Source organism: Nicotiana tabacum, chromosome 8 (assembly GCF_000715075.1).
Source record: "Nicotiana tabacum cultivar K326 chromosome 8, ASM71507v2, whole genome shotgun sequence".
In the NCBI taxonomy this organism is placed as follows: Eukaryota; Viridiplantae; Streptophyta; class Magnoliopsida; order Solanales; family Solanaceae; genus Nicotiana; species Nicotiana tabacum.
The window spans coordinates 6788536-6860624 of record NC_134087.1 but is presented as its reverse complement, the minus strand read 5'-3'; the positions used below and the strand labels follow the sequence as shown (position 1 = coordinate 6860624).

General features: G+C 39.1%; 3 protein-coding genes across 3 annotated transcripts; 1 reads left to right on the top strand and 2 right to left on the bottom strand.

The window, feature by feature from the left end:
• Positions 1 to 34360: 34360 nt before the first annotated feature.
• On the bottom strand, positions 34361 to 35765 carry LOC107806299 (GATA transcription factor 4). The gene is made up of 2 exons (XM_016630423.2): positions 35263 to 35765; positions 34361 to 35118 (listed from the first exon to the last, which is right to left on the bottom strand). Exons 1-2 carry the CDS (start codon positions 35587 to 35589, stop codon positions 34531 to 34533), a joined length of 915 nt encoding a protein of 304 aa, XP_016485909.1. The 5' UTR covers positions 35590 to 35765; the 3' UTR covers positions 34361 to 34530.
• A 23316-nt stretch (positions 35766 to 59081) lies between these two features.
• On the bottom strand, positions 59082 to 59555 carry LOC107791904 (uncharacterized). Its single transcript, XM_016614051.2, has one exon. It carries the CDS (start codon positions 59553 to 59555, stop codon positions 59082 to 59084), a length of 474 nt encoding a protein of 157 aa, XP_016469537.2.
• An 11392-nt stretch (positions 59556 to 70947) lies between these two features.
• LOC107809290 (uncharacterized) lies at positions 70948 to 72008 on the top strand. Its single transcript, XM_016633896.2, has one exon. The coding sequence runs from the start codon at positions 71081 to 71083 to the stop codon at positions 71648 to 71650; it is 570 nt and encodes a 189-aa protein (XP_016489382.2). The 5' UTR covers positions 70948 to 71080; the 3' UTR covers positions 71651 to 72008.
• Positions 72009 to 72089: the final 81 nt, after the last annotated feature.

Below are 72089 nucleotides of genomic sequence, written 5' to 3'. Positions count from 1 at the left end.
TCTAGTTATAGCCCACCTCCTAATTATTTGAAATGATCTAACTTAAATAAAGAGGAAGCCCAAAAGAACTCAAAAATGGTATGTTATAACTAAAGCTTAAAACGAAATAAATAAACAATGGTCCGTTTCCCTTTGAGTCTAAGCCCATGACGTATTGCAACTACAGAACTCACGAATTGAAATAATTTGGGCCAAACTCGATAACATGCCTAGTTTGTACACACGGGGGCGGAAGAGTGGGGATTCGGGATCGAGGCTTAATGCCTTATTCCCATCCCAGACTAGCTCTTTTGCGTTCAGGCTCAATAGAGCCCAAATTGAAACATGGTAGCATCAGTAAGAAATGAGACGCAAGTTCGAATCCATAGACCAAATAGGAGATTAACCTTTAGCATTTCACATTTCCAATCATCAAACAAATGGACAAAACTATGGGTTATGACTGTTGAAGCACTAAATTAATATGCACTTTACTATTTTATCTTTCGAAAGGCAAACTCATTTCCCCAACTTGCTGAATAACCCCCTAAGGCTAATTCAAACAGTTCGAGCAAAGAACACCTGGGGATTAATTGGCCATTATAAAGCCATAATCCCAAAGATGGCTCTGTTGAGCCTTAACATTATAAGAAGACACTAATCGTATGAAATGACCAAGTAAAACGCCACTGAACTGAATTTCACAAACTGCAGCTACCAATTATCACCCCCAAAAAACACAAAAAATGTATAACTGTCTGATTAACACAATCCAACTGAGTGTCCTTCCCAGTCCAATTAAACTATTATAACAGACTCTAAATCCCGCAAATAATCAAGTAGTAACTATTACATCTAACTTCATGTTAGCAACCTATTAGTTACATCCATTCATATCAAACAGTCACTATACTAAACAAATACAAAATCATGGGATATGGAAACAATAGCACTAAACTAAAGAGCCAAGATATATTGCATCTATTTCATTTCATTCTGCAAGTCAAAACTTCGTACATGGCTTTAAGTTCAGAAATGTGTACATGGAGAGCAAAATAAGAGAAAAGATGGGGATCAGCACAACAGAATAGTATCAACAGATAAACAGCCACACCAGCTAGAACACAACCCCAGATTAAGGATGTTGAACCCACAGAACCGACTATAAGTCCAATAGAACAGTAATTTTAACACAGCTTGGCCTAAAACTTTCCAGAAATTAATCTCAAACCCTGTAAATCTATGTGAATTAGAAAATTGCTTTAGAAATTCAAAAAGACCTCAAAGTTCAAGTTAAAACTTGATGAAACAGTAATTCTTTATGATATTTTCAGTTGTCTGAAGCCTTTTGTGGATTTCTAGCTCTTCACCCCTTGAATTCCCCCTTGAAATGCAAGATAGAGATGCCTTTATAGGCAAGGCATTAGGGCAATCCTAAGAGAATCAGACTTGCACTTACCCCCCCTTTCCCATTTCGTTTTAGCTAAAATACCTCTAATCAACTATCAGAATTTCAAACACAGCCCCCCATCCCATTTCCTGGAAGCTTCTTAAGGTTGTTATACAAAGATTCCCAAGACCGGACTACCCAAATTACCCCTTAATGACCTTGTTTTTACTGTTGCAACCCATGGATATGGGTCATGGGTCAATGACCCATATATTCAGGTCCAAATGAACGAATCCAGTGAACCTCAGGCCCAAATCAAAAATCCATTTAACTAAATTGATGAGAAGCAGAAAAGGGAAACAGTTGAATAACTTCAAAAATCAAGGTCTAAACTAAGCGATTGGTTTCTCTTTTTTTTTAAAGCTAAAATACTAAACCAGAACTAATTTACCAAATGAACAAAAATCTAACTTAAGCCAATTATCATAAAATGTCCTAAAAAACAGAAACAGAGAACAACAATTAAGAACTTAAAAAGACAACTAAAAATCCAACGGAACAAAAATGAACCCCAATTCAATCTAAAGGGAAAGACTAGGTTCCAAACTCTTGAACGATTTCAGACGGAGGACAGGCCATTCAAACAAATGTAAAAGAAAAGAGAAGAAAAAGAGATGAAACGAACAATAACGGACAGAAAACAAAAGAACACTCACCGATCAAACTTGAAGTCACCGGGCAGTTCTGGTTTCGTCCCAAAATGGTGTAAATCGCCTGTTCTTTGTTAAGAACCCACGAATAACGCCATTCTGAGACGAACCAATCTTTGGACCTTGGAAGGATGACTTTGCATGGATGAACTTGACTTTGACCTCTAGAACTCGAACCCGAGATTTAAGATTCGAGAGGTTTTGGAGGTATTTGAAAGAAACCAAGTGGGGATTCGGAATAAGGGTGTCTTGAAGATTGTGTGGTGTTGATTTAAGGGTGAGAAGAGATGGTGCCGCCAGGTTAAGGCGATGGGATTTTGGGGCGGCGGCGCTAGGGTTTATCAGGGATGAGAGGGGTTCTGAGAGGTGAGAGAGGGACGATGAGTGGGGGGGTAGGGATACAGACATATTTATATTAAATACATGCCCAGTTCCCGTCTGTTGGATGAAAGAAAATCAATGACTCAGATCCATTACCTTACGAACGACGTCGTTTGGTTGGGGAGGTGGGGCTGGGCTGGGTATTGGCTGGGTTTGGGCTGGCTTAGGACAAGTTTAAGGGGTAATCGAATTGGCTTTGGGAAATTTAAAAGACTTAGCCCGAAAAATCTGATTTCTTCAACTCTTTTCTTTTTCTTTTATTTCAAAATTCTTTTTCTTTTTTCCAAAATTGAAAAATAACACCTAAATTAAATCCTAAACCAAATTATTCTACCAAATTAAATTAATTAACCCTAATAATTGTTACAACTAATTAAATACCAAATAGGAAAACCAACGAAATTTAGATCTAAAATTGAACAATGCAAAATAAACCATTTTTGTGATTTTTCCATTTTTGTAAAGCAACTAAATTGCTAATTAATTTTTAACATAGCAAAGTTAAACCCTAAATGCAAATGCAACATATTTTGTATTTTTTCATAATTTAAACAAAATTAACATGCGCAGACAAATGCAAACAATTAACAAAAATGCTAAAAAAATCTACGAAATTGCAAATAATGGGAAAATTATTTTGTTTTGAATTTGTGGGAGTCATTCATATAGGGCAAAATTCACGTGCTCACACTTCAAAACCATTCTCGGGAGTCATCCACTCTACTCTGGTTTCAATTAGGCTGATCAAATGAACCGAACGACCTATGCCCCATTAGAACATCAACACCTATGGAAGTAACCCCACTTTAATGCAACCAAATAAATTCCTGCTTTATGCACCGTACATCCTTCACAAATAACAACTCAAGTCATTCCGTGATTCTCATACACCCATAAAGCATAACATAACCTTTATTAAAAATTTCCTTTACTCGAGCCATCATCGATCTAAACCCCTGCAAGCCACAACTGATTCACTAGTATGCCTCAAACTGGAACCAACATAACACATAACCGTGCAATCAATTGAGCAGTAGCAGACTCCCCCCTTGGCTCAAAGACATAAATCAAAACACACAATAACTCATAATGCAAATACTCTATCATTGCCATAGCACCATAATGAGATTAAACTCAATCTCTCATAAGATCGTGCAACACAGACCATATAGTACTTCAAATCTTCTGGAAATCTTGCATTTACCCTCGTAACAGTCCAGTCCACTCTCATACACGATCCAAACTCAAATTGCATCACACATATTTACTGGTAAAAGAGGAATTACAACAAACATCATAGGGACCACACAAATTTCAGAACACTCCTCAGGAGATAACCCATCCGCTTCGCCTCAAACTAACATCTCTTTATACCCTTCACCCGTCATAAACATCACGCAATCACTGAGTCTTCCTGAGTCTGAACTCATATCACAACATGAAATCTACTTCACTTCCCAACTAGATAACATAAAAAGATCCTTCAACACACCCACAACTCGGGCTATACATCAAATTACAATGGAAATCAAGTACCAGATAGTTCTTACTACCCCCAAGAAGACCCTTCTCGTCTCATTCAAATCATATGAACATATCTTGCAGTCACATCATACTCATCACGTAGTTATCCAGCCATCACTTTCCCTAATAAGGACACTATCGAACATATAAATCTAAAAATACGCGCTCACACAATCAACAGCTCAGGGCTCAAGCTACAGGCAAGGCCCGGCCTCAAGTCCTCCAGACTGGCCCAACATCAATACACAAAAATCACATCTTGCCCCTCGATCAGGGAATCACAAGCCGTCGATGCACAGCTGATACCGATCACTCACGCACCTATACGAACACGTAGAAGGAATTCAAAGAGTTACATTTCAAGCTGAATCAAGGACGCATGATAAGAATTCAAGAATGTGGGATTTCCTAAAGGTTCTACAGCCTCCTAAGGATAAGTACAGACGTCTCCGTACCAATCCGCGAGACTCTACTAAACCTGCTCATAACTCGTGAGACCTATGTAACCTAGGCTCTGATACCAACTTGTCACAACCCTAAAACTGACCTGACCGTGATGCGCCTATCATGAAACTAAGCCAGCCGACACAAACTAAAAACCAATTAGAAAATCATAAGAAGTCATATGAAGCCATTAATTAACTAAATTCCAATGATATAAGTTTAAATAAGTAGTGCGAAAATAAAATGCAAGCCCGACATCAGGGTGTCACCAGTCATGAACATCTACTACAACTGTTTTGACGACATCAAGGCCAACATGGCCGGGAAAATCACAAAAATACACGAAAGAAGAATAAAGAAGGGAGAAAAGCAGGGCTGCGATCGCCAGACAGCTACCTTGCTATCTCCGATGAACCTGCCACTAAGTAATCAACACCCGCCACCGGGTTCAGAAATGCCTGAATCTGCACATGAGGTGCAGGGAATAATGTGAGTACGCCAACTCAGTAAGTAATAAGAGTAAATAAAGACTGAGCAGTAAGAAAATACATAATCCACGTCATAACACCACAGTGAGTACAGTATGTTTCCAAATCAATATATAAATTAAATCATTTCGTTATCATCCCCTCGGGCATTTATATCATGGGAATTTAGTTAATCCACATACCAGCCCCTCGGGCTACCTCACAATCACTCGTAATCAGCCCTCGGGCATAACATGAATCAAGAATCGCCCCACGGGCAAAACATGGATCAAGAACAGCCCCTCGGACAATAATATGAAACAACAACAACCCTTCGGGCTATATCACATCACTCACACTAGGTACTCGCGCTCACTATGGGTGTACAGACTCCGGAGGGGCTCCTACAGCCTAAGCGCTATAACAAGCCACCTCGTGGCATAATCAAATAGGCAATCGGCCTTATAATAACAAGCCACCTCATGGAATAAATCAATCAGGCCCTCGGCCTCACAATATCATGAATCAGTAACAACCTGTTTTGGCGTGTAGCCCGATCCTATAATATCCTCACATCATAGGCCCTCGGCCTCACTCAATTAGAAATCTCTCAAGCCTCTCGAGCAACAGTAAAATAGGAAGCTCAGCCCAAAAATATCATTTAAAATATCAAAACAATGTAAATATGGCTGGGTTGTGAAATCAGTAAAACACAGCATGACTGAGCATGGATATTAAGTCAAAATAGTAAGGAATAGTAGTAAAAAGCCCCTAAGGGTCCAAAATAGTTGGCAAAAGGTCCAAATATTGTATTCAGTCCAAAACGTAGTTGTACTTTCCAGAACACAATGATATAAAACAGCCTTCAATCAAATATGCGACTTAATAGTCGTACGGGACGGACCAAGTCACGATCCCCAACGGTGCACGACCCCACGCTCGTCATCTAACGCGTGCGTCACCTCAAAGTAGCACAACAATGTGAAATTCGGGGTTTCATACCCTCAGAACAACATTTACAATCATTACTTACCTCAAACCGGACGAAAATCCTACTCCGCGACGCCTTTGCCTCTCGACTCGGCCTTAACTCGCCTCGAATCTAACCAAAATCAGTATCATACCATTAATACGTGCTAAAGGAATAAAGTCCAAGCGAAAATAATCAGATTACCTCAAAAATTCCGAAATCGACCAAACCCGACCCCCGGGCCCACATCTCGAATTTCGATAAAATCACACCACAGAAATCCTTATCCTCCCACGAGTCTATGCATACTAAGAACATCAAAATCGGACCCCAAATGGCCCCTCAAATCTCGGATGGAAACTCTACAATACCAAGCCCTAATTCTCCAATTTTAACCCTTAATTCCATTAATTCGAAGCCTAATCAGTAAAATAATGCCATGGAATCGAGTATTGGGTTCAAAAATCTTACCTCCAAGCGTTATCCCTTGAATCCCTCTTCAAATCTTCTCAAAAAGCTCTCAAGCCGTCTCAAAATTGTGGAACAAAGGTAAAAATCGTGAAGGAAAGCTTATATAGTTTCTGCTCAGGTGTTCCCGCACCTGCGGACCAATTACCGCACCAGCGGACCGCTTCTGCAAATAAAATAGCCGCACCTGCAGTTTTCACTTAAGGGTCAATTCCGCATCTGCGTTTAGAACCTCGCACCTGCGGCCCCGCAAGTGCGCTAGAAGCTCCGCACCTGTGATCCAGCTCCAAACAAAACCGCTCCTGCGACCTCCTCCATACAATTGCGACACCACACCTGCGGTCCCCAATCTGCAGGTGCGGTTATGACAGGAACAGCAGCTGAAGCTGCTCAACTTCAATTTCCAAACTCCCACCAACTTTCCGAATCCATCCCGAGCCCCCCCCCCCCCGGGACCTCAACTAAAAATACGAAGAAGTCATATACCACTATTGAAACTTGTATCAATCCTCGGAACACTCAAAACAACGCCGAAACACCAAATCACCCACGGATTCAAGCCTAAGGATTCCAAAACTTCTGAATTCCGCAGTCGATCAAAAGGTCTATCAAACTTCATCCGAATGACCTGAAATTTTGTACACACGTCCCAAAATACACAACGACCTACTTCAATTTCCGGAATTCTGTTCCGACCCCGATATCAAAATTTCCACTACCAATCGGAAAACACCAAAATTTCAATTTCGCCAATTCAAGCCTAAATCTACCACGGACCTCCAAATCACATTCCGGACGCACTCCCAAGTCCAAAATCACCTAACGGAGCTAACCAAATCATAAAAATATAAATCTGAGATCGAATACTAAAAAGTCAAATCTAGGTCAAACCTTTCAAATTTTAAGCTTCAAGTTGAGAATCATTCTTCCATATCTGTTCCGTTTAACCTAAAAACCAAAACTGACGATTTGCGTAAGTCATAATACATCATACAGGGCTAGCCATGCCCGAGAACTGGCGAGTGAAGTGCAAATACTCAAAACGACCGGTTATTGGATTCAGCCTCGCACTTCAAATTGAATACCTTCCAAGTCTTATTATTGCTTACAAAATGAAATTTCATTTCAATACAATCAAACTTTTCTATAACAGTTATCTTATATATTAACACTTCACTTTAACAGTCAAGTTTTGTATGGCACCAACTCTTCTTGATGTTATAACGTATATCTTCTATAACAAACTTCATAATAATAATAAAAAAATATTTGAAATTAACGAGGTGTTTTAAAAAGATTTGACTAATATTACAAAAATAAAAGCAGACACCTTGTGGGAATTTCACTTTGCGTAACTCTCCAGAGACGTCTTTATCAAATTTCAACATGGAATTAATATGAAAACCTTATTGGTTAGAATACATGATAGTAATTGACTTGAGTATCTTCACTACCGAAAAAAATTAAAAAAAAATCTTCAAGTTGGATTAAGTGAAGGGTGAAATTAGGACATTCAGCTGTTCATATCAAGCTATAATATACCGTGGACATGACACCAGTAGTCACTTTTAATTATGTTGTATAAAATATATTTACAGTTTACAATATATTCAAATATTAATCAATTTTGCTCGAATCTTATGTCCTAAATTTTAGATTAGTAGTTCAGAAATTCAGGATACTTAGTCCTAAATTAAAATTAGCAGCTCAAAAATTCAGGATACTAAGTCCTGAATTTGAGAATTTTTAAATACAGGATACTTAATGCTAAAGTTTGGATGAATTGGCTAATCTTTAAATATATTATAAATTATAGATATATTATAAATAACGGGCTTAAAAGTGACTATTGCTGCACTTTGCCCGAGTATACCCCTATATGAGCTTTGTTTTTCTAAATATCAAATTGGGCCTCTCCACATTATGTGCCAGTCCATTTTTCCTGTAAAAATAGTACGGGTTGGCCAGTTTTCGGACTTGTCATTCAAAAATAGCCAGAATTTGCAAAGTTATTGAAAAATAACTACTATTTTGTCGCAACACGGAAATGTCCAGCATAATATACTGGAGATCAGTGCATCTATGTATGAACTTCCAGCATATTATGTTGAAACTCCAACACGCGGAAAGTTCCAGTATAATATACTAGAGTATTTTTTCGAATTTTGAACAGTGTCTTCGTTCAAATTTATCTTTCCATGAAAATTGGCAATTACTTTTAAAACTGTGACTATTTTTTAATGACCACAAGTAAATCTGGCTATTTTTAAATTTCTCCTATTCTTCCTTCCTTCCTATTTTGTAACAAAAACTTGAGGAAATGGCACACAATAAGCAGTTAGCATACTTTTAAAAGAATAAAATGACCGTACAGAAATCTCTTGTTATTTATATTGCCAATTTCGTACGTCTTAACACAAACATCTCATGTGAAATGGGTAATGAACAATGACTCAGTACAATAACTAACATTTTTAAATATATTTATTCAGATTTTGATTTGATAAAAAATGGACAAAGTTCCTTTTTAGCTTGCGATCAAAATTACTTATATCCGCTAACCGTAAAATTGTTTAAAATTGCAACTTGTAGTTACTTTCTTCTAAATTTTTAATTTTGCATAAATAAGTTGATCTAATTCGATTTGACTCCCAAAAATCGGTCAAGACAACCTTCCATGAGAGAAGTATCAATTAAATTTGAAATTACACTAAACATTTCTATAATATTACTCAGTTTTGGATACATCCCCCAATTAGAATTAAGCACTTACACCCCATATATTATAGAAATCCTACACTTACACACCCTATGAAGTATATCCATAACTAACTATATTAAACTATAATTGATTGTAAAAAAATCTAAATTACAAATAAAATCTTTTTACATATTTATTTTCACGAAACTTAAAAAGATGATTTTTTTTTTTGTCGCAAAATGTTTCACGCCTTTGATTTAAAAAGAGAAAAATATTTTTCGAAACAAGAAACTCATAAATAGGATATACCACCTATTAGTAATTAACTTTTTTGTACTCTAAATATGTAAGGTGTTTGTGTTTTTATTTTAGTATAATATTTTATTATATAAGAAGTACTCATTTTTATTGTCGTAGTTTATTATTTTTTTCACTTTAAAATTATCTTAAATTTATTTAATTCGATAAGTTTTGTACAGATTTTTATTAGTTAAGAGTGTCATTTGTAACTTTTATTTATTTTTTAGTAATTATTCCCTTCGTTCCAGTTTATGTGAACCAATTTCCTTTTCGATCCGTTCCATAAAGGATGATCCCTTTCTAATTTTGAAAATAATTTAGCTTAAACTTACAATTCTATCTTTAATGAGAAACTTTTATAGCCACACACATACTCTGGACCCCTTTTGACTTATTTAGAACCACACATTCCAAAAGTCTTCATTTTTTCTTTAGTTTCGTGCTCAGTCAAATAGGTTCACATAAATTGGAATGGAAAGAGTATATTTTAATATAGTTATATTATACATATATCTCATAGAGAGTATGATTGTAGGATTTCTACAATATTACTAATATATATAAGTGGCCAAGCTGTACGAACACATCAATGGCCAATTGTACACAGAGTTACATAAATTGTACTATCTTTTGTGAGTTTACATTTGATTGGTTATTTGACACGTATATCTGCTTCTCTTCTCAGAAGTTGAATAGCATTGACAAGTCTCACTTTAATTCAACTGCAAGCTTTCTGTAATCTTTTTTACTGTCAGATCTCTCTGATTTTTCTGTTAATAGTGTGTGACGATGGTCTGATTTCTATTATGATATTTGTTCATGAAGCTACGATTTTTGATTACACATTTTTTTTTATTTGTTTCACATTCTTTGTGATCATAATTGTTTGGGTATCGGTTGTTTCTTGTTCTTTGGTGGGTATATGTTAGACTTTTTGCTTATTGTTTGATTCCAACTTGCATGTCCATATTTTGGTTTGATTTACTCATGCATGTTTGAAAATTGATACTTGGGTGCATGATTTGAAATATTAGATAGAAACAATATGATTATCTTAAAATGAAAATAGTGATTTTGATTCGTGAATAAAGCTCAAGTCAATTTTCACGCATTTACAAGAGCAAAATTCCTCATGAAAAAGGGTATACTATTTTTCCTTTTTCCTATGATCTTAATGGATTGTTTCCCTTGTTTCTTCTTCTAGCTTCTCTTTTGCCACCTTCCGTATCTGTTGGCTGCTTCTCTCAACTCTTTTTCTTGCCAGAATTTTGGATTTTGGTCTTTGAACTGATTTTTTGAAGAGTCTTTAGGACTCACAGGACAGGGAAGGTCGTATGAGTGTAGTGAATGTGTATTTTTTGGAGGGTGCTGAATCTTTCGTAATTTTTTTTTTTTCTCTATTTATATTAATATTATGTGTATACTAATAATATATAACTTGAGCTCTCTATTTTCTGAGTTATTTGTGCAATCTTTCTGTACCATTGCATTTTCTTTAATTGTAATCAGAATTTTTGTTCTTTTTGAATAGAGACTTGGTAAAACTTTTTAAGCGATGTTCCAGATTTTTGCATTACTAGAGGGAATATCAATCAAATAACGTACAACGCACCCGATTGAACATGTAAAGTCCAAATTGTACACATAAGAAAATTTTCTTTTCCTTTAAGAACATTGCTCTAAACAGTAATTGAATCATCTAATGGTAAGTAAATCTATTGTAAATAACTACACCATTTGATTTGCTTCATATCATTTGCTTGAATCATCTACTGCTGCATTGATGTAGGGTCAAAAAGTATTTTGGAGTGATGGTGATCAGTCATTAAGGAGGAGGAGGATTATCTCGAACATGAAAGTTTTTGGTAGCCTCAGTGTTTTAGCTTTTCAGGTAACCAATCTGTCATTTTCTTTTAAGTTACTTCAAACAGGTTTTCCCTAGGCACATGAGATCAGTTGATTTTTCTTATATATTTACATCTATTTCACTCTCTATATATTAAGATTCAAGATTTGGTATTACAAATGAACATGTTCTGCAACAGATTTATTTAACTAATTTCTATTTAATGAATTATTATTCTTTATACATGTCTCCTCAAGTTTCTCTATTTACACTTCATAATTTCAAATAAAGCATCTTATTACTTGAGTCATGCACCAACTGTATCTCTACACCACTTAATTAACATAGAGACGAAGTAAAAGAACTAACACCAGGGAACCGAGAAGAAAAAAGGACTAAGCTACCTATTAAAAGACTGAAAATTAATGGACAACCCATATTAATAATAGTGTTATAACACCAATCTATCCCTTCCATTTTCATTCAATATAGGCTTTGTGTCGTTCAAAGAATATTCTAACATCAAATCACTGTCCATTTAAGTGAATATTGAATGCTGAGTTAGGTTTTACTCATATGATAATAGTGCAGTAAATTTAATCCTTCAAAGTGCAACCGCTTTGTCTTTGAAGTACCAGCAATTCTTTCGGATAGAGTTGGTATCTTTCCCTTGAGTTAGCATCGACGTGATACTATTAGCCTATGAATACCCATAATGTTTGTTGAAATAGTTGTTTCTATAAGCTTATTCTTAATCCTTCAGAAAAAACAGATTAAACAAATGAAGAATGAGAGAGTTGCTCACTTGTTTCGATCATCATGTTTCGGCCCGGGCACCGCACGGGCATCAGCCTATCTAGTAAGAGGTATAAGTGTGTGATTCTAAAATACATGCGCTGTATCCAAATCTAGGTCATATTATATGGGTATTTCGTGTAATCAACCCATAGTAAAAAAAATATTTGATCGTAAACAAGTTAGTTGGATTTTGTTTACCTTGAAAATGATAATTACAATTATATTTGATTTTGTGGTTCTAAAAATATGTAATTTATTTTAATACTAGTTAGATGCTAAGTATGAGTTAGGAAAATGAGATAAGAGCTTGAAGGCAGTATGTTATGCAAACCGAATAGCTGTAAATCGGGTCGGGGACTGGCCTACGCTGGGCCTCGAGGTTGAGCTAATGAGCTCGACGGGAGACGATCGATGGAGGGCTACCAGTTCCAAGGGCCTCAATAATGGCTCTTTATGATCATTGATGAATAATAAATGAGGAATAATCAGTGGAACACAATAAATCATAGGAAAGACAATGGAGAATGTTTAAAGTAGAGAGCAGAGAATGTTCTTGTTCTTGTATTGAATATCATGTGTGCAAGAAATAACAAGGGTCCCCTTTATATAGGAGGGGGAATCCCAACATAATACATATGCATTTATCACAAAGATATAAAGCTGGTACAACTATTTAATATCATTGTACGAACTTGTACTATTCTTGTAGACCTGGCCAGCTTTAGCCATGTGCCTTTTGGGAATTTTCCACTTGTTTAAGATAGTCACCGATTTGCACTGCCCCGAGGTCGAGCATAGGAAACCCTCGGGGCCAAACCTCGAGCTGTGCTTCGAGGTTTATGGAGGCGGCCCGTGAAATGCCATAATGATTACAAAATTAGACTGTCCGATTTTAGCCTTATACAGGTAGTCCCCGCGCTTCTTAGAGTGAAATGATAAGAAACGGTCTTGAATTCTTACCTCTTCGATGCTCCCATCATGACGTCAGCCACATTAGAGCATTAAATGATATGACTCAAAGGCTGCGCAAGGGTCGTTGTCAGCATGATTACCAAAAAGCCTATGAACCGTCTTTGGTTCGACCTTTCCGCTCCTCAAACATTGCCCAAATGGCTTCTATAAATACTTCAATTCGTTTGGCCATTCACATTTTTACAATATCTTCAAGTTTTTAGGGCTAAGTTCACAACTTTCTGCGTCTATCTTCTTTTTGTGCTTGTTTCTTCATTTTCTTTCTTAGAAACTTTGTTGTAGTTATGTTAAAACCTCCAAAATGGTACCTTAGAAAGAGGGCACCACTTCTTCATCACGCCCGTCCAAGGGCAAACCAAAACTACCTCAAAGTATTGAGCAATATACTCCTGGCCACTTCAATACGGACTCCGATTTTACCATTGAAAAAACCCCTTCTACATCGGGTGATGCGAGCCCATGTCTCGGTACATCAGTGTGGTGACCAATACGAAAAGAGCAAATATGGACTGTCGATGGGTGGAGGCAATGCAAGTAGTTATCCCCGCAGCTGAGGAAAGCATAGTAACACACAAAGCTGGCTTCCTTAACGTATACACATACCCCTTCACCCTAGGCCATGTAGATTCTTCATCTCCACCAATAGATTCGGTGATTCGTGACTTTTGTCATCAATATCGAGTGACACTCGGTCAGATATATCCTTCTTTCTGTAGGATTGTTTACATGCTCAGATATTTCTCCAACCGGGTCGAGGGAATGACCTTCACCCTCAACCATTTGATTAGATTGTACAGCCCACGTCTCTTCCGAGGGGGTTTAATCAAGCTTCACCATCGATCCGCCAAGACATTCTTTGCAAACACCGATGAGGACAAATACCGGTGATGGATCAGCCGATTTGTTAGAGTAAGGACCTGGACATCATTCCTGCTGATAAGATGTCATTCCCAGAGGAATGGAATATGAAGCGTGAGTATTATTACATCGAGCACATTTTACTGCCCCTCATTCTTCTTCTAAATTGATTTTCTTTTGATTATGTAGCCTCTGTTTGGTTCCCCGGCGTGGTCCAGGACCTCCCAGGATGGATCAGACGTCTAGACTCCGCTTTTCCATACGGTGAGGGTGTTTGGCGTGATTTGTCCAAGACACGGTGGCAGGCTAAGAACCAAGGTAAGCCCTTTTTGATGTCGTTTCCAGATTTCTTATAAGTATTCTTTACGGTGGTAAGTTTGATAAACCATGCCTGTGCAGGCCTCGGGGACGACGTTTTGATGAGGCCACCTCCCCCCGGTGAAGAAGAAGTCTCAAAACCTGACAAGGGTAAGAAGATGAAGAAGGAGGAGTCGATCGAGTCTCCAGAATCAAAGAAATCCAAGGTCTGTAAGCCTAAGACCGATGCCACAGTCTTGACTTTGACTATTGCGACAAGTTTTCATGAAGACGATGATAATGGTGATCGCCCTTTGGTACAAAAGGTAAGATGGAGTGCTGATACTCCACAAGCTGTAGGTCGGAAGGCCGTTGAATTGGGGGTGGTCGATGTGGACCAAACTTGTGCTGAAGAGATCCTTGAGGAGGGTTTGGGCGCAGTCCCCGAGTCTTAAGTTGGACATGGTACAGTTCGTGCCAGCAAACCCTCGGCTAGAGATCTCGGAGGTCCTGAATCCGAATTTTTTCGGGGTTGAGAAGAGACCCCTATAGACATTGATACCGTGGGCGGCTTTGAATCGGACTCTTCATTTTCTTCGGGGGAAATAAAGGATGCCCAGAACAGGGGCGCCGCCGATGTCGGGGCCTTTCAGGGAGAGGATGAGACGTTCAAGGATACTTCATCGGTGTCAACGAGGACATAGACCTCGATGCCACCGTCGCTCTCAAGGAGGCCGAGAGGCTTCAAAAGAAGGTGAAATTCTTGACATACCTTTGCGCTTCAAGTTTTTACCCTTGCCTTTCTAACTTCTCTATTTGTTTTAGGCCAAGAAATTGTATGAGCACGCCTTTTCTAATATTCAAGATGAGCTTTCATGCCGTGAGGAGAAGCTTGAGAAGCTCACCTCGAAGCTAAATGAGTTGAAGGCTTCTTCTGTCCAAAAGGAAGAGGAGTTGAATGAGCTTCGGGCAATTTTGGAGGGAGTGCACCAGGAATGGACTAGCTTTGCTGAGCAGGTAACATAATATTCATGTGATCATTTTTTTATTCTTGTTACTTGATGCTCACTATCTTGTTTTGCCTTTGGATATTGGGCAAAAGGATGCCCTGGTGGGGCAACTTCAAGAAGAGGTTGCAGTCAAGAATATGGAGATCCTCGAGCTAAAGAGGTAAAATAAGGTCGTGACCTCGGAAAAAGATCTTTTGCGGGGAAAGTTGGCCTCGACCCAGGATCTCCTTCGAAGTTCTCAGAAGAAAGCCACTGCATTATTTGCAGCCAAGTCTGAGGCTGATGAACATGCATCCTCGTATAAGAGAGATGCCGCCACCGCTAACGATCGGGCCAGAGAGATATCTGAGAAGGCCTAGCAGAAGCTAGCTCGGGTTGTTGCTCATGCTCGTTTGTGAGATAGGAGCAGGCCTTCGAGGAAGCAAGCACCGAAGGTGTCGATCTCTCTGCTGAGATCGAGAAAGCCAGAACCTTGGAGGAAGAATCAGCACCTTCAACTAATTCCGATGAGGGTTCCGAAAGTGATTCAGACAGTAGTGATGGTGAAAAATAGACTTGTGTCGTCATCTCTACTTCCCCTTTTCCTTCTTTTTGTATATGGGTTCCTCGGGGGAGCTTTGAAAAGACACCATTTGTAAATGTATTTTTGGGAATGCAAAAAGATTTCTTTGCCTCATGTCTTCAAATTTTATTTTCCAGTGCTCATGCAATTTTAATCTTTTAATTTTGATGTCGGCTCTTTGGAGCCCATACTTAGAGTAATCGAGATCCTCGAGATCAGGTACCATCTCGAGGCTAGATTGTTAGCTCTTTTAGAGCCCATTTTGTAGTGACAGAGATCCTTGAGATCGGGCACCATCTCGAGTCTAGATTGACATTGATAGCTCCTTAGAGCCCATTTTTATATTAACAAAGATCCTCAAGATTGGGCACCATCTCGAGGCTAGATTGATATTGATGGCTCATTAGAGCCCGTAGTTATAGTAACAGAGATCCTCGAGATCGGGCACCATCTCGAGGCTGGATTGATATGGGAATTTTGACTCGTCGAACGTTGTATGACAACATCATTCGTATGACATGGCCATGAAGTGACCGAGGTGGTCCCGTCGGTACACTTCCCCAAAAGTGATATTGGCCTAGTCAGAACTAATTGGCCTTTAAAGTAGGCGAATAGTCGCCGCTTGCTCTATATATGAGCTTGCTTTCCTCTCATTTGAGGACTTTGCTATTTTGATCAACTATCCTTCTTATACAGTTTTTCTTCCTTGCATCAGTGCTTCCATCATTTTAGTTCGAAGCTTTCGTTTAAGTTTTCATCTCCTTCTTCTTGTTTTGCCATAGTTATGGCTACTACACCCAAATCCGTTCACTAAGAATAGGAGAATTTTGCCACTACTTCCCGCTCGGTCAGTGGTACACCGCCGTCATCCGGTGAGCTAACCTCAAGATGCTTTGTCTCGAGGAGGGACTTTACATTGGAGAGACCGTCCAATGTTCAGGGCCATTGGGAGCATGCATCGAGGTTCATCTCATCAATAGGAGAGGAATACCTCAAGTCCGTTAGGAGAGACTAGGAATAGGGAGAAAAGGTGGTACTGTAGGTACCCTCCCAAGAAGAGAGCATCATGGCTCTTGTAGAGGGGTTTTTGAATGTATATACGTACCCCTTTACGTTTGGGCCCTCCCGATAGAGTCGTGATCAAGTTTTGTAGAAGATATTAGGTTACCCTAGCACAAGTTCACCCGTCATTTTGGAGGATAGTGTTGATGATAAGGTTCTTTACAGATAAAGCTGGGCTCGAGTTCATCCTCAACCATCTTATTAGGTTGTACCGGCCCTTGCATTACCGAGGTCTGATTACTCTATGACATCAATCTACCCGGCCCTTTATTGCCAGTAATGAAGAAGACGAGGACTGAGGGTGGATGAGTCGATTTGTTCGAGTGCGTACTGTTGACATTATCCCCGCAGAGTTCCTGCCATTTCATGAGAAATGGAATTTCACATGTAAGTGGTACACTTGCGTTTTTATCATTTTTGTTCATGGTGGAGGCAGACTCCGTAAAGATGTTTTCCTTTTCTATTCTACAGCAATCATGTGGATGCCATACGAGGTCCTTGACCTGGAGGATTGGACTCAAAAACCGGCAGCTTGCTCGACTTATGATGAGCGTAAGTGGCGAGATCTATCCAAAGGTAGATGGGAGGCCAAACACCATGGTATGTGCTGTGTGGTTTATTTTCTTTGAAAGGTACTTTCTTTTATGTGTATTAACTCTATCACTGAGGCATTGGAGAATTTTCTTAGATAAGACTGTGTCACCTCGGAGAGGAGGAAGGATCATCGGTTTTGGGGCCAAAAAATGATAACAAACGGAAGGAATTCTCAAAGGACGAGGGTGCTCATAACGAGGAAAACCCTGCTCGGAGGTTCGAAGAAGATGTATCAGCTGCGCCTGCAGCATACGAGGCTTATAGCCTCGGAAAAATGGTTCCTCCTTTGTCGCCTTCTTCTTTTTCTATCAAAGGTACTTCGAGGGACAAAGATTTCCTGCCGCCATCTTCTTCTCCCGTCGAAGGTACTTCAAGGGATACAGATTTTCTACCGTCGTCTCCATCTCCCGTCAAAGGTACTTCGAGGGATGTTCGAGGCCAAGGGGCACCCAATCAAGCAGGGTCTCGAGCGATCATATCCCTACCGAGAGTGGTTCAACTGGGATCGATGAGACCGGGCTAGTAGATGCATGTTTAAACTTTTGAGGAGGCTCAACGGCTCCATTCTGTGGTGAGTTTTGGTTTCCTTTGTTGGTTTTTCAATTTTGCAGTTTCATTTTCTCACTAAGATTATTTTTTATAGGTCTTTGACAAGCTCAAGTCCGAGCTGCTCCGGCCGTGAAACCAGGTTGCGAAAAGCCTAGGGAGAAATTCCTCAGGCTTCTTTATGATGAAAGGGGTTGAGACACCTTCGGTACGAGATGAATCGAAGCCTAAACTATGAAGGCCGTATCGAGAGATAGGTAACCTTTGTTTCGAGGGGAAGCATGTTTCTTCTTCTATCCTCATAGATTAATATTTTGATACATTAGTTGCAGAGTAAGACGGAGGACCTGGAACGCCTTTGGGGCGAAGTTTGTCAAGCCAAGTATGAGTGTGATGATCTAAGGGCTCAGATAGATGCCCAAATTGCGGCCAAGAAGAATGCTTTGGTCAAGGTTTTTGCCCTCGAGGTGCAACTCCGGAATGCTCGTGAAAATAGCTTGGTCCAGACGAGCAGGATTGTAAGGCTTGAGTCTGTCCTTTTGAAGATGAAGGCTGAGGTCGTGGACACCCGGGTTAAAGCTGAAGAGATTTGAGCTAAGGCTAATAAGAAAGTGGTCGTCTATTTAAAAGACGATGTCGTCGCTCGCGCTGAGTTGAGAGGGTCTTCCGATCGGGATAACAGAAGCAATGAATATGCACGGTGCAAATCCTAAAGAGAAACCCTCGAGGAAATCTATTCTAGGGGCTTCGATCTCTCAAAAGAGATAGAACAGGCCAAGGCAGATGAATGTGACATTGAGTTCCTCGTATCTGATGCCGAAGACAGTAAGGAAAAGGCCGATGAGGCTGCAGTCCTCGAGGAAAAGTAGACTAGGACTTTCCTTTCTGATTCTACGTATAATGCTCTTAGAGAACATTGTAAATGAGGCCTTGTGTCATTTCACATATACATATAAAAAGAAGCATTTCGGTTTTCCCCTCTCATGAATTTCCCTTTGCTTGTGTATGTCTTTCTTTTGTCTTGAATTTGACGTTTGTCAATGATTAGCCAGATGAATTGGACTTCGGGGTAAAAACCCTTAGGTTTACAAATCGGTCCTGAGGCTTGTTAGGCTGGCCCATAGGCTCTTACGCGTTTGCCCTTATCCGCTTTTTAGTTAACCTTCTCGGGCTCAGTCTTCGAGTCGGGTTTTGACTCGGGCTCATCGGCCCTTAAGTTTTTGAACTTTAAGCCGGCTCTTAGGCTCTTACGCGTTGGGTCGTCACATCCTCTAATATGCACTGTTGCTTAGGCTCTTACGCGTTGGGTCGGTACGACCTCTAATATAGGTTGGCGCTTAGGCTCTTACGCGTTGGGTTGGTATGACCTTTAACATAGGCTTTATTTTCCCTCGCTAAATACTTATTTGAAGTTCTTGTGTTCGTCCAACTCTTCGATGGTTCAATAAGAACCTCGATTGTGAGCCATTGTGTAATGATAAATGAGCACCTCGAGAGGTTTCGCTCGATGGCTGAATTGTTTTAAAGCCTTTTCGTTGTTTGCAGCTGACTATGATTGAAGCTCTTTTGTTTATGCCGAGGATAGCCTGATAACCAATTCTTTTCGAAGTATTTTTGAAGTAATTGAAGGCCTATGATTTTATGGCGACGGTCGGGCATCCCCGAGTCGCGCTAGTTTGGCCGGAGCCTTATGACCATGGTCATTGTGTTTAGCCGTAGCCTTTTAGTCCCCGAGTGAGGTAGCCTCGGCATCTATATTGAGGGTATGCCTTTTTAGGGTTCTTACAAGTTTGAATATATATCCTTGACTTTAAGATCGAGATTATGCCTTTTGTAAGGTCTTATAAATTTGAACATGCCTTACTTGAGGTCTTACAGATAGGTTACTTGGCACAAGTATAATTCATGCCTTGCTTGAGGTCTTACAGATTTGGCATTGTTCTGGAGGTCTTATGAGCTCGAGGTTGCCTTATGGAGGTATTACACTGTTGATAATGCCTCATGGAGGTCTTACACTATTGATAATGCCTCATTGAGGGTCTTACATTTTCTAGCATTGCCACATGGGGGGCTTTTTGGGCTCGAGGTCGCCCGTTCGGGGTCTTATGGCCTTGAGTTTTTGATAGCTCGATGGGGTGACAGTCAGCGACAGTCCCCGAGACATCGAAAGTTTTTGGCTTTGGAGTCGTTCTTTGTAAACTTGATGTTGCCTCATTGAGGACTTATGAGCTCGAAGTTTTCGGCCCGAAGATCTTTTGGCTTCGAGTTTTGGTGTCAGTTCTCGAGTGTTTGGGAAATTTCTGGCCCTGAGGCTGTTTCTTTTAAAAATAGTAGACTACTTTGAAGCGCAACGCATTTTGATGGTAAAATATACTTCTTTGATTGCTTGGTACAAGAATACATGTTTTCGTCGTCGAGGGTTTGATTATTCTATGCGGACACGGTTCATTTGCCCATTTGACCCGATACATCATTTTACTATCGAGACCCTCTTTGGCTCATCTTGATTTCTCCGGGGAGGTGATCTCCCGGGGGATGCCCCCCAGTATTTGAGGTTGATTGAAGAGAAGCCTTGAATACTTTAAGTTCTCCTTAGGTAGCATATAGATGTTGCCTCGTTAAAAACCTTGCCGGTAAAACCCTTCTTGGGATAAAATTTGATCAAAGGAAAAGAGTGCAACGCATGCTTTAAAACCTAAGGTCTTCAAGCTGGAAGGTGCTTCAATTTTTCTAACCGAACACCTGCACACAGGTTAGTGTAAGATGTAAATAAAAAAGGGGATGGTTATACCTTAGTAGTGATGGCATTTAGAGCCTCAATATGCTTCAACTGATTGCTCTGGGGACGTAGTATAGTCGTTTGCTCATTCACTTGGGTGCAGCCGAGAATGTAGCTTGTGGTTTCTACTTCGCTGTTTGCTTATCTTTTGGCTCCTTCGATGTTGAAGGGGTCGATGTCGATGCTACATCATGCACCGCCATTTTTATTCCGTCCTTCATTGGAAACTTCATCATTTGATGAAGGGTTGATGGTACTGCTTTCATGCAGTGTATCTATGGCCTTCCGAGCAAGGCATTGTACCTCATGTCTCCTTCGATGACATAAAACTTGACATTTTGGGTTGTGCCGGCCACGTTGACCGGAATGATGATCTCCCCTTTCGTTATCTCGCTTTCCATGTTGAATCCGTTGAGGACTCGAGAGGCGGGCACGATCTGGTTGAGCAGCCCGAGCCGCTCTACCACCCTCAACCTGATAATGTTGGCCGAGCTACTTGGATCCACAAGTACACGTTTAATTTTAAATGCACTCACAAGAAAAGAAATTACCAACGCGTCATTATGATAGACAGGGCCTCGATGTCCTCTTTGCTGAATGTGAGAGCGTCCTCGGGTATGTAACCTCGAGTTCGATTTTCCCTGGTGATGGATATTTTTGTTCGTTTGATAATGGGTTCCTATGGGATGTTGATCCCTCCAACGATCAAGTGGATGACATGTTGTGGCTCTTCTGTTTCATTTTTCCTGTTTGTCTCTCTTTCTCGAAATTGATTTTTGGCTCGGTCGCTGAGGAACTCTCCGAGGTGCCCTTTGTTGATTAGTCGGGCTACTTCCGCTCGGAGCTGTTTGCAGTCTTCGGTCCTATGACCGTGTGTGCCGTGAAATTCGCACACTAGGTTAGGGTTCCTTTGCGATGGATCTGATAATATGGGTTTCTGCCACCTGGTGTCTTTGATTTTACCTATGGCTGATACGATGTCCGAAACATCAATGTTGAAGTTGCACTCAGATAATCGGGGTGCTTCCACCGGTCCTGCATGCCTGTCGAAATCGGCTCTACTCATGAGTCCCCAAGTATTCTGACCTCGGTCTGCCCTTCGATCATTTCAGGGTATATTATGCCTTGGGGAATTTCTCCGATCTTCGGTGTATGGGATACCTTTCCTTGTTTGGACTTAGTTCCTTTGCTAGAAGCCTACTAGGATACACTGAGCCCGAGGGGGCTAGCTCTTGGTTGGTCGTCCTCGACCCTAATCTTTGATTGATACCGATTGTGGACATCCGCCCAAGTCACGGTGGGATATTCGACCAAGTTCTATTTCAGCTGCTTCGAAGCTATCGAACTTTGTTCGTTCAAACCATGGGTGAAGGCCTGCACTGCCCAATCATCGAAGACTGGCGGTAATTCCATTTGATCCATTTGAAAGCGAGATACAAACTCTCGTAGCATCTCGTTTTCTCTTTATTTGATTTTGAAGATGTCGGATTTCCTTGTAGAAACCTTGATGGCACCGGCATGTGCCTTTATGAAAGAATCTACCAGCATGGCAAATGAGTCTATTGAATTCGGGGATAGGTTGTGATACCACATCATGGCCCTTTTTGAAAGTGTTTTTCCGAATGTTTTTCAACAGGACAAATTCAATCTCGTCGTCCTTCAAGTCATTTCATTTTACAGCACAAGTGTAAGCAGTGATGTGCTCGTTAGGGTTCGAGGTTCCGTTGTACTTCGGGAGGTCGGGCATTCTGAATTTCTTCGGGATGGGCTTTGGAGCAGAACTCGATGGGAATGGCTTTTGTACGAATTTCTTTGAATCTACACCCGTCAGAATAGGAGGTGCGCCCGAGATCTGATCGACACTTGAATTGTAGGTCTCCACCTTCTTGTCATTGGATTTAATCTTCTTTTCGCCCAATTCAATCCTCTTTGCAAGGTCCTCGAGCATCTTCATAATAGCGGGGTCAGCTACTGACTCGTTGTTGCTCGATCTTTCCGGTACCTGCTCGGCTCGAGGAGCCGTTTCTGGTGCTGTTGTGCTTGGAGTTTTTTGGTAGCTTTGTAGTTGAGCAATCGCCAGCTGTTGTGCTTGCAACATTTCAAAATAACGTGAAGGCTAACCTCTCTTTCCTCCCGAGTTGGAGCTCTCTGATCTTCCTGTTGGTTTTCTTGGCGTATATTCCCATTAGTGTGGGAGTTTATATCGATGAAACAGCCACACCATTTTCTCCATGGTCCTTGGGACCGTTGTTTTCATGTGCATTCACTGAGTTAGATATTTTGACTTGAAATCAAAGATTCTTGGACAAGAAAAAATGTGAAGAATAACTTGCGTTTTTCAGTAAGCCAGCACAAAAACAACCACTATTATTTTTAGCCCCACTGTGGGCGCCAAACTGTTTACCTTGAAAATGTTAATTACAATTATATTTGATTTTGTGGTTCTAAAAATATGTAATTTATTTTAATACTAGTTGTTAGGCAATAGATTCTAAGTATGAGTTAGGAAAATGAGATAAGAGCTTGAAAACAGTATGTTATACAACGAATAGCTGTAAATCGGGTCTGGGACTGGCCTAAGTTGGGCCTCGAGGTTGAGCTAATGAGCTCGACCGGAGACGACCGATGGAGGGATAATAGTTCCAAGGGCCTCAATAATGGCTCTTTATGATCAATGATGAATAATAAATGAGGAACAATCAATGGAACACAATAAATGTAAGCAATAAATCAAAGGAAAGACAATGGAAAATGTTTAAGTTAGAGAGTAGAGAATGTTCTTGTTCTTGTATTGAATATCATGTGTACACGAAATAACAAGGGTCCCCTATATAGGAGGGGGAATCCCAATAGAGTACATATGTATTTATTACAAAGATATGCAGTTGGTACAACTATTTAATGTCACGGTACGGACTTGTGGTATTTTTGTAAACCTGGCTAGCTTTAGCCACGTGCCTTTTGGGAATTTTCCGCTTGTTTAAGATAGCCACCAATTTGCACTGCCCCGAGGTCAAGCATAGGGAACCCTCGAGGCCAAACCTCGAGTTGTGCTTCGAGGCTTCTGGAGGCGGGCCGTGAAATGCCATAATAATTATAAAATCGGACTCTCCGATTTTAGTCATATACAAATTTCTTTTTCTAACTTAACATTGTTATAATTTTCCATTGAATAATTTTTACCTCATTAAATAACTTTTAGGTGTACCTTTTTTAAAACAAACATACAACAAAAATAGTTGTTAAGTTGAGTAGCAGTTCAACACCTTTATTCAGATAGGGGAGAGGACCCAGGTTTTGGTCGAGTCCGTGAACTCGCCATGTGCAAATTCCTCTATTTTCAAGGTTTCAAGATATTGGCGTTAGTCACCCCGTGGCCCATTGTTTTGACGAAGGCAAATGCACCTCATGCAACCCATAACTAGTTGTATGTGATTACAGAATTTTGAATTTGTTTCTGCATTTCAATTTGTTTGCTATAATTTGAAATTTGTAATCTTAAATATATCGTGTAACTATAAATTTTTTAGGATAAAATAGAAAAATGAGCCATTATTTTGGAACAAACCAAACAAACTGAAACGGAAGTAGTATTTTTTGTTCTCCATCTGTTTACTTTGTGAACAAGCAAATATTTTGACTCAAAAGATATCAAAACCTTTGTGAATAAATCAATCAAAGATAAAAGGATAAATCGTAGTCAAACTTAATTAATTCCAGACAGAAAATTTTAAGAACAATGATTGCATATGGGATGCAGGAAGTATGAATGATCTTATTAAGATTCACCATTGCCTTCCTCATCAATCGATGAGGAAGGGAGATCTTCCCTATTTTAGGATATAAGAAAGGAACTTTTTTGTCTTCCTTTTTTCAAGAGAATGGAGAAGCCCCCCCCCCCCCCAATTTTGGAAAGCCTTCCTTGGCTATATATAGTCGAGGTCCCTTTACCCTTTGCGTGAATCGATGCTTCTTGGTCAATGGCGCGTCTTGGTCTGGATTTTAGGCGTTACTCTCTTCGATTCGTCGGATGTCTTAGAGGAGAAATGGAGTGGGCTCTGTTGACTTTCACCAACCAATTGCTGAGGTGGGATATCGGGCGACCTAATCATGGTGGTCAGATTTTGACCAATACAGTTAGTCCCTCCATCTGTCGGGGTCGTCCTATGTCGGACTCGACAGACGGATCATGTTTGTTACGAAGTCGAGAGAAATTTGGCCCACAACTTTCCACTCCTTAGTCGCATTCTATGTGTTTTTGGTGGAGTGGTGGTGTCCTTTCGCTCCTTGCGGACCGTTGCAGCAGTTTCATAATTGAAACGCCGGTTGGCACTGAAGCGTTGGTTCGTGGTTGTCACCATTATGACATATGTTTCTGGGAAACTGAAACGTTTCGTGCCCTATCAGATTCAAATGGCGACTCTTGAGTTTCGTACTCGGGGAATTTATATCCCTTATAATAGAGGGAACTTGTCATTTGATTGATTCACTTTATCTTTTGTTTGAGAGAGTTCTTCAGATATTGCTTTTTCTGATACCTCGAATTTCTGCCTACCTTCTTGCTCACTGAAACCCTTCATCTCTTTTTCTCATTACTTCTCTTGGCGAGTTTTTGGCTAAACATGGCCGGTGATTCTTCCCGCGAAAATCTTCCTGCTGCTAATCCGGTACCGGAGAGTTCTGTTCAGGTCACCGGAGGGGTGGATGTGGCGAAGGATGAGGGGATTCCCTCAGTTGTTGAGATCTTGCCTCACATTGGGAGGGAGGCGACTGACTTTAGTTTTACACCTACCCCAGATACTGCGTGTTCTACACCTACCCCTTTATTGTAGGGTACACGCTTCCTCTTCCCATGTTGGTGGTGGATTTTTGGCGTTACTACGAAGTGTGCCTCGCTCAGTTCTCACCTTATTTGTACAAGTTATTCCTTATGTTGCTCAAGTATGAGGAAATTGCCGGTCGTAAGGTCATTTTGGACCATATGCTCAGCATTTTTGTTCCTTAACTAATTCGCGGTTCGATGATTCACGCACGTCCTTGGGGGTCGAGGGGTCTGGTGGTGAGGATGGACGACAGGGCCAACCATCGTTTCTACGAGAATTAGTTTTATGTGCGTACCAAACACATTGTGGCGGACCCAACGGGATTCCCCGAGAGATGGAACTTCGCACGTAAGTTTGCGTCTTTAGTTAATGAAATGTTCGACTATTTTCTGCGAATACTAAACCATCTCGTCTTTTGTAGTTGTGAGATTGCCCCCGCCACCTGTCGAAGGGATTCGTGAATGGGTGGAGTCCATTCTTCCCCATACAGTGGGAGTGTCACGACCCAAAATCCCAACCCGGTCGTGATGGCGCCTCTCGTGAGGACAAGGCCAGCCAATCAACAAAACAGTACATCTCTTTATAATTACTTAGCATGAATAAGTCTAAATCATGGGCAATATAATCTTAAATGCGAAATAAACGTGATAGAACAAGGAAAACCCTCCCAACTCAGCCTGAAATCGGGGTGTCACAAGTTATGAGCTACTACAGAGTTTACTAATATTTTACAAAGTCTGGAATTATCATAAATAACAAAGATAAGGGAGAAAATGGGGTTACGGACATCAACAACTACCTCGTTACTCCTAGTCACCGCCTGGTCTAGAAAGAATCAGCGCTCAGGAGCGAACTCAGCTCTGCCTGTATCTGCACACATGGTGCAGGGAGTAATGTGAGTACTCCGATCCAGTGAGTAATAAAAATAAATAACGACTGAAAATATGAAATCTCATAACGGCACAATATAGCGCTATCCCAAGCAGTAAAATCAATTATACAGTAAAATAGTGAATATTAGATAATTCTTCTTTTAAAACAGTAAAGACAAATAATTTCCACAGTAAGGATAAATCAAAAACTTGCCCCTCGAGCTCAATATGTAAATCTCAGTATAGTATCAGCCCCTCGGGCTCACTCCCAACTCACCAGCACACAACATCAGCCCCTCGGGCTCACTCCCAACTCACCACACACAAGCAACGGCCTCTCGGGCCCACTCCCAACTCACCTGGGTACCCTACGCTCACTGGGGTGTGTACAGACTCCGGAGGGGCTCCTACAGCCCAAGCGCAATATCAATAGGCCTGAAAGTCTTCACACATCACACGCGAGGCCTGAAAGCCTCCTCATATAACACTCGAGGCCTGAAAGCCTCCTCACATCACTTAACATATCCTCACGTATGGCCCTCGGCCTCAATCAGTCCAGAAAATAATCATAAGCCTCTTGGGCATCAGTAAAACAATAGTGCTCAGCTCAACAGCATTATAAATATCATTAAATCTCGAGTTGAGTATAAATGTAGCTGAGTTCACAAAATAATATAATTCAATTGGACTGAGTTCAAATAATATTTCAATTCGTGAGGAAAATAGTGATGTAAATTCACAAAAGATTTCATATAATTGGCACGAAGCCCAAATATGGCAATAAGCCCAATCATAGTGAAAAATAATAAATCTTTATCAATTACGCGGTAAAAATATCAACTGGGATGGACCAAATCACAATCCTCAATAGTAAATGACCTCGCGCTCGTCATACAACGCGTGTCTCATCTCAACATAGCAGTATGTTGTGCAATCCGGGGTTTCAAACCCTCAGTGCATCATTTAAAATCATTACTCACTTCAAGACAGTCCAATGTCTACTCCGCTATGCTCTTGCCTCTCGAATTTACCTCTTCGCGCGTCGAATCTGGTCAAAACCACAACGAATACATTACAATAGGCTAAGGGAATATAACCCAATCGAAAAGACTCGAAAAATATCGAAATTCTCGAAATTCGCAAAACCCGAGCCCCGGGCCCACTTCTCGAAAAATTACGAAAGTCATATCACCGGATTCCTTGTCTCACCACGAGTCCGTACATATAAGATTTACCAAAATCGGAGTTCAAGTGACCCCTCAAATCTTCAAATCTTATTTTCAAATCCCTAGGCCTAAATCTTCAATTTACTCCTCAAAAACATGTAATCTAGTCGGATTATTCGATGATAATTCAATATTATGGAGTAGAAATAATCACAAGTGACTTACCTCAAGATTTCCCAAGATTTCTTGCTAAAAATCGCCCAAAATCCGAGCTTGGAAGTCAAAACAAATGACCAAACTCGGACTGCTGGACATTAAATCTATCCAAATATTTTCGGTACTGTTTACGCGGGGCACTGTTCATGTGCGTGAGGTCACTGTTCACTATTCACCCGCGCAGTTACTGTTCACGCGCGGGTATTGTTCACTGCTGCAGAAAATACAGCAGCTTTTAAGAAATTTGCAGCACAGCCATTTTTCACTAAAATGGCTCTAACTCCATCATATGAACTCAGAATTAGACGATTCTTGTTCCTATGGGTCACAAATAATAATACGAACACAACCCTTCAATCGAAACTCAATTCGGAGCTTGTTTTCCCAGTTCAATACCCATTTCGCTCGTTAAACAATTAACTCACATTTCACGTCAAAAACCCAATCGCGACTTGATGAAATTAAACCAAAATTTCCAGATCAGTCCTATAATTCATGATTTAAATACTGGAAGTCTCGAAATAAAATTTGGATCGCTAGAACTAAAAATGAACCTTTAGATCATTACATTTATGCTCAAAACGGCAAAAATCTTCCAAAAATGACCTGTTGGGCATCCGAAACACACCTGAGGCCCCCGGGACCCCGACCAATAATACCAACCAGTCCCAAAATACATTATGGACTTGCTCGAGGCCTCAAATCACATCAAACAATGCTAAAATCATGAATCAACCTCCAATCCAAGTTTTATAAACTTTAGCATTTTCAACTTCTATTTCCGATGCCGAAACCTATCAAATCACGTTCGATTGACTTCAAATTTTGCACACACGTCCAAAATGACATAACGAAGCTATAAAAATTCTCGGAATTCCATTCCGACCGTCGGATCAAAATTTCACCTATCAACCGGAAATCGCCAAAATACTAACTTCGCCAAAATGAGCTAATTTCTTCACCGGACCTCCAAAATTAATTCCGATTGCGCTTATAGGCCTTAAATCATCCCCCGAAACTAACCGAATCATCGGAATTCAATTCCGAGCCCTCTAACTCACAAGTCAACGTCCGGTTGACTTTTCCAAACTAATTCTTCCTTAAAGAGACTAATTGTTCCATTTCATACCAAACTCGATCCGAATAGACTCAAATTCACCAAGTACACATATTGAAACATGAATAAGCATTTAACAGGGAATATGGGATGAAAATACAAGAAACGACGGTTGGGGTCGTTACAGGGAGTTCGCACATTGTCAACCTTTCACGAGAGGCTTGGACGTCGGCCTCTTATAGGTGAGACGACGCCTTTATCTAATATTCTCCCTTTTTTTTGTTTAGCCTCTTATGCGTCGTTCGTCGTTGCCAAGGAGGGTGTAGAAAGCAAGGGCCCCTCAGCTAGTTTTTCGTCAGCCGGCCGCATCTGCCCGCCTTATCGTTGTACATATTGTACAACCTTTATCGAGAGCTGCTTCGGTTGAATCTGCGGCCTTGGTTACTCCAGCGAGGGAAGCTTCTCAGGACGAGGTCCCGACCAATGTCGTTCGTCCTACGAACGAGTCACCATCTACTAGAGAAGAAGAGGGGCCATCGAAGAGATGGAGAGTAGAGTTTGAGACGGCTCCCCCAACAGTGATTCGCCTAGACGATTTTCCCCCGAAGGGCTCTGGAGAGGGTATTGTTGCGGCTCCCCCCATGGGGGCGGAGCAGACCGTTGAAGTTATGGGCGCCCGTGATCAGCAATTAGAAACTCCAGCCACCATCTTGGCTCAATCAGAAGTCCTTGCTGTTACTGATGATCAACATCTTATCGTGGTAGAGAACTAGACCTCTGGCACCGCTGTTGTGACTTCAGACGTGCCCTCATCTTCTGTAGTGGGTCATGCTCCTTTTTCAACAACGGAAAGGGGAAAATGCGTGGTGGTTGACGAGTATGAATCTGAGTCAGACCTGGACCCGATGATGCTAGGATGTTCGAGGAGGGCCTTACTCATTTGGTAGTTAATGCGGGGGGCTCGGTCCGTGTTCTTCAGATCCCTTCCGGCGCTAACCTCTTAGCGGAAGGGGAGGATCTGGTGCCGCAATTCAGCCTATTATGCTCAAAAGCTAAGAATGAGTCCCTTCGGGATGTCCCTGATGCTGAGTTGAGGGACGAGGTAGTCGTCATGGGTTTAAGGGTATGTTACATTTTGCTTTCGCTTTATGCTTTCGCCCCTTTCGAAAGTGCTAGTTTAACCTCGTCTTTATGATTTCCAGACATACATGGTAGAAGTGGAAAGCATTCGCAGGGCCAACATCTGGGCAAGGATTTTCTTGAAGATGCTGGAGAAATACCGTCGCTACCGTGATAGATGACGCGAGATTCATGAACGGCTGAGGACGGATCCCTGTAATCAGGATCTTGGTGAGGAATTGGAGAAAAAGGACCAGGAATTAATGCAGACAATCCGTAGAAAGAGCGAACTCAAGGAGCAACTTCTCATTAAGGACGAGGAGATCGAGTTGGGTAGGGGGATTACGGCGGAGTGTGAGCATTTGCAGGCAGGTTGAGGTCAATGTAGTCGGAGATGGACCAGAATTTGGTCAAGGTCGAGGCGATGAGCGTGGAGTGGATGAGAAAATTGACTGCGATGGAGAGCAAAGTCATTGGTTTGTAGAACATCGAGAGAGCTTGGTCTGAGGCTTTCGCAAGGGTAGTGGCCCTGGAGGACACCATCCGCGTACTCCAATCTGAACATGAGTCGGAGAGAGTGACAGCTACCCTTAGGGAGGCAAGGAGCGCATTGGCGCGATTGATCAGGAGGTATCGATTCGAGGAGATTGGGTCGCGGACCTGAAGGCAGAAAATAAGCGATTACAGGCCCAGGTTGAGTCGTTTTCCGCTGTCGTTCCTTGCCAAATGCATGAGCTCTAGGTTTACGCTGAAGCCCAACGGGACATATATAAGAGTTTGTAGGAAGCGGGCACCGTGTCTAAGGCTGCTTATAAAGAAGCGCGAGCGAAAGCTCGTGAGGCTCGCATTAATTGTGGATATGACGCGGTGACGCTCCAAGCCACCGGGGGCGTGGATGATGATAATGGTGAACCTCATGGAGATGGCGATGATAGTGGTGATGGTGACGACAGTGATGACGCCGAATGAAGAATGTTGTCCTTTGTTTTTTTTTTATTTTATTTGTTGATTGTCATTTGTTCGTTTCTTCTTCTCTTCTTTTTTTATTGGTTGGACTGGGCCATATGTAAGCGGCAGTAGCCCGCACTGTGACATTGCATAAATAAAAGTTCTCTTCTTCGCTATTTGCCTTGTGCTTCACTTTTTATTCCAACTGTTCATGGCTTTGGTGCAAGATAGAGGCTCATCTGACGAGTCCCCATTTTTCTTTTCTTCCGGTGGTTGTTGACCTTTAGTGATGTCGTTTCGAACTTATCAAAATGTCGGCCTGTCGCCATTCGATCAAGGTCAAAACCCATCTCTCTCTTTTTTTTTGTGAAGGTCCTTGGCCTTGAAGGGTGTTATTTCAAAACTTATCGAAATAATAGCCCATCGTCGTTCGATCGAGGTCGAACTCTTCTTTTCTTTTTGTCGAAGGCCCTTGGCCTTAAAGGGTGTTATTTCGAACTTATCGAAATAACAGCCAGTGGTCCTATCGATCGAGGTCGAACTCTTCTTTTCTTTTTGGCGAAGGCCCTTGGCCTTAAAGGGTGTTATTTCGAACTTATCAAAATAACAGCCCATCGTCGTTCGATCGAGGTTGAACTCTTCCTTTTGATGGCGAAGACCCTTAGCCTTAAAGGGTGTTATTTCGAACTTATCGAAATAACAGTCCGTCGTCGTTCGATCGAGGTCGAACTCTTCTTTTCTTTTTGGCGAAGTCCCTTGGCCTTAAAGGGTATTATTTCGAACTTATCGAAATAATAGCCCGTCTTCATTCGATCGTGGTCGAACTCTTCATTTCTTTTTGGCGAAGGCCCTTGGACTTAAAGGGTGTTATTTCAAACTTATCGAAATAACAGCCCGTCGTCGTTCGATCGAGGTCGAACCTTTCTTTTTTATGGCGAAGGCCCTTAGCCTTAATGGGTGTTATTTCGAACTTATCAAAATAACAGCCCATCATCATTTGATCGAGGTCGAACTCTTCTTTTCTTTTTGTCGAAGGCCCTTGGCCTTAAAGGGTGTTATTTTGAACTTATCGAAATAACAGCCCGTCGTCGTTCGATCGAGGTCGAACTCTTCTTTTATTTTTGGTGAAGTCCCTTGGCCTTAAACGGGTGTTATTTCAAACTTATCGAAATAACTGCCCGCCGTCGTTCGTGCGAGGTCAAATTCTTCATCTTTTGGCGAAGGCACTTAGCCTTAATGGGTATTATTTCGAACTTATCGAAATAACAGCCCGTCGTTGTTCGAGCAAGGTGGAACTCTTTTTTTCATTTGGCGGAGGCTCTTAACCTTAATGAGTGTTATTTCAAACTTATCGAAATAACAGCCCGTCGTCATTCAATCGAGGTCGAACTCTTCTTTTTTATGGGTGTTATTTCGAACTTATCGAAATAACAGCCCATCGTCGTTCGATCGAGGCCGAACTCTTCTTTGTGATGGTGAAGGCCCTTAGCCTTAAAAGGTGTCATTTCGAACTTATCGAAATAACAACAGTCGTCGTTTGATTGAGGTCGAACTCTTCTTTTTGATGGCGAAGGCCCTTAGCCTTAATGTGTGTTATTTCAAATTTATCGAAATAACAGCCCGTCATCGTTCGATCGAGGTCGAACTCTTCTTTTCTTTTTGGCGATGGCCCTATGCCTTAAAGGGTGTTAGTTCGAACTTATCAAAATAACAGCCCATCGTCATTCGATCGAGGTCGAACTCTTCTTTTTGATGGCGAAGGCCCTTAGCCTTAAAGGGTGTTATTTCAAACTTATCGAAATAATAGCCCGACGTCGTTCGATCGAGGTCGAACTCTTCTTTTCTTTTTGGCGAAGGCCCTTATCCTTAAAGGATGTTATTACAAACTTACCGAAATAACAGCCCGTCGTCAGTCTCAGTTTCTGGAGAGTTGGACATCTTCCGTGGGAGTTCCAGTTTGTTTGGTATTGCTTGCGTTAGATGGTGCAATGCTGGTGAATACGAGGCATCAACGTTTTGCATAGGTTCGTGCTGTGCGAGTGTTATAGTTTTCTTGTCTAACTCTCGCCGTTCGGCTCAGAGATGCTATCGGTAGGGGGTTTCAGCTGTGTTGAAGTAATTTTGGTTATTTAATCGAGATGTTCCTGTATACGTTCGTCCACGCGGATCTTATGTGTTTGCCTGAACATAGAATGGGAGATTAGGGCGAGATTTTTTTCGCTCCCGTCTGGTGGTTCGGTGGGGGGGGGGAATGGGTTGTGGCACCATTTGCCTTGTCTATAATATTTGCAACTGATGGGGCGAGGAATTCTAGGTTTGGTAAACCCACTTCGGCTCTCCTTCTCTTAACGCGTTGTTCCCATGTCACACGCGAGTTTGATTCTCCCCTCAAGCTTCTTTCGGTGAATGACTGTGTCTCTCAGCTTTGATCTGGGAAAAACTAGGAGTTTTCACTAAGAAATCCCCACAGACGGTGCCAAATTGTTTGACTCAAAAGATATCAAAACCTTTGTGAACAAATCAATCAAAGATGAAGTGGTAAATCGTAGTCAAACTTAGTTAATTCCAGACAGAAAAATTTAAGAATAATAATTGCATATGGGATGAAGGAAGTATGAATGATCTTATTAAGATTCTTCGTTGCCTTCCTAATCAATTGACGAGGAAGGGAGATTACAATTGTTTCCCTTTTTTAGGATACAAGAAAGGAACTTTTTTGTCTTCCTTTTTTCGAGAGAATGGAGAAGCCCCCCCCCCCCCCATTTTTGAAAATCTTCCTTGGCTATATATAGTCGAGGTCCCTTTACCCTTTGCGTGAATGGACGCTTTCTGTTCAATGGTGTGTTCTGGTCTGGATTTTAGGCGTTACTCTCTTCGATTCGTCGGATGTCTCAGAGGAGAAATAGAGTGGGCTCTATTGACTTTCACCATCCAATTGCTGAGGTGGGATATCGGGCGACCTGGTCGTGGTGGTCAGATTTTGACTAATGAACAAATAAAATTAATTCATCCTACATTTCCCATTTAAAATCATCAAAATTAACTTTAAAAAAAAAGTAACCATGTAGCCTATTGAAAATTAATGAAATAATACCGAAATTTGGGGTGGGGGTGGGGGGTGTCCTTGACATTTTTTATACTCCCTCTATTTCAATTTATGTGACACTTTTTTCCTTTTAGTTAGTCCCAAAAAGCATGGCATTGGTCTGTATTAAACAATTATTTGATTTTAAACTTTTCATTTAACCCTTAATATGATGATTTATTAAATACAAAAAACTATGACTTGTTTTAATCCATTTAAATTTTAAAAGTTTTTGTTTTACTTTTAAATTTCGTGCCTAGTCAAATACCATATATTAATTGAATTAATGGAGTATTATTTTTCTTTTCCTATATTTAAGTTTCTAAGCCTAATTGTTCCAAATCACCTTCACCTCCGAAATAATTATGAATGTGGGGTTCGAGTGATAAGTGAAAAGCCAATTGATTCCCGAGATGTGAGGTAATCGATAAGCAAATAAATCTTGATCCTAATTCAATTCACAAATAAGCTGTATAAGGAGTACTTTCCAACCAATATGGGATTCAACATTAACAATTTAACGTGGCAGTTGCAAAGTAGTACTCCTACACTAGCTGACACTATATCAAACTGCCTCAGATCACGACTACCACATTTGCAATTGCTGTTGCTGATGAGCTTGATTGGTCCGAAGCTCCTTTTGCCTCCTTAGCTCAATAACCTTACGGTGAGAGTTGGAATGCTGGGTTGAAACAAACGTCGGGCTCGCGGCGGGTCGGTACTCAGGCACCAACCGACCCGACTTGTATCTTACTCCACATGCATTGCACAGTGTCTTCGGACCCATTGGTCCTGTGCGCCATTGCGGCGTCGTTTCAGAACCACAGTGCTTACATTTACGACTTGTACTACTTGTGTCGGTGCTCTCTCTCCTCCTGCACGGCGTCGTTTTTAAAGAGCTATTGCTGTCTAATGATGACACGGTGGTGGGAGGGAGGAGTAGGAGGCGAGATGACCATTCGCAGGGAGCGGCGCGTGAACGCTTGCTTCGGGATTTGCATGGAAACGCAGGAGGGCTGGAAATTACGGTTACGGATGAGGAATTGTCGGTGGATGTGGTGGCCGTCGACGGGGATTCTGTTACCGGAATAAACTGAAGAGTTTGAAGGTCGTCGGTTGAGAATGATTCCTCTACAAAGTTTGAGAGCCATTCCAGCTCAGCCAAATTGTCATGCTGTTGAAAAATATGTAAAAACTTTGAGCATATTCCTACCAATTTACTCCTTGCATCCAAAATTCCACTTAGCTAATTTAAAGTTAATTATATGGAAATTTAAAATGTAATATTTCGTTTCTCGCTAAAATTAAGAGTAATTACCGGAATGCAGAGTTCGCTGGTAAGGAATGGGGCGTCGGTGAAGCTACGGTAGCTGAGGTTGCCGTCAAAGTGTTCTTCCCCACTGGAAACTAACGAATTACAGCTATCAACGACAGTGAGGGAGGAAGAATCGGCAGAATTTCCGGCGATAGCGTCGAAATAAGCGTCAGTCATCACTTCTTCATCCTTGGAGAAATCCAAAAGGTCATCTACGGTGATATTGTTATTGTTTTTGTTATTATTCATGCTGTCGAATGGCTTATGTTCGAATTGAGAATCTATGGCATGAGCGAAATAGCCGGCGCCGGCGAAGTCCGGTATTTCCATTGGAGCAAAATGTGTAAGTATGAAGTCTCTTACTACAGAGTATTTATAACTGAAACATGAATGAGAGCTAGAACACAAAATAGAGATAAAGAGAGAAAATGGAGGAGTGATAGATGGATCGAGTCTGAATAAGAGTGGAAAGTAGGACTATATAGGAAATGAACAGAAACGTTTATGTATTTATTTTAGATCGTGTTCATTTGTGTATTATTTAACAAGACAAGATTGGACATTAAGAGCCCGTTTGGACATAAAGAAAATTTTCCATTTTTTTCATTTTTTTTGTTTTATATCAGCATTTGTTCATAAAAGTTTCAATTTTCACTTGAAGATACATTTTAAAAAAATTCAAAAATTTAAAAAATTCCAAAAACCTGTTTTTCAAAATTTTCACTCAAATCACTCACAAAACTTCAAAAACAACCCAAAATTATATTCATGTCCAAACGCAACTCTAAATTTCAAATAGTACCATTTTACTTGAAATTTTACAATTCTTATGTCCAAACGCCCACTAAAATGTTATTAATTGAAATCATATGATTAAGACAAGATTGGTAAATAAAATATTGAGTTTTAGGTTAAATTTGAATAATCGAAATTTTATTCTACCAGAGAACTGTAGGCCTTTGAATGAGGAGTACTTGGAGTGTGTACGAAGATAACATGATGAAGTACATTACGTAGGATAATATTATGGGCCGATTTATTACCAGAAATTATTTATATTTGATGGCGTAAAAAGTGTATAGAATTTATATAATATTTGTATATGATACGAGTACATATGTCTACTAATAAGTGCATGCGATAGAATATACTATTTTTTTATGAAACAATAAAAGAAGAAGAAGAGTATTGCAGAGAAAAGTAGGGAGAGAGAACTCTTATTGATTTTGGGATGATTTATAATGGGGTAAGACCCCTCTATTTATAGGGAAAAAATGACTTAGCCACAAAGTAAAACTCTCTACAAGATAGACGTTCACTCTAAATAGAATTCTATTCATAACACTCCCCCTTGAATGTCTACTCGATAAGTAATGTGCCTCATTAAAACCTTAAGTAAAACAAAACCCAATGGGAAAAAAATTCTAAAAAAAAAGAAAAAGAGTACACATCTCTAATAATACGGCTTTTGGTTGCCTCGTTAAAAACCTTTCAAGGAAAACCCAGTGAGACAAAACCTTGTAAGGAAGTGTCATGTCATGTGATCTTCTAGATCACTTGCCTCTTTTGTATTATGATCATTTGCTCATCTTCTTTATCAAGAAGTTTATTTGAAATCCATTTGTCTATACGCTTTAAGCGTACCATAGACTTTGTCCTTCTAGAACTTAATATGAGCATTTCCAATGAGAATATAGTTACTTTTTTTGGGTCAGCAAATGCGTCTGACATGCTTTGCAATATATTGCAGATGAATTATCTTTTTATGAACTTCAAGTTCATATTATCATATTCGAGGATCTAGATGTACACGTGATAATTCATTCTACGTAACTTTTTCTCAACTGTTTATCATGTCTCCTCCTCATGTTAGAAAAACTAACTTATTTTTCCTCAACTTTGAAAACTCATCTTTGTGTGTTATGGTGTTAATCAAAATGTACACCGCACATCAATAATAATAAGATGGAATTATTTGGTTCCTGACCCTGAACCACTTGTGAGGGGAAAATGTACTATACTTTTGTATATAACCTATATCAAACTGATATAGATAACTTTGTTCTCATAAGCAATAGTTTAGCTATTAAGTGGAGGCACTTAATAAATTATTTTGCTAAACCAACTGTGATATAAACCAACTTATCAAGATGGACTTCTTGAATAGAAAATCTAGAAATTATGCTCGAAATTAAATTATTGAGCAAGTTACCTCGCAAACACCGGCCAGGTTGCGGGTTAATAATAATCGCACATGTAACCATCTCATACATGCATCTTATGTGGTATACATGGAAGGTGAATGAGCACATATTCACCTTTGATATTTCCAGCATTCATGGGATTCAATCCCAATTTTAGTTGGTCAATTAATTAATGAGAACAAGCAATATAAGAGATTTCATAAAGAACTTTCTAGTTCTTTAAGATTTACCCATGTGACTTCTCTATTATTTTTGCACATCATACTTAAATTGATATGGCTAAACCAATTATGCCAACTGAATAAATTATCAATATTGATAAACTTCAGATTTACACTATAATATGTGCAATTATCAATAAACTCCAAGTTTATTTTGATATGGGTTTTTATATCAATAAACTTCTACTTCATTGTGACATTCTTTTATTTGTGTAGTACAAACTAGAGAATAAAGCGGGTAATTTTTAACATACATATTACCCTGCTACAAGTTATAGTAATAGAAGATATTAAATCTTTCCTTTATTTATAGTCTCAATATAATCAACCGCTTTTGCGTACACTTTGGAAACTGAATAAGTTTCTTTAAGACTTACTACAACACAATACCTTATAGGTAATCAATTGTGTTTCTCCAAAATAGTATAATTGGCTCTTCTAGAGCTCTCAATTAATTTGGTACTACCACATATTCATCAACATCTATATGGTGAATATCTCTTTTAAAGAGAAAGTTATGTCATTATAGTTATGGTCAAAATTATATGCAAAATATGTTTCTTGCATTAATGTTATTCTTTAATAATCACATTACCAAAATATTTTGGCGTGCAATAGGTACATAACCAATGACCATTCATGCCATAATAATGATATTATTTTCTTATATCATCTTAAACCTCCTTCTAGAGGTGAGTGTGGTATATTCACTATCACTAGCACGTTCATATTCTTTCAAGAATGAATATGTTATTCACAAATCAGATGTTGTCACATTCACATCATGAATGGACCATAATCATCTATATGTGCTTTATAAAATCTCATGTCAAATCGATGACAAATATTACTTTCACAGAGTGAAAGATTATTTTGAGAATCCTTATTATTCTCATTATCACAATGATGACGATTATAATTTCGTTTATTGCCACGTCCATATCTATTGATACCTTCACGGTAATAATTTTGTCTTCTTTCAGACTTATCACATACTGATATCACATTCTCTTAAGGGAATAAGAACGGAGCAAATTCAATGGGACGAGTTTTAATTCTTTGCCCACAATCATACATGAATTTGATCATGGCAAGGCATACAAACTTTACCACTTTGGATGGTTATAATTTCTTTCAAACTCCATTAGAGTTACAATCAAAATTTATCGTCTTCGTTTGTATTTAAAATTAAATTATAGAATAAAAGAGAAAAATATGGTAAAATACATACCTTAAATCCAGAATTTAATCACGAAGGAAATTCATGCAACAATTGACAATCATTATGCTCAATCCCAAAGCTTCTACTCAATTGTTTAGAGTCTCGTGCTGATCACGTGTTATGAAACAATAAAAGAAGAAGAAAAGTATTGCAGAGAAAAGTAGGGAAAGAGAACTCTTATTGATTTTGGGATGATTTACAATGGGGTAAGATCTCTCTATTTATAGGAAATGACTTAGCCACAAAGTAAAACTCTCTACAAGATAAACATTCACTCTAAATAGAATTCTATTCATAACACAAACAAAGAATAAATAAGAAAGAAAATAAGTAAACTATCGTACACCTAACATTAATTGTCCAATAGTACGTACTAATAAAAGTTCCAAAAATTTTATGTGTTTTCCTGGTCTCGAACTTCTGACCTTTTAAAATTCTGTTGTTAAGGCGTTAGTAAGTCTGGCGTTAGAAATGTAATTTTAACATAAAATTATATAGAAATAAAAACCATATGTAAAATTCAACATAAAAAAGAATAAAATAAACTATTATACAATGAACAAAATAGATTTGCGAAACTATCACAATTCTTTTGTTTCATGCACTTCCTTGGAACTTGCGTTTTGCCCTTCTCGTTATTTTGGAAAATTTTAAGCTTGCTGTCTCCTCTTTCGTGTGGTATTACTACTCCCTCAGGTTCACAATAATTGATCAATTTATTCTTTTTATTTTAGTTCAAAATAAGTATTCAATTAGATAATTAAGAAAAAATTCAATTTGTTTTTTACTCTTTTACTTTTATATGCATATCCCTAAAAAGTTTTCTCACTCCTCACTATAATTATGTGATCAATATTTAATGAGGATAGTTTAGTCATACTCGATATTTTTGTATTAGATTTAGCATTTTCTTAATGAGCGTGCTAAAAGGAAACTGGTCACTTATTATGAACCGAAGGGAGTAATTCTTAACTCATTTATTGGTACTTTCTACCTCCCTAACTCATGTTATTATATTCCTCAACCCACGTTTAAGCACGATCGTTGTAGTTCGATCTGATTGAATTGTACGGTCATGATAATGTCCGTGTCCATTACATATTTAAGATTTATCTTGATCATCTCATTTTAAAATAAATACTATATCATTTAACAAATTTATTGTTGTCAAGTCTGTCAATGTTTAGCTGTTTGGGTTCTGAATAAGGGATCGTATTATGAGAATTTATTATAATATGGATAATAATCAGGGTTTTAATGGTAAAATTAGTTGGTTGATCATCAAAACGTATACTCATCTAGGTGATGAATAACTGTATAGTAATTTTGAGTAGAATTTGCTTTCAAAGATTTTACTACATTTAATAATGTTTATTGCACATTAAACAAAGCAAGAGAATTAAAGGGTAAAACATTGAAACGTATTCAATATTTTATCATTTCATGTTTTTTTTTTTTGGTAATATTATATCTTAAGTCGTGCATGCTCATAGATTCTCTTTGTTTTTTTCGCCCTTATTCTTTTTTTTTTGTTTTCCACCTGGTGTCCGGTATTCGTATTGGAGCCCGATTATATCCGAATTCGCTCTTATTCTCTTTTTAAGTTTGCGTGTAATCCAAAAACTAATTCAGTCCCGTGATCAAGGGCGAACTTAAATTTTTTAGAGGATTGGTTCACTACTAGTTTGATAGTAAAAAAAAAACAATAGTACAACAGGATGATCCTTGGTCCCTAGTGGGCAGTGACCACTGCAAGTACCAAGATTAGTCGCTGTTAAAATATGAGATAAACTTTGTTTACTGTCACTAATCACTCACCCTTTGGCAAAATTCTTTAACAACATTTCTTTTTTGACAAATAAATTACTACACTATATAGAAAAAGTTGCAAACAAGAAGGGAGTAATTTTCCTGCTAGATTTTGTTATATATTATCTTCTACTGAATTTATCAATTCGAAAAGTTTGAAATTCTCAATTAGGACTTAGGAGTGTGGACTTTTGGAATGGTTCGTGGACCGACTTAGCACGTGACAAAGGTGAGGGAATTGTCAGCTATCGTGTTTGTCTCTAAATCCACCGCCCCATGCTACAATTTGCTTCTTAAAAAAATAATTCGGTGAACTAAACTCTCGCTATGCACAGTAATCGAAAAAAAATCGAACCATAAAAATCTATCTCCTTTACATTGATGCTTCCTAAACGTGCGTCAAGAGGATACTAACGTGGTTGCACGTGCCTACCGCCTTGATATTTGGTTTTGATAGAGTTCCGAGCTCTCTACATTGTTGGATTCATTTTCTTTGTGCTAAGTACTAGCTGATCTCTTAGGGTTAATTTGGCACGAGCATAGAGGATAATTAATCTCAAGATTAAATTTAAGATAAATTTATAGTTAGCATAAAAGCGTGATATAATTATTCCGAAATTATTTATCCCGGGGTTGTTGTATTTATTTTTTATTTCTATGGAAGGATGGAATACTACAGTCCCAGAATAACTAATTCCGGAGTAAAAGTCCCAACCAAATGACCTCTTAGCTTGCTAATAGTCCCTTCCTCAATTATTGCCATTCGCGAGATATTCAGGCCAATATAGTTTAAGAAAGAAAGGAATACTTTTGAAATTTGTAATCTAAAATAAGCTATAGAAATTTGTGTGACTATAAACTATCTCACTAAGGTTAAGTAAAAAAATTAAAATTAAATTATTTCTAAGTAAGGAATATGACATTATTTTTGAAACATATTAAAAAGAAAAGTACGACACATTTGGACAGAAAGTATTAATATACAAAAAAATTATATACATAGCGATATATTATTTTGGAATTCCATGAAAAAGTTGGACATTTGAGGGCCTCCATTTTCGTTATGCTAACTGAACAAGTACTTTGCTCTCTCAATACCTCCATTACTATCCATTTTACGGTTTTTGACCATATTGAACATTGTACTTTCTATTCAAGAAGGCTTCGTATTAGTACCATTACTAATCTGTATTCGAAAATATATTTAACAAACAAAAATAAGTAAAATTCAAAAATGTAGAAGAAGCAGAAAATTAATCCGAACCTACTGAATTTATTGTGTTTCCTTAAGGAACTTAATCCTCTCCCTGTACTCGAGATTTAGAATTATTTCCTCCCAACATAGAACGGATTACCCTCACTGGTGTAGCGGTACTTCAAACCCAGTGACTAAACGAACTCAAAAATGGGTAGCTAATCACACTTTTCTTTCCGTTATAAAACAATGCGGAAGGAAGAAGGAGAATTCAGAATTTTCGCAAGGAAAAGCTGTGGGAAAGATCATGTATTTATATCCAAAAAGTTGGGTAATACCGAAGAATGGCAACTCTTCATTTTAAGGTTGCAACTCAAAGTGGCTATTTTATAAAACAACCATTTACTTAAACCGCCAAATTTAAATTCTAACGGAAAAAACAAAACGGAGAAAGTCAATTTACTGTTACACGGTTGATTTGGATTAAAATAATATTATGTTAACTTTAATATTAACAAATAAATTTGGTTCCAAAAATTGATCAATCAATCAGATCATTTGACCAAAACCAAAAGCCAAAGTCGGGCAACGACAACGACACAAAGCTTGCCTTTCTCTCAACTATTTAAGAGCTAGAAGAAGTGCAATTGTATACCCATATCAAAACTCGTTTCCTCCTCTAATACGGGACAATGTCTCTTTGTCAAAAAAAGAAATTCAAAATTTTCTTTTTTCCTTCCATTTCCTATTTACTCTATTATAAGCTTAAACCCAACAATTATTTACTTTGTGTCTATTATCTTTGTATAGGGGTAAAACTGAGGCTGATGAGCACTCCGATTTTCCGGAGGGGCAAATGATGCAAGGACATAACTACAAGGAATCAGAATCGAAGCTAGGAGCCTCTCGTATCAAGGCCCGAACAAAATACCTGCCCTCGGGCCATCGAGTCCACACCCCCAGACCAGGTTCGAGTTTTGAGCCCTCGGAAAGTATTACCAAGCATCCACTCATGGTTAACAAAGGGCCGTGATATCCGCGCCCAGCTGGATGTCATGGCGTGAATCTCGGCCCATATCGGCAATATATCAGTGACTAACGAAAAGGAAGATTTTTACTTTTTTTAGAATTGTAGTTAGGGCAAAACTCCCCTACTATATAAAGGAAAAGTTTATTATTCAATAAACACATTGTAACACGCATACCAAGGCAATATATATCTGTTTTCTCTGCTTCTAAAAGTTATCCAAAGTTCTTAATTTTGCTCATAGTTCTTCATAAGTGTTTGGCTCCAAGGAATTGGAATCGAAGCTAGGAGCCTCTCATATCAAGGCCCGAACAAAATACCTACTCTCGGGCCATCGAGTCCACGCCTCCAGACCCGGTTCGAGTTCCGAGCCCTCAGAAAGTATTACCAAGCATCCATTCATGGTTAACAAAGGGTCGTGATATCCGTGCCCAACCGGATATCACGGCATAAATCTCGGCCCGTATCGGCAATATATCAGTGACTAGCGAAAAAGATAATTTTTACTTTTCTTAGAATTGTAGTTAGGGCAAAACTCCCCTACTATATAAAGGGAAAGTTTATTATTCGATAAATACTCTGTAACACACATACCAAGGAAATATATATCTGTTTTCTCTGCTTCTAAAAGTTATCCAAAGTTCTTAATTTTGCTCGTACTTGTTAAGCTTATAACCGAGCCCGAACTCAAAATTACTACTGGTTTGGCTGTTTATTACTCCCTCCGTTCCAATTTATGTGAACTTATTTGACTGGGCACAGAGTTTAAGAAAAAATAAAGACTTTTGGAATTTGTGGTCCTAAAAAAGTAAAAAAGGGCCCCAGAGTATTTGTGTGGTTATAAAAGCTTCTCATTAAGGGTAGAATTGTAAGTTTAAGCTAAATTGTTACCAAATTTAGAAAGGGGTCATTCTTTTTGGAACGAACCAAAAAGAAAATTGGTTCACATAAACTGAAACAAATGGAGTATGTCTTAATTTGCTTATCTAACGTCATTAATCATTTGTATTAAACTAGTCCACATATCCTTAAAATCACGTATAAATTCAATTGTTATCTATTTTTAAGGTAAACAGTTTGGCATACACCGTGGGGCTAAGGATAATAGTGGTAGTTTGATACAAATTTTTATAACGCAATATATTTTACCCTTGTTCTTTGAGATTTTGATTTCAGATCTACCTAAGAATGTCAAACTCTCAGTCTACTCACTTGAAGATTGATGCTGAATCTGGCCATCATGGCGAAAACAACAATATAGTACCTAGAAACAAGGTGCCCCCTGCTGATCCCAATGGAGTCCCAATTGCAGACCCAATCGATGCCAACTCACATGTGGCTATCGACGCCAACCTGCCGACCGACCCTGATAACAGCGTTCGCGGAGGAGCCTGACCAACGGCTTGAGGTACGCCCGAAGGTAAAGGAGATAGGATCAATTGGAGGGTGATCTTCGAAATATTACAAGTCCAACAGGCGGCAATAGCACAACTACAGAACCAAAGCCGAGCCCCCAGCAGAGTTGAACCCGAACCATTCCGAAAAAACACCCAAAGAAATGAGCAAATCACAAAAAGGTCGGGTAAAGCTGAGCCCGGGACCAACCCTAAAATAATAAAAATGCTTGAGGACCTGACATAGCAGGTGGAATAGGGGGAGAAGAAAGTTGAAGCCAATGACAAAAAAATGGGGACCGATAATTCCAGAGTTGATCAAATCCTAGGAGTGCCGCCGATATTGAAATGCCTAAACTCCAAGAAATTTGTCCAAAAGCCTTTCCCTCCAAGCGCGGCACCGAAGCCAATCCCGAAGAAGTTCCATATTCCCGATATTCCGAAGTATAACGGGACTACGAATCCAAATGAGCACGTGACCTCCTAAACGTGTGCCATCAAGGGAAATGACTTGGAAGATGACGAGATCGAGTCGGTTTTGTTAAAAACGTTTGGAGAAACCCTTTGAAAGGGAGAAATGATATGGTGCCACAACTTACCCCCAAATTCTATCGATTCGTTTGTTATGCTTGCAGATGCCTTTGTGAAAGCATACACCGGGGCCATCAAGGTCGAGACCAGAAAATTAGATATTTTCAAAGTAAAACAAAGAGATAACGAAATGATCAGGGAGTTCGTATCAAGATTTCAAATGGAACGGATGGACCTGCCTCTGGTTGTGGATGATTGGGCCGTTCAGGCGTTCACTCAAGGACTCAACCCGCGAATCTCCTTGGCTTCACAGCAGTTGAAACAAAATTTGATAGAGTACCCGGCAGTAACTTGGGCCGACTTCCATATCATGTGCCAGTCAAAAATCAGAGTCGAGGACTATCAGCTCTGGGCCTCCTTCGAGTCCATTTATCCTGTCAAAACTAATGACAAGTCTAAGAAAGTCGTCGATCTTGAACCAAGACCGAACAGAGACCGGTATCAACCATATAGAGGAGATCAAAGGGGTAACGAATCTGGCGTAACCCTGCGAGGAACGATCGACGCCATAGTAGCAGATGACTCATGAACAAAAACGGTTTCGACCGGCCACTCGGGGCTAGAGAGGCACCTAGGTTATTGGAATATAACTTCAATATGGATGTTACCAGCATCTTATTTGCTATCGAGCGCATCAAAGATACTAAGTGGCCTCAGCCATTGCAATCCTACCCTACCCAAAGAGATCCTAACCTGATGTGTAAATATCATGGCACTCATGGCCACAGGATTGAGGACTGCCAAAAATTAAGAGAAGAATTGGCCCGACTATTCAATAACGGGCATCTCCGAGAATTTCTAAGTGATCGAGCCAAAAATCACTTCAGGAATAGGGACTCTAACAAATAGACCGAGCAGGAAGAATCTCAGCACATCATCAACATGATTGTTGGAGGAGTCGATGCCTCCCAAGGACCAATGCTAAAGCGCAATAAGGTGTCTATCACAAGGAAAAATGAACCAGAGATTATATCTCAGAGGGAACCATTTCGTTCAACGATAAGGATGCTGAAGGCATCGTACAACTGCATAATGATGTACTGGTAATATCTGTACTTAGAGTTAAGCATGTATTGATTGATCCAGGTAGCTCGACCAACATCATCAGATCGATCAAGGGTCTTAGAGCAGTTGGGTCTACAAGACCAAATAGTGCCAGTGGTCCGGGTTTTTAATGGATTCAACATGGCATACAAAACAACCAAAGGAGAAATAACCTATCCAGTAAATACCACTGGGACAATTCAGGATATAAAATTCTATGTGATCGAGTGGGACATGAGGTATAACGCCTTATTCGGAAGGCCTTAGGTTCACAACATGAGGGCAGTACCATCGACACTACACCAGGCACTGAAGTTCCCACACCGAGAGGAATCAAGACGGTTTATGGAGAGAAGTCGACCGCAAAAGAAATGTTCTCATTAGATGAAGTGATCCCGATGTTCCTACTCTAGACATCAAAGAACACAGAGTCGATTAGGAGGGAAGAAACAAAATAGCAATCACCGATAATATCCCTGACCGAACCAGAGAAATAAGGAGTAGGCGAGTATGATGACTACGGATTCCCTAGGTCATTCATCACCCCTGATGATTCCGATGCCACCAAGTCAATGGTCGAGAAGCTGGAGCAAGTCATATTGATCGAATACTTACCCGATCGGAAGGTATACTTGGGCATGGGGCTAGCTCCTATAACGACCCAACCGGTCGTTTTGAGCTTTTGCACTTTGCTCGCAAGTTCTCGGGAATGACTTACCCCGTGTGGTGTATTATGACTTATGTAAATCGTTGGTGTTGGGTTTCAGGTTAATCAGAATGAATTTGGAAGAACGTTTCAATTGAAAGCTTAAAATTTGAAAGGTTTGACCAAGATTTGACTTGTTTGTATTTGATCTCAGATTGGAATTTTTATGATTTGGTTAGCTCTGTTAGGTGATTTGGGACTTAGGAGTGTGATCGAAATGCATTTGGAAGTCTGTGGAAGGTTTAGGCTTGAATTGGCGAAATTGAGATTTCAGCGTTTTCCGGTTCATAGGTGAGATTTTGATATCGGGGTTAGAATGGAATTTTGGAAATGGGAGTAGGTCCGTTGTGTCATTTGTAATGTGTGTGCAAAATTTTAGGTCATTCGGACGAGTTTTGATAGACGTTTTGATCGAATTCGGAAGTTTTGGAATTCTTAGGCTTGAATCCGAGGGTGATTTGATGTTTTAATGTTGTTTTGAGCATTCCAAAGGTTGGAACAAGTTTGAATTATGTTATGGGGTGTGTTGTCATGTTTGGCCGGGGTCCCATGAGGCTCAGATATATTTTGGAAGAGTTTTTTGGAAGATTTTGGCGTTTTGAACATAAGCATGTAATGATCCAAAGATCCATTTTTAGTTCTAGAGATCGAAAATTGACTTCCAGAATTTTGATAATGAATTATAGCAGTGATCTGGAAAGTTTGGTCTAATTTCATCAAGTCTCAATTGGGTTTTTGACGCGAATCATGAGTTAATTGTTTAACGAATGAAATAGATATCATACTGAGCAAACGAGCTCCGAATTGAGTTTCGATTGAAGGACTATGTTCGTGTCATTATTTGTGACTCATAAGAACAAGAATCATCGAATTCCGAGTTCGTATGATGGAGTTAGAGCATTTTTAGTGAAATTAAAGACTGCTGGTGCATTAGATCTGGTGTGCACCTTTTAACGACCAGATTGGACCTTTTAGCGATGGGAATTAAGCCTTTAGCGACCAGAATCGGATTTATTAAAGCTGTTACATTTTTTAGCTCATTTTGACATTTTTTTGGGTGAAAGAACACGGCTTCCGAGTTCCGAGTTCGTATGATGGAGTTAGAGCCTTTTTAGTGAAATTAAAGACTGCTGGTGCATCAGATCTGGTGTGCACCTTTTAACGACCATATTGGACCTTTTAGCGATAGGAATTAAGCCTTTAGCGACCAGAATCGGATTTATTAAAGCTGTTACGTTTTTTAGCTCATTTTGACGTTTTTTGGGTGAAAGAACACGGCTTGGGACAATTTTTGAACAAGAAATCATGGGAAATATTGAGGTAAGTCACTTGTGATCATTTCTACTACATAATATTGAATTATCGTCGAATAATCCGACCAGATTACATATTTTTGAGGTGTAAATTGGGGATTTGGACCTAGGAATTTGAAAATAAGATTTGGTGGCCGAATTGTTATCGGAATTTAGTAATTTTGGTATGGTTGGACTCGTGGTTAAATGGGTTGTCGGATTTTGTGAGTTTTGTCGGATTCCGAAGCGTGGGCCCGGGGGGCCGGGTTTGAGCAATTTTGGGATTTTGATGTTAAATTGGATATTTTCGAGTGGGCTTCGCTCCCTTAGCATATTTTAATGATTATGTATTGATTGTGGCTATATTTGGAGCATCTAGAGGTCGATTCGCGCGAGCAAGGCATCGTGGGCTAGAGTTCGGACCGGATCGAGATGAGTAATGATTGTAAATGATGTTCTAAGGGTTTGAAACCCCGGATTGCACATCGTTGTGCTATATTGAGGTGAGGCACACGCTTGATGACGAGCGTGGGGTCGTGCATTATTGGGGATTGTGACTTGGTCCGTCCCGATTGATGATTTTACCGCATATTTGATTGAAAACTATTTGGTATCATCATTATTTGGGCTGAAAGCCATATTTGGGCCTAGTGCCAGCAATTTGAACCCTTCGGGGGATTTTGTTGATATTTCCTCACTGTTTTGAGTTTATACTTGAACTCAGTCATGTTATTTTCCGTTGTTTTCTAAACTCAGCCATGTTTACTCTGCTTTAACACTTGAAATGATATTTAAATAATATTTTGGGCTGAGCGTTATGTTTTACTGTTGCCCGAGTGGCTTATGTGATTTTTGACTGAGTAAGGCCGAGGGCCTGTATTGTGAGGATACTTTTGGGTCGGGCTGCACGCCGCAGCAGTGAGATACTGATTATGATAATGAGGCCGAGGGCCTAAGATTGTGCGCCACGGGGTGGCTTGATATTGTGCTTGGGCCGTAAGGGGCCCCTACCGGAGTCTGTACACCCCTAGTGAGTACGGGTACCCATTGTGATGTGAGATATAGCCCGAGGGGCTGATATTGTTCTATGTGATAGCCCGAGGGGCTGGTATTGTTCTATGTGATTGCCCGAGGGGCTGGTACCGTTCTACGTGATTGCCCGAGGGGCTGGTATTGTTCTGAGATATGGCCCGAGGGGTGGAGTTTTTGACAATGTGCCCGAGGGGCAAACTTTTATGTGTTTATCTTTCATATTTACCGGTCATTTACCTGTTAAACTATGGTATTTGTTCCCGAGGGGCGGATTTCTGTGCTTATCTGCACGAACTGTTTTGCATTCATTTGCGTAACTGTTGAAAAAGTCATTTTCAAAGAAGTTTAACTGAACTAAGATGTTTTAAGATATTTTTATAGCTTCACTGCTTTCTTACTGGTTTTTGAACTGCTTCTATACATCATCTTGATATGCTTTACGTGATTTCTTACAATTCAGGCTTTAGTTATGATTATTACTCACTGAGTTGGAGTACTCACTTTACTCCCTGCACCTTGTGTGCAGATTCAGGTATTTATACACTCGGTAGCGGGTTTTGGTTGATCGGAGGTAGAGTCATCGGAGTTTAGCAAGTTAGCTGTCGGCGTTCGCATCACTGCTTTTCTCTCTCTTCATTTCATTTGTCTATATTTGTACACTTCAGACTTTCAGTTGTATTTATACCCTAGTAGATGCTCGTGACTTGTGACACCCTGGTTAAGGCTGTGTCGGGTTGTATTTTTGCTACTTATTATCATTAAATCATGTTTAGACTGCTTTTATATTGTTTAACTATTTTAAAAAGTGAATTGGGTTTAATTGGCTGGACTTGTCTTCACGAGAGGCGCCATCACGACCTGGTTCGGGGTTAGGGTCGTGACAGTTGGTATCTGAGCCTAGTTTACATAGGTCTTATGAGTCATGAGCAGGTTTAGTAGAGTCTCGCGGATCGGTACAGAGACGTATGTATTTATCCTCGAGAGGCTGCAGAACCTTAGGAAAACTTCACATTCTTAAATTCTTATCGTGCATCCTTTGATTCAGCTTGAAATGTAACTCTTTGAATTCCTTCCACGCGTTCGTGTGCGCGTATGAGCGCTCAGTATCAGATGTGCATCGATGGATTATGATTTTTCGATCAAGGGGCGAGACGTGATCTCTGTGAGTTGATGTTGGGCCAGTCTGCAGGACTTGAGGCCGGATCTTTGCCTATAGCTTGAGCACCGAGGTGCTGATTATTTGAGCAAGTGTCTTCGAACTGATATGTTCGGTAGTATCCCTATTAGTGGAAGTGACGGCTGCATGGCTATGTGATGAGTATGTTGTGACTGCGAGATGTATTCTTATGAATTGGAAGCGACGAGAAGGGTCTGCTGGAGGATAGAAGAACTATTAGGTGCTTGGTTTTCATCTTTATTTGAGGTATAGCCCCGAGTTATGGGTGTGCGAAGAACCTTTTCATGTTTCCTAGTTGGGAGTGAAGTAAATTTTATGTTGCGGTATGAGTTTAGACTCAAGAAGATCAAGCGACTGCGTAATGTTTATGACGGTGGAAGGTATACAGAAATGTTAGTTTGAGGCAAAACATGTGGGTTATCTCATGCGGAGTGTTCTAAAGTTGTGTGATCCTTATGTTGTCTATTAGGAGATCTCATTTACAAGTGAAATATACATGTTGAAATTTAAATTTTGGGTCGGTCAAGAGAGTGGATTTAACTGTTACAAGGGTGAATGCGAGATTTGCAGAAGATTTAAAGTATTAGATGGTCGGTGTTTCACGAGTTTATGAAAGATCGAGTTTAATCTCACTATAGTATTATGGTAGTAGTAGAGTATAAGCATTATGAGTTATTGTGTGTGTTTTGATCTATGGTTTCGAGCCAAGTGGGGGAGTCTGCTATTGATTAGTTGACTGCACGGTTATGTGCTATGTTGGTTCAAGTTGAGGTGTACGGGTGAATCAGCTATGGCCTACGGAGATTGAGACTGAGGATGGCTCGAGTAAAGGAAAATTCTTGACAAAGGTTATAGTATGATTCATAGGTGTGTGAGAATCACGGAATGTATTGAGTTGTTGTTGGTAAAGGATGCTCGGTGCATAGAGCAGGAAGTTGCTTGGTTGTTTTGGAATGAAGTTACATTCTGCGGTGTCGGAGTGCTAATGAGGCACTGGTTGTTCGGTCCGTTTGATCAGGCTAATTGCAGTTTGAGTAGAGTGAATGACTCTCGAGAATGGTTCTAATGTGTTCAAGATTCTACATGTAACAATTGGGTATTTTATAGTTGTATATGTGGTTAGGAACTGAGTTTTCATTTGGAAGATGTCAAGACTTGTGGTACTTTCTACATTAACTATGTGATTCTATATATCAGTATTAGGAAGGTAATGGTTCCAAATTCACAGGAAGTCCCTTCGGGGTAGGTATTTTGAACGTGGTGCTTTTGGAAACATTTAAGAGAGTACTCAGCGGCTTATAAGCCTTAGACAATGTGATTTTATGCTTGGGTATCGTGTGGTAAGTCTGGGTTGAGAAATTATGGTGCTACAGTAAGAGGGGATATCAAGTTGAAGGTAAATCAGAAGGAAATTCGGATAGATGGGATAGCTGGGTAGTAGGCCGAATCGGTATGGTAAGGATATGATTAGTTCCTTGGGTGTGTACGGGGTAATGAGTTCCTATAGGTATTTCGCAGCAATGCTCTTAGGTTTTGATGGCTTACGTAGCTTGGTCGAGTTAGAAGGATTTAGTCCTGGCAGGTCTGGTTTGTGCAAGGGGAGCTCGGAGAGTTCTTGATGGTTTCTACCTCGGTTAGAGATGTATATTTTCTATAGGCATGAGGAGCATGGGATGCATAGTGATTTTCTTCTAGATGAGATCAATGGAAAGTTCTTGACTAGTTGAGTACGTAGATGTTTGTGGCTCGGAAGGGAGATGAAGTTCTCATGTTATCCTAGGATGGTATGGTATATGCGGTATGTTGTGGAGGATTGAGATTTGTGTGTGTAAGGTTACAGTTCAATTTTGAACGGAAAGTCATAAAATTCTTAGGCAGCACGGGCAATTTCAGATGATTAGAGTAATGAGCTTCAGATGATTAGGGGATGATCCCCAAATGATTAAGGAAATGGTATTGTTAAATGGGAGTGATTTGACGAGGGTATATGTTTCAGAAAAGGCAATGTGATTAAGTTGATGGTACTTCGGTAGAATTGTGGCGCTTTCTTGTTAGATCGACTACTGATATTTGAGTTTGCTTGGTGACACAGGGGAATTTTAGAGTATCTTTCGTGGAATGATTGGGTATTTGAGGTGCGGTATGCATTCGGACGGCGGAATTGGGATCAGGTATGTTGATTCATGTGCCATATGGATTTAGAGACAGGGAAGTTCTCACATTCAGGCTATATTATGGTTGTAAGTCGTGTGTATCGGCACTATTTAGTGACTATCGGGGTTTGGAGACCCGAGTAGATCTTTTGTGCTTAGCATGTTAGATTTTGGATGGGATATTGGGTTCAGACTGGTTGTCTCCGTGTTGTGTCATTCTGGACTATTGCACTAAGGCAGCATTATTGGCTATGCCGTAAATGCCACAGATTCAGTGGCGAGGTCCGTAGGACTATGCCCTAGTAGAGTGGTTTTATATTTCAAAGACCCAGCAGATGGCTGGGAAGGATTGTCTTTCTTATTTGGGCTTTCGTGATGGATGTCAGTGTAGAATCTTCTACCATTGATTCAATTCTGGTGGTGAGGGACTTTTTGGATGTGTTTCTTGTGGAAGGGCATGTCACCGATATTGATTTGATGTTGGGCACCGTATCGTATGGCATCGGCAGAGTTAAAGGGGTGGAAGGAGCAGCTTCAGGATTTCCTTAATAAGGAGTTCGTTGGCAGGCCAATGTGGATGCGTGTTCTAACTTGAGTCGGCTTCGTTGGCTCCGAATTGTTTTGTTGAGAGAGGTGTTGATTCGTCGGTTATTGAGCTTATTAGTAATCCGGGGAGACCTATGAGTTACCTTTCCGTGTTGCGAGGCATTAGGATTTGTTGGTTATCGGCACATGTGGTGCGGTGTTAATGGGGTCTCTTAGTAGGATTCGAGCGGGAGGAGTATTGGATATTTCTTGGCGGATGGCGCATCTGTTATGCCCTTTAGGGTTGTGCGGTGTTATGTACTCGCTTTACCGTGGTTATGATGATTTACTTTGATTTTAGACATCAATTACGCGTGGTCGTCAATTTCGAGCAGAGTGACTTGAGGTGTTTCATATGGACCAGTGTTTGGATAGGGTCGCGCATTGCAAAGAAGTTATGTGGATTTGTGCGTTCTGTTTATATGATATGTGACGGGTTCTCAGCATTGCGTGCGGTGGTTCTGGTGAGCTTGTGGTATAGCTCTTTCATTTGAGTCATTTTCATGATTTGAGTATGTTCGGATTGTTGCTTATTGGTGCGCGGATTGCACAAGTTGTGGCTTTAGTCTGTATTGATGTGTCATGTCACCAGAGTAGTTGTGTTGGATTAGATGAGATCGTTGGGATCTTTAATGAATACAATCGGACTCGGTTTCAGTGTGTTGGGAGGATAATATCGAGATTCGGCTCAGGAATTTGCTATGGTCCTTGCCAAAAGAGAAGTGGCTTCATGAATGGTTGATCTGAGAAATGGTTATGGTTTATTGCGTGTTTCATTTATCATTGGCAGTATATGAAAGTGTTGGGAATGAGACTTTAGTTAATGAGAGGTTTTCTATCGGTATTCGGTTGTTGTGTTCAGCTGTTGTGATTAGAAGTTATCGCTGCAAGCGTTTGAGTTATGTGGTATATCACGTAATTACACTAGAGGCTGCAAGTATGGGTTATTACAACTTATGTGGATGATTTTAGGAGTGGAAATGTAGTTCTAAGGTTTATGGGCTAGGTTGGATTGTGAAATTTCAGTTGCATTGTGTTATCGGACCTATATGAGATAGGGTGACTTGGGATCACCCCCGGGTATATGCATGGTAAAGTTATTCAACAATTGGTTGGCTTCTGGAATAACTCTGGGCACGTTCGAAGACAAATATGTATTTAAGTGGGGGAGGATGTAACGACCCGATCGGTCGTTTTTAGCTTTTGCATTTCGCTCGCCAGTTCTCGGGCATGACTTGCCCCGTGTGGTGTATTATGACTTATGTAAATCATTGATGTTGGGTTTCAGGTTAATCAGAATGAATTTGGAAGAACAGTCTCACTTGAAAGCTTAAAATTTGAAAGGTTTGACCAAGATTTGACTTGTTTGTATTTGATCTCGAATTGGAATTTTTATGGTTTGGTTAGCTCTGTTAGGTGATTTGGGACTTAGGAGCGTGATTGGAATGCATTTTGGAAGTCCGTGGAAGGTTTAGGCTTGAATTGGCGAAATTGAGATTTCGGCATTTTCCGGTTGATAGGTGAGAGTTTGATATCGGGGTGGGAATGAAATTCCGGAAATGGGAGTAGTTCCGTTGTGTCATTTGTGATGCGTGTGCAAAATTTCAGATCATTCGGACGAAGTTTGATAGACTTTTTGATCGAATTCGAAATTCGGAAGTTTTGGAATTCTTAGGCTTGAATCCGAGGGTGATTTGATGTTTTAATCTTGTTTTGAGCATTCCGAAGGTTGGAACAAGTTTGAATTATGTTATGAGGTGTGTTGGCATGTTTGGCCGGGATCCCCTGAGGCTCAGATATGTTTTGGAAGAGTTTTTGGAAGATTTTGGCGTTTTGAGCATAAGCATGTAATGATCCAAAGGTCCATTTTTAGTTCTAGATATCGAAATTTGACTTCCGGAATTTTGATAATGAATTATAGGAGTGATCTGGAAAGTTTGGTCTAATTTTATCAAGTCGCGATTGGGTTTTTGACGCGAATCATGAGTTAATTGTTTAACGAGCGAAATGGATATCGCAGTGAGCAAACGAGCTCCGAATTGAGTTTCGATTGAAGGACTATGTTTGTATCATTATTTGTGACTCATAGGAACAAGAATCATCGAATTCCGAGTTTGTATGATAGAGTTAGAGCCTTTTTAGTGAAATTAAAGACTGTTGGTGCATCAGATCTGGTGTGCACCTTTTAGCGACCAGATTGGACCTTTTAGCGACGAGAATTAAGACTTTAGCGACCAGAATCGGATTTATTAAAGTTGTTACGTTTTTTTAGCTCATTTTGATATTTTTTTGGTGAAAGAACACGACTTGGGGCAATTTTTGAGCAAGAAATCATGGGAAATATTGAGGTAAGTCACTTGTGATCATTTCTACTACATAATATTGAATTATCATCGAATAATCCAACCAGATTACATGTTTTTGAGGTGTAAATTGAGGATTTGGACCTAGGGATTTGAAAATAAGATTTGAAGATTTGGTGGTGTTATCGGAACTTAGTAATTTTGGTATGGTTGGACTCGTGGTTGAATGGGTTATCGGATTTTGTGAGTTTCGTCGGATTCTGAAGCGTGGGCCAAGGGGGCCGGGTTTGAGCAATTTCGGGATTTTGATGTTAAATTGGATATTTTCGAGTTGGCTTCGCTCCCTTAGCATATTTTAATGATTATGTACTGATTGTGGCTAGATTTGGAGCATCTGGAGGTCGATTCGTGCGGGCGAGGCATCGCGGGCTAGAGTTCGGACCGGATCAAGGTGAGTAATGATTGTAAATGATGTTCTGAGGGTTTAAAACCCCGGATTGCATATCGTTGTGCTATATTGAGGTGAGTCACACGCTTGATGACGAGCGTGAGGTCGTGCACTATTGGAGATTTTGACTTGGTCCGTCCCGATTGATGATTTTACCGCGTATTTGATTGAAAACTATTTGTTAGCCATATTTGGGCCAAGTGCCGGTTATTTGAACCCTTTAGGGATTTTTGTTGATATTTTCTCACTGTTTGGACTTTATACTTGAACTCAGTCATGTTATTTTCCATTGTTTTCAAAACTCAGCCATGTTTACTCTGCTTTAACACTTGAAATGATATTTAAATAATATTTTGGGCTGAGCGTTATGTTTTACTGTTGCCCGAGTGGCTTATGTGATTTTTGACTGAGTAAGGTCGAGGGCCTGTATTATGAGGATACTTTTGGGTCGGGCTGCATGCCACAGCAGTGAGATACTGATTATGATAATGAGGCCGATGGCCTGAGATTGTGCGCCACGAGGTGGTTTGATATTGATATGAGGTCGAGAGCCTATTTATGATGCCACAAGGTGGCTTGATATTGTGCTTGGGTCATAAGGGGCCCCTCCCGGAGTCTGTACACCCCCAATGAGCACGGGTACCCATTGTGATGTGAGATATAGCCCGAGGGGCTGATATTGTTCTATGTGATAGCCCGAGGGGCTGGTATTGTTCTATGTGATTGCCCGAGGGGCTGGTACCATTCTATGTGATTTCCCGAGGGGCTGGTATTATTTTGAGATATAGCCCGAGGGGCGGAGTTGTTGATATTGTGCCCGAGGGGCGAACCTTTATGTGTTTATCTTTCATATTTACCGGTCATTTACCTGTTAAACTATGGTATTTGTTCCCGAGGGAGGATTTCTGTGCTTATCTGCACTAACTATTTTGCATTCATTTGCGTAACTGTTGAAAAAGTCATTTTCAAAGAAGTTTAAATTGAACTAAGATGTTTTAAGAGATTTTTATAGCTTCACTGCTTTCTTATTGGTTTTTGAATTGCTTCTATACAGCATCTTGATATGTTTTACGTGATTTCTTACCATTCAGGCTTTAGTTATGATTATTACTCACTGAGTTGGAGTACTCACTTTACTCCCTGCACCTTGTGTGCAGATTCGGGTATTTATACACTCGGTAGCGGGTTATGGTTGATCGGAGGCAGAGTCATCGGAGTTTAGCAAGGTAGCTACCGGCGTTCGCAGCACTGCTTTTCTCTCTCTTCATTTCATTAGTCTGTATTTGTACACTTCAGACCTTCAGTTGTATTTATACCCTAGTAGATGCTCGTGAATTGTGACACCCCGGTTAGGGATGTGTCGGGTTGTATTTCCGTTGTTTATTATCATTAAATCATTTTTAGACTGCTTTTATATTGTTTAACTATTTTAAAAAGTGAATTGGGTTTAATTGGCTCGCCTTGTCTTCACGAGAGGCGCCATCACGACCGGATTCGGGGTTAGAGTTGTGACAGCTCCCCAGCTCAGGAAAAAACTCATTGAATTCCTTATGACTAACATATACTATTTCGCTTGGTCCCATCTTGATATGATAGGGATCCCGCCAGAGATAACCACTCATAAGCTGAACTTGGATCCGAAGTTCTACCCGGTTAAACAGAAGAGGAGACCTCAGTCCAAAGTCAAGCATACATTCATCAAAGACGAGGTATCTAAATTCCTTAAAATAGGTACCGGATTGGTTAGCGAAGTAGTGGTATTGCCTAAAAGGGAAATAAATTAAGAATGTGCGCAGATTACAAAGACTTGAACAAGACGTGCCCTAAGGACACTTTTCCTTCTTCTCAACTCTTTAAGAGCTAGAAGAAGTGCAATTGTATATATACACGTATCAAAACTCGTTTCCTCCTCCAATATGGGACAATATCCCTTTGTCAAAAAGAGAAATTCAAATTTTCTTTTTTCTTCCATTTCCCATTCACTCTACTTTAAGCTATTATAAGCCTAAACCCAACAAGTACATTTTATTTACTTTGTGTTCATCATCTTTATATACGGGTAAAACCGAGGCTGGTGACCACTCCGATTTTCCAGTGAAACGAAGCAAGGACGTAACTACAAGGAATTGAAATCGAAGTTTGGAGCCTCTCGTATTGAGGCCCGAACAAAACACTTGCCCTCGAAGCCATCGAAACTACGCCCCTCGAACTTGGTTCGAGTTCCAAGACCTCGCAAAGCATTACCAAGCATCCACACACGATTAACAAAGGGTTGTGATATCCATGCGCAACCGGATGTCACGACGTGAATCTCGTCCCGTTCGATAAAAGATCAGTGAGTAGCGAAAAGGATGATTTTTACCTTTCTTAGAATTATACATATGATAAAACTCTCCTACTATATAAAGTGAAAGTTTATTATTGTATAGATACTCTGTAACATGCATACCAAGGCACTATACATATGTTTTCTCTGCCTCTTAAAGTTATTCAAAGTTCTTAACTTTGCTCATAGTTCTTCATAAATGTTTGGCTCTGATCCGAAGGCAGGCTATTTGTTAAGCTTATAACCGAGCCCAGACTCAATAGTACCACTAATTTGGCTGTTTATTCTGTCTTTAATTTGCTTATCTAACGTCATTAATCGTTTTTATTAAATTAGTTCACATCGCCTTAAAACCGCATATAAATTCAATTGTTGTCCATTTTTAGAGGTAAACAATCTTATCATTCACGTTCGAGTATTAACGCTGCTAATGCCCCTTCCTGATTCTTTCATTGATCTTAACATCTGCATAGCTGATTAAAATTTATTCATAATTTTCTTTGCTTCTTTTCATATTGTATACAGAGTGGGAACCTGTAGCCGTGGGCCGACATGTATCTGGACATCATACTAGATACTCTTTTAGATTGCTCCATCAAGCAAGAGATCTGTTTTTTAAGTCTAAACAGAATAGTTCAAATTCCACTAGTATGTTCAACATAAAGACGTCAATTTTAGGTTCTTCATTTCCTAGAAAAATCGAAGTGGTACATGTATGATGTACTGCACAACGTTAAGCGCCTCAATACATACAAAACATTGTCTAAGACAAGTTACAATACAACATTCAATTAGTAATATTGACTTAACAATAAAATACAACAAAGGGGTCATAGACGAATAGTAAACCATCAAAGACGACGAATAATAAAAATTTGATCACTCACTTAGGTTACAAACATGATCTTAAAAACCCTAATAAAGTGAGGAAAAAAAGGTTTACAACCAAGACCAACCCCAAAAAACTTCTAAGAGTAACGCATGCAAAGGTTTAGTCCAAAGCTTATTAGACATAAAAAATAAAAATAAAAATATCTAGTAGACGTTAGTTCCATAATTAACAAAGGAGGGAATTAATTTATTATTAGCTAGGTTAATTAAGGTCATTCATCTCTTTAGTAATGGCAGGAATGCAACTAGTGCTTCTTGCAATCCCACCTTTCTTTGGGATAATTTTATCCCTTGGACTAATAGATTTGGCTCTTAGAATTCCCTTTCCATCCCTATTATTCCTCTTCAACATTTCCCTCATAGCTTTAGCTTGATAAAGAACAGGATAAGCCCTACCAAATTTATTAAACTTGCTACAAGCACTCATGTGATTACTCAATGCTTCTTCATTTTTTCCTCCATTCTTTTCTGCTTCTTCTTTCACTGCTTCAACACACAGCCCACATATCCACTTTCCTGAATACTTTTTTCGAACTTTATCGATGTATTCGTGTGTGAATTCTTCACTCATTCCACAACACTCGCATTTTGCATTTTCAACTTCAGATATTGGGGGTAGGTTTGTCTCAATAGTACAAGCCTCTTTGCTCATCAACTCGAACGAGATATCGGACATTGTCCTTTGTAAATTATCGTTCGAGAGTCGAGGGGGTTTGCTTAGGTTTTTTGTTCGTACGTAGGAGGTGGTAATAGTCTCTCCATGTGGTGCCATTGTGTTAATTTTCAACCAAATAATATTTCAAGAAAATGATAGACTTTGTTCTTAGAAGAATTATGGATGAGGAAGATGAAGATGGGTAGGCTTCTATTTATAGTTGATGGTTTTATTGTTTCATGTTTTGCAAGTTGAAAGCCGAAAATGAGTTGTGGACCATATAGACCGAGACGTCACTATTGAATCTATCTAAACATGTATTGGGGAGAGGTGATCAGGCAGGACATGGCGTGACTTAGGATTACTGAGGACATGGCCCTTGACAGGGAATTGTGGAGGTCGAGCATTAAGGTTTTAGGTTAGGGGGAAGTTGTGAATATTTCTACGGTGCACCAGAGTGAGACTAGCCAGTTAGGATTTAGTTCTAGGATGCTAGTGGTTATCTACTGATGTAGGGCTTTATCTGCTAGTTATTATTGTACTTTGCATTTATTTCGTATTTCTTATATTGCTGTTATTTTATTATGATTCTATTGATGGTACTAATATATCGTCTCTTGTTGCCTTCTTGAGCCGAGGGTCTCCTGGAAACAGTCTCTCTGCCTCTCAGTATAGGGGTAAGGTCTGCATACATATTACCCTCCCCATACCCCACTTGTGGGATTACATTTGACCGTTATTGTTGTTGTTGTTGAGGGCAGTGATGATGCTAGAATTTTTACTAAGGGGTGTCAAAATATAAAAAAGTAAAAACACCAAAAAGTTTAGGAGAGTCAACGCATAGTAAATATACATAAAGCATAAAAAATTATCTAGCAATAAAATATATTTTTCCGGCGAAGGGGTGTCAATTGATACCCCTTGTTAACTATGGCTCCCTCCGCCACTGATAGGGGGTGAGCTGGACATTAGTGCCATGTCACCTACCTCAACCATGCATGTTTTAAAGATTTTGAAATTAAGACATGAAATTATAGAGATGTGGTTATGTCTAGTAACAATAACAAAAAAGATATCAACTTGCTAACAGTCACAAGTTGTCGTTGTTCGACCATTCAAATTAAGTGAAGTAGTAGCCATACAAAGTAAATGCTACTTCATTGATCATTAAATCAGCAGATACATATACATCACAATTCACAACATCAATGTCTCCCTGTTCCCGTGACACTGTAGTTATCATGTGGTATCGGTTCAGCTAATTGTTGCTGTCTTGCTGTAATTGTTTCAGGTAATTATTAGAAGGTCTATATAAAAGTGGGGGTTTATGTGAGGACCATAACTTGCTATTGAATCAACTTCAATGCATGGAAAGTTTTAATCATATGGTTACTGTACTTCGACGACGACGACTTTTGTTGTGGCTTATATTTGATGTCTAATTATAAAGTCACCATTTATTATGGAACTGATCGATATCGACTAAACGTTGTAAAAAAGAAAATATCTGCCTTGTGTCTGATTATGTCCATTTCCATTCTTCTCAAATTTCAGGTGGTCGTGAATGTATGAAGCTTTTAGCTAGTTGGATGCGCTGTATAGTGAGAAAAAGTTAATCATTAATGGTTGAAAACCAAAAAAAAATAAAAAAAATTAAATTAAATGGTCGTTATCTATTGTATCGTATCGTATTGTTACTTTAAATACGATGTTTGTTTTGATTGTTACTTAAATTTTATTGTATCGTATCGTTAAATCCGTCGTTACGTAACGACGAAATATGTCACTTTATATAACGACCGATTTGGTGTGGTTGCGTCGTTATCTTGTCTTTTTCTCTCATCTCACCCTTAACTATTATTAAATTATTTTATTTTATCATTTATCCTACCTTTTTATATAATAAATTTACCCCATTTTATAATTTATCTTTATAACATTACAAATTTATTCTTCATATTGCTAGTGCATGATATCATGAAACAGCGGCAAACGATACAATCTATCCAAACATTGTATTCATCAAACGATACAGTACAATACATACAATATGATACGATACATTATGAAACGATGTGTAACAACCATCCAAACAAGTTGTAATGTTATTTTCGCAATTGCTAAAATTATTGCTATAAATGGTTTTGTAAATCATTTCATCGCATCCCCATTTACTGTTCTAAAGTTAGATATTTTTCCTTTTTAATATGATTAATTAATGTGATGAAAAGACTTACAAAATAATCTATATCTATATACTATATTAAAAGCAGAAAGACTCTTAGCGAAATGTCGTTCGGCTTTTTTACTCTTTTAAAATTAAGTTTATATTAGACAAAATAGCTAGTCATTTAATTATTTTCCTAATATTTAAGACTTTGAAATAAACTAAAACTTTTACTTATTAAATATTTTCTTGTTTAAAACATATAGAAAATCCTAATAGGATTTCTAAATCAATTAAAATATAACATTATATAAATTCTTTCCTTATGTTCCATATAAAATCACAAGACTTCTTACAAATTATATTTCGTGGTATTTTGTTTCAAAACAATCTTAAATGTCGTAATGAGTTTGGTTTTGGTGTTTCTTCATCGGTTTGGTTTTGGTTTTTACCTAATTTGATTTTATCCTCTCTTTTTTTCAATTAAGTTCTCACATTTTAAAATCTTTTTCTAAAACTAATATTATTAGAGTTTAGATTCTTCTATCAACAACCCCCTCCCCCCCCCCTCCCTTTCCTTTTCCCGTTTCAGCCCCTTCTTTTAACTAAAAATTATTTATATTCTTTTCTATTCTATTCATGTGGTTGATAGCTTAAAAGCTATCAATTTCTTTGTACTTTTCTATTATTTAAAAGTCAGTTGTAAATAAAAACGTCTATAATTGATAAAACTTAATAACATATGCACACTTAATATGTAATAATATTTTAATTAGAAATTATATGAGCTAACTGTATTTTATTATCATCGTTGCATATCGATCCAATTAAATATCAACTAAAATAACATCATCATTTATAATATATTCTAAATTCAAAAATGTCTAGCTATAACTTTAATTTTATATTATAACTCCAAATAAATTTTCAAAAAATATGCATACATTTAGTTTATTATTTTCTTAGGTGTCGTTGGTTGAAGTACCAATGTATTTTTAGTTTGATTTGCTTTTTCACATTTTCTTAATATTTACAATCCATAAACATTGGATAATTCTATAAGACATGATTCCTTCCTCCACTGAATTAGTTAAATAGGATTAACAATTTAATAGTTACCATTTTAATAAATTTACGATTTATTTTCTTAGATTTTATTTATAACTCAAATATATTTTTTCAATATTATTTACGTAAGTTTTAAAAGTTTGAACACAGTGATACAAGGTACACGCGCATCGCGCGTACACAAAAACTAGTAGTAATAATAATAATAACAATAATAAAGTAGTAATAAAATAATTCGGGTATTCAACATCAAATGGTGAAGGCCCAAACTTTATCGGACGTCATGTTCTCTGTATTGGGCGAGAAATTCAAAAATAGCCAAATTTATAAGTGGTCATTCAAAAATAGTCACAGTTTCAAAAGTAATCGAAATTTAGGCACTTTTCATGTAAAGATAAATTTGAGCGAAAACACTGTTCAAAATCCGGAAAATACTTCAGCATAATATACTGGAGTTCCAGTACAAGTATACTGGAACTCCAGTATATTATAATGGAGTTCCAGCATAAGTATATTGGAACTCCAGCATAATATACTAGAGTTCCAGTATAATATATCGGTCCAGCATAATATATTGAAAATGTTCATAAATAAGTGCTCCAATCTCCAGTATATTATGTTGGAACTTTTCGCGTGTTGGAGTTCCAACATAAGTATACTGGAACACCAGCATAATATACTAGAGTTCCAGTATAATATACCGGTCCAGCATAATATGTTGAAAGTTCATAAATAGGTGCTCCAATCTCCAGTATATTATGTGAACTTTCCGCGTGTTGGAGTTTCAACATAATATGCTGGAAGTTCATACACAGGTGCACCGATCTCCAGTATATTATACTGGACCGGTCCCTGTTACACCAAAATAGTGGCTACTTTTTAATAACTTTGCAAACGTTAGCTATTTTTGAATGACCAGTCCGAAAACTGACTAGCCCGTGCTATTTTTACATGTATTGGGTCTATTACAAGTTAACCCATCATAATATGCTTATATGGGCCTCAAATGCGTAATACGTTGGGCCACTTCCCTTTGAGATCCAGTAAAAAATAATTCGCGGTCCATTGCGCGTTCAACAGTTACAAAGTGGGGGAAAATGCACATATAGCCATTCTCAGGAATGCTATTTAGAGATTAGTCAGTATATATTTTATCCTAAAATTTTAAACTAAAAATCTTAACTTCAGGACTATTCAGGATATTTTTATCTCAAAAAATTAAGCTAAAATACTGAAATATAAGACATACTGACTAAATTTTAAAGAGCACCCCTTTAGAGAGGCTACTTGGTGTCATTTCTACCACAAAGTGACCATTTTAAAAAATTTAACTTGTATAAAGTCTAGAAAGTATTACGTTCTTTACATTATCTACAATTTAACATGTTGTATCATGTCTGTCTGCCTAATTTTCTAAATTAATCATTTCACTAATTATGGCGATTGGTTGTAATCATCCTTAGGTAAGTTGAACTCTTTCCTTGATATAATTAACAGGAGTAGGAAAAACCAAACTATATGTCAGTGGCCTCAGAAATGAACTCATGTAGTGGAACTTAAAAGTTATTGAGTCTCTTTTAGGAAACACTTTAATAAAGCTTATAATATTTGGAATGGTGCCAAAGCAGCTTTTAAATAGAAAACGTGAAATTAAAAATTTAGATTAACAAGAAGGCAATCTTAATTAGTGGAATAGTGGCTTTCTTTTTGATAGCCAATCCAAACCTGATTATAGGCTACAGAAGTACAGTCCAAATACAAAGTACATCTGATTTAGGTAAACTGAGCCAAAGGCCATAGCAAATCTTTTTCCTTTTCAAACCAATATGGCCTAAAAAAATTGGCACTCTGTTTGGTTGATCAATTAGAAAAATATTCAAAAAGTGCAAACAAAGCAAAAGAAGGAAACTACAACTTTCTAATATAAAACATTGAACGCATTCTCGCTTTTGGAACTTGACCATCCCAAAGATGGAGTTTAATTTAGACAGACCCTTTTTTGACTAAGGGTGTGTTTGGTACGAAGGAAAATGTTTTCCTAGAAAATGTTTTCATGGAAAATGAGTGGTTTTATCACTTATTTTTTTTTGTTTGGTTGGTGAGTGGAAAACATTTTTTGAAAAATATTTTCTATTGTTTGATTAGAGAGTAGAAAATATTTTTTTTAGGAAAATATTTTTTGTGCAACTCTCTTTTCCCCTCCTCCAACCCTTCCCCAAGTCTCTAAAAATTGACACAACCCAAAAGAATTAATGTGCTGCTTTACTTTTTTACGCAAAAACCGCGAACTTTCGAACCTATAAACTTTATACTTTAAAATTACAAAAAAAAATTTAAAAAGAAAGACTTTTTTTGAGGTGGGGGTGGGGTGCAGAAAAACGAAAAAAATAGAAATTTGAAATTATAAAAAAAATTATATTTTTTTTGCTGGGAGTAGGGGTAGCAGGGTGGGTGGTGACAAAAAAAAAAGAAACTAAAATTTGAAAAAGAAAAACTTTTTTGGAGATAGGGGGTGAGGTGGGGTTGGGTGGTGGGTGGGTGTGGGGTGGGGGAATAGGGTGGGGAAGATTGAGAAAGAGTTTTGGAAAATATTTTCCCTTCTCTTAATAAGGAAAATATTTTCCTTCAATTAAAGGAAAATGAGTTGATAAGAAAAATATTCTCCAAAAGATTTAAGCCAACCAAACATAAAAAAATTGAAAAACATTTTCCAAAAAATATTTTTGTTCGTACTAATCACGTCCTAAGATGCTATTTGTTTTTAATATTTCAGTTGTAAACAGCTGTCGGAAATAGAGGAGAAAACTTGACCGAATTGTGAGGTACTTGCACTAATGCATTGGGTTCCTAATACTTTGATTATTTTATTGGATTTCTGGTATTTTCGATCAAGTAACGATATACAACAACAACAACTCAGTATAATTCCACTTAGTGGGGTCTGGGGAGGGTAGTGTGTACGCAGATCTTACCCCAACAACAACAACCCAGTATAAATAGACCCCCGACATCCTTCCCTCCAAGAACTTCCCACCTTGCTCTTGGGAAATCTCGAACTCACAACCTCTTAGTTGGAAGTAGATGTTGTTTACCATCAGAGCAACCCCTCTTGTCTTAATGATATCTTATAACTCCGTCTACCAAAACATAGATAGATGTTAAGAAGTCATTTACGTAGTAATTTTTGTTTTTTGTTGAAATTTAATCTAATATTTTTGTTCATTCATTAAAATTAAATCCTTTGGGTGCTCCGCGTCCGAAACATTGCAAATAGTACTGACCGCCATTGAATTGAAGAGGTGGACAAGGGCAGCTATTTTGTGAAGTTATTTGATATTAGGTGAAAAGTAATGTGCATTCGATTTTTTTTAATCTCTAGTAGTACTAAATATATCAATTCTAAGCTAGCGAACAACCTAAGAGGATGAAAAGTTTCAAAAATATTTGCACAAAAAGAAGGGGAATTTTTTTTTTTAGTTTCCTCTAGATCTAAATTCAATTCTAGTATCACTTTCTACTCGTTTTAGCGTCATCCTTTCGTTACAAATGCAAACTTGAGAAATTCATAGACAAGCTCAAGACTTCTAGCTTCCAACCGACGCGCACTATCTATCTATACTTTACCAATATTAGTTGTCTGCCTATAGACATCATGTAGGACCACTACCTCAGTGCTTTGGTAATATATACAAAGTAATAAATCACAACCAAAAATTAGCTGCGGCATACTATCTTTACATAATAGAAAGAACCCCAAAGTGCCAGATCCTTAATTGCTAGCTTTTAAGAATGTATTCACTTGCTGTGTATCTTGGTTGGATGTTGGCTTATGACTTCCAGGTGCTATTTACTATGGGAAGAAGCATCAAGGTAAATCAAAAGCGAATGACCAAAGTTTTCTTATTATTATCTATTAAATTGAGCCTCTACGTTCCCGACGAGAAAATCGGCAGAAACGATGGTGCCGAAAAGTTTGTCGATTCAGACGTCTTCGTGAAGATGAAAGTCGGGATTGTACTTGACGAGGGCTTGCCTTCTCCCTCTAAGATTTAGGGTGTTTTCCGTATATATTCCTTTTTATTCGGCCTTAGCTCGAAATAACACCCCTACGGCCAAGGGCCATCGCCAAAAAGTAGAACTCGACCTCTCTCGAATTACAACGAGTTAACATTTAAGCTTTAGCTCGAAATAACACCCCTACGACTAAGGGCCATCGCCAAAAAGAAGAATTCGACCTCGCTTGAGTTACAACGGGTTAACATTTCGGCCTTAGCTCGAAATAACACCCCTACGGCCAAGGACAATTGCCAAAAAGAAGAATTCATCTTCGCTCGAATTACAACGGGTTAACATTATGCCCTTAGCTCGAAATAATACCCCTACGGCCAAGGGCCATCACCAAAAAGAATAATTCAACCTCGCTAGAATTACAACAGGTTAACATTTCGGCCTTAGATCTAAAACACCCCTACGGCCAAGGGTCATCGCCAAAAAGAAGAATTCGACCTTGCTTGAATTACAACGGGTTAACATTTCGGCCTTAGCTCAAAATAACACCCCTATGGCCAAGGGCCATCGCTAAAAAGAAGAATTCGACCTCGCTCGAATTACAACAGGTTAACATTTCGCCCTTAGCTCAAAATAACACCCCTACGACCAAGGTCTATCGCCAAAAAGAAGAATTCGATCTCACTCGAATTACAATGGGTTAACATTTCGGCATTACCTCGAAATAACACCCCTATGACCAAGGGCCATCGCAAAAAAAAAAAGAATTCGACCTCGCTCGAATTACAACGGGTTAACATTTCGGCCTTAGCTCGAAATAACACCCCTACGGCCAAGGGCCATCGCCAAAAAGAAAAATTCGACCTCGCTCGAATTACAACGGGTTAACATTTCGGCCTCAGCTCGAAATAACACCCCTACGGCCAGGCTATCGCCAAAAAGATGAATTCAACCTCGCTCAAATTACAACGGGTTAACATTTCAGCCTTAGCTCGAAAGAACACCCCTATGGCCAAGGGCCATCACCAAAAGAAGAATTCGACCTCGCTCGAATTACAACGGGTTAACATTTCGGCCTTAGCTCGAAATAACAGCACTACGGCCAAGGGCCATCACCAAAAAGAAGAGTTCGACCTCGCTCGAATTACAATGGGTTAATATTTCGGCCATAGCTCGAAATAACACCCCTACGGCCAAGGGCCATCACCAAAAAGAAGAATTCGACCTCGTTTGAATTACAACAGGTTAACATTTTGGCCTTAGCTCGAAATAACACCCCTACGGCCAAAGGCCATCGCCAAAAATAAAAATTCGGCCTCGCTCGAATTACGACGGGTTAACAATTCGGCCTTAGCCCAAAATAATACCCCTACGGCCAAAGGCCATCGCCAAAAAGAAGAATTCGACCTTGCTCGAATTAACACTCGGCCTCGCCCGAATTAATATTTGACTTTACTCGAATTTAACTCTCATTCGACCTAGCTCGAACTTGATTCACAGCTAGACCTCATTCAAGTTGAATGGGGCAACATCTGACTTCGCTCAAACCAATCAAAGACACTCGATCACGCTCGGATTAACGCCTACTAACGATTTCTTTGAAACCATAAATTGAGGAAAACGTTCAAGGAATAGAAAATAGAATCAGGAATGAGTAGCAAAAAGTAGCATTCGATATCAAAAGTATTAGAAAAGGCATCTTACAAGGGCCGAATCGCCCGTCCAGATCTAAGGACGCGAATGACCTCCTCCGATGCCGTCGTCCTTGCCAAAGCTGCCATCCCGACCTCGTCGGCCTTCTCCAACTCTACCGTCTTCTTGATTAACTCATCACTCAAGTCATTGGCCCTGATCGCACTCTGCTCAAGTTCAGCCCGCGGGGATACCACTTTTTGACCCGAAGAGCAGCACCCTCAGCCGCGATCCACACTAGTCAACCTCCCCATCCGAATTTCTCGAACTGCGATTAATGAAGTTCGCTCACCGAGCTCGACCAAAAGACGACCTCGATAAGAAGAGGGACTAACTGTATGGGTCAAAATCAGATCAGAGAAATTCGTGACATATGCAGAGACAATTGGCTGAGGTCGGGTAGAGATCAATAAGGCCGAGGTCGGGTAGTGATCAATAAGGCCGAGGTTGGGCAGAGATCAATAAGGCTGAGGTAGGGCAGAGATCAATAAGGTCGAGGTCGGGCAGAGATCAATAAGGTCGAGGTCGGACATAGATCAATAAGGCCGAGGTCGGGCAGTGATGATAGATGTAACAACTAGTTTGCTTATGAATCCTCAAAGGGAATATTCTACCGGATATTCCCTCTAATTATACTTTTTAGGATTTTCTAGGGATACCCCTTATAAATAGGAAGAGAGGACTTCCCAAAAAAGGGGGACTCTCTCTCTCTAGAAAATAGAAAAAAACATATCTTTTTGTATTTGTCTATCATTCATCTTTATCAAATGACGGAGGATCCGCCTCACTCAAGATTGAGTGACTCTTTTCCTTTATTTTCTTTTTATTGTCATTTAATGTTACTTAATGCATCTTTCTTCGTGTTACTAATTCTGGCCATAATCACTGCCAACATTTATACTCAGCTATGTTTTTCTATTCATATTATTTATCTCATATCTAGAATTAATTATTCTTAACTAGGATTTACCCTCTATCTTCTTATTTAATTAGTTTACCAAAAAATATCTCGTACTTTTTTGGTCAAACAAATATAAAATATAAACAAAAGTGCTCGTTCTTTCTAATGATTGTTTTGTTCGTGGGTACGTCCACAATTTCTTTTTTCCACAAAAAGAAGAGTTTCCGCCGTAGGGTAATTTGCATAGAGGGGAGGGTTCATTCCTTTCTTTGTTTAGAAGAGACAGCTGTTTAGGCTTTTGGGAAACCTCCCTTGCTAAGTAAACCTTTTCAACGGCTTAAGTACACTAGTTGGATACTACTAACAAATCAAACAACTAAGGTACGTTTTGGAAGCTAGAATAATTTTTTTTTATACTATCATGTTTCTTAAAGATCTTTTATATATAGGTAATATTAATAAGCATAATTTGGTAAGAAGAAAATTATGTTAAATAAGCTATTAGAGCAGGTAAATGACAAGGCTTGAATTGAATGGAGTAACAATTTATATGGGTAATTTAGCTATCATTTCATGCATGCAGCAGTCTTAATAAGTTTAAGACAAGATCCGTCCAAAAACTTTGTTTGCAATTTAAGCACGCCATTGTTGCAAAAATAACTAAGTTAAAGAGTGTTTGACATGGAGGAAAAATATTTTTCTATTTTTTCATGTTTTAATGACTTAAATATTTGAAAAATATTTTCGGTATAAATTTATTTTTCTTCAATTTTAGAAAAATGACTCCCCATTAAGAGGAGGCAAATTTTTTTTCTAAACTATCCTTTCAACCCTCCGCATCTCTACCCTCAGTCCACCTCTGGAACCCTCGACCCACACCTACCTCCCTCGTACCCGGTCCCCCCTCCACCAACGAACGCTAAACGCGGAACCTCGACCACCGACCTCGCCTGTCAACCCTCGAACCCAACTATTGACCAGCGGCCCCATGCATCCCTGATCCCTAACCCACGACCCTCCCGATCCCTGACTTCTGGCCCCTCCATCCTCGAATACCCGACCCCCCTCCTATCCCACTATGCCCATTCTTTACCATAGTATTTTTCTAGATTATATGTAAATACTTTTGGGATTATACTTTATACTTACTAGCCAAATATCACAAAATAAGTAAGAAAATTATTTATTTTGCAGGATAATATTTTTCGTGAATGATATTTTCCTTCGCTCCAAACACACCCAAAAACCTAAAGTTCACTGCATGCAATATGTTCTCCTCATAAAAGATTTTAATTTAAAAGCAATTCGGAATTGACCTCAAATTTGCAATTAATCCATGTGAAAGGAGAGGAAAAAATGGCAAATTTATTTGACGAGTGACAATGACATAAAGAGTACTTCTCCTAAAGCTGGATCTAGAAAATCAACACCTCCTCCTTTAATAACTAAACAAATAGAATATTAAATCAACTCCTAATATCCGTGGTCCGTGCCACCAAACGTGTCAACTTTAACATAAACATTATAGAATACTTCACTGCATCCTCTTCCTCTATATGAAGGCTCCTATATATAGACCTCTCATATATTGCTTCCACATAAACTCACATCTCTACCAACTCTCTCTCCTTACTTCTTAAGTGAAGAAACAAAAATCCACAAACCAAAAAGAAGTCTGCACCTGATATATACTACTTATATACAGAGAGAATGGATCAAAATGTACCAGTAATGGCAAAAAAGTTCTGGAAAATAGTTCGAGTAGCTTTTTTCATGCTGAGGAAAGGGTTATCAAAGAGGAAACTAATGTTTGATCTCAGCTTATTAATGAAGCGTGGCAAAATTGCTAGCAAAGCCGCCATTCAAAACCTCATGTTCCACCATAATAATAATAATACCTACGGCCACCAATGTCCTTCCTCCACCTCATCTTCCAAAGAGTACTACGAATTCAACTGCAGTAACAGCCCTGCTTTCCACCTTCCCTTCAACCTCAACAAGCGCAGTAAGCACAGTCATCACCATGCACCTGCAACTGACGACGACGTTTTAATGGTGAACGCTGCTGTGTTGAAGGCGTTGGAGATGATTCAGAGTGAAACGGCGTCGCCTGCTTTGCCTGGATTTGGGAGAACTCCTACGGTGAGGCAATTAAGGGTAACTGATTCGCCGTTTCCTCTTAGAGATGGAGAGGGTAACAGTCACGTGGATGAGAAAGCTGATGAATTCATTTCAAGATTCTACAGAGATTTGAGACGAGAAGCTTCTGCTTTTGCTTAATGTTTGACGCTTTTGGGAATTCATGCATGTGGTTATAGCCTCTGCAAAAAAACAAGATCATTTCAGAAATTTTTAGAAGAAAGCACAAAAAGAAAATAATGTTAGAATATAAATGTGATAATACCCTCTTCGGTAATTTGTTTTTTGCTATAATACTTTCAAGGCTGGAGTCCTGAAATTTTGCATCCACAAAAAATCTCTCTTATTTTAATTGTGGAGTAGTTGTTAATACAGTCAAACCTCTCTATAACAGCCTCGTTTGTTCCGAATATTTTTGGATATTGTAGGTAAATGTTGTTATAGAGAGTATATATTATAACATAACATAAAATTTGATTTCGGAAAAACTTGACTTTTAGTGAAATGTTGTTATATAAGGATTTTTTTTTTTTTTTGAAAATAACAAAGCAAAGAAGTTAAATTAGAAATTATTACTTAC

Excerpts from the sequence above, each read along its gene's own strand:
- LOC107806299 (XM_016630423.2), bottom strand. The coding sequence starts at position 35,589 with ATGGAAATACCGGACTTCGCCGGCGCCGGCTATTTCGCTCATGCCATA. Across the intron at positions 35,119-35,262 it reads CCAGCGAACTCTGCATTCCG|CATGACAATTTGGCTGAGCT; the intron begins GTAATTACTCTT and ends ATTTTTCAACAG.
- LOC107791904 (XM_016614051.2), bottom strand. The coding sequence starts at position 59,555 with ATGTCCGATATCTCGTTCGAGTTGATGAGCAAAGAGGCTTGTACTATT.
- LOC107809290 (XM_016633896.2), top strand. The coding sequence starts at position 71,081 with ATGGATCAAAATGTACCAGTAATGGCAAAAAAGTTCTGGAAAATAGTT.